Genomic DNA, 58,658 nt, shown 5'->3' on the forward strand with positions numbered 1-58,658 from the left:
TGAAAAAATCAAGCTCCTCTGGCTCCTCCCAGTGGTCCTATTGCCATTTGCAGAAACTCCATCGCTCCCGGTAAGAAATCAATCAGAGCTGCGGTCCGTAACTTTTATTGTGTTCAAAATGTAGAAATATTTATATAATAAGCGAGTACACCATGAATCCATTTTCCAAACCGTGTTTTTAGCTTGTCCTGAATCACTAGGGTGCACCTATAATAAGTGTTTATATTCGGACTATTTTAGATTGCTTCGGGGGTACCGCAGCGGAGTAACCCAGTACCTTTGTGATTCATCATAGACATAAACAGAGAGAAGTAGTTCCGGCTACGATGTTCTTGGATAGAAATGGATGACAGTTTGTTTGCTTTATTTTACAAGAGCACAAATCTTCAGTTTTTATTGTGAGTGTGTGCACAAATGAAAGTAAACACTTTTGTGGAAAAGGTTTTTTTTTTCGATTTTATTTTATTTTTTATCTCTCAGCTGTTTCAAATGCGCCGGAGCCTGGCTCACACGTATTCCAGCAATTCAAACTTGCATCACAGTCTGTTCATTATCAAAATAAAATAGTCAACTAAACATTTAAAAGGTTACACTGGTCAGTTTAAATAGACTGTAGTATACTGGTTCACTCTGCTGTTATGCATGCGTGTAAAGTACAAGTCTAGTTTACATTAGAAATAATAGTTTAACATTCAAATACATTTCAAATATGGAACGCAAAAATTCAAAATCTGACATTTTCCAGAATCCAGTAGGATCAAATTAATGTGAGCACCAGTGTGTTTTGCTTCAACCGATGGAAGCAGTTCACTAACTGCACAGCCACACGTGCAAATTTTATTTTAAATGCCATAATTTCTGTTGAAAACATTGCAATTGTGTTTTAAAATACTACAACGAGCACCACAAAACCTTTTAAAGAGATGCATTCAGTGGTCTCCGTGCAGGATAGGAAACAGTCAACAAAGTAAAATGACCTCAAACGTATGGCGCGCTCTCTTCATTTTATCATATGATCATAATCACATCTATTCATTTTGTAATTCTGCTACTAGCATTTTAATAAGACTAAAACCCCTTTAATTCCTGTGAGAAAGTGTTTTTTGTGTGTGAGTGTGTGGCTTTTGTGCATCCGGTCATGCCGGTGACTGTGTGCTGCTTAGGGCAGTCACAATAACAAATTTTGCTGGACGATAAATTGTCCAAGAAATTATTGCGATAAACTATAATATTGTCATTCTAAGACCAGTTTCAACTAATATAATGATAATTGCATAATAACTGAGATGCACCTTTTCAAAGATCAATAAACTTAGATTTTATGGCAGATTCAGAGCAAGAAATACCAACATGTTGACTTTGTGTGGCTTAAAAATAGTTAATTTTGTATGTTATAATATGTTTATATGCCAGTAAGGGATGCTCATATTGACCGTTTAATTTAAATTTGACATCCCTAGTTTAAATCACAATTCAAATTGCAATGTTTATAAAAAGTAATTGAATGGGTTTTTAATTTCAATTGTGGAGCTTCAGTATTTTTGTTTAAACAGATGTACATTTACAGTCATGTTTTCTCTGTGTGTCCTGTTGGGTTTAAGGAGTTGATCACATGACACTCATTATGTTATTTGTCTCTGAATGACTCATTTAAATGGATGAAAAGTAAAAAAAAAAAAAAAAAAAAAAAAAGTGTATTAAAAAATTTATTCATTCATATTTTTTTATTCTATTCATCCAAGGATACTGAAGAAAAAAATATCTTGGTTTCCATTAAAAAATATTAAACAGCATTAATCTTTATAGCATTGATGCAAAGAAAAAAATGTTTCGGGCATCAGATCAGCATATAAGAATAATATCAGGAATAAATTACAGTTTTGAATATATTTAAACAGAAAACAGTTATTTGACATTATTACAATATTACTGATTTGAATTGGATGAAATAAATGCTGCCTTGGAGAGCAAGTGTGTGTGTGTGTATATATACACTCCCAGTTAAAAGTTTCGAATCAGAACGATTTTTTAATGTTTTTTACTGGAGTTTCTTATGCTCATTAAGGCATTTATTTGATCAAAAATACAGGAGAAAAGTGTGTTACATCATATTATTATGATGTAAAATTGTTTTTCTGTTTTAATAAACATTAATCTCTAATTTATTCCTGTGACGCAAAGCTGAATTTTCAGCATCATTACCCCAGTCTTCAGTGTCCCGTGATCCTTCAGAAATCATTCTAATGTGTTGATTTATTATCAGTGCTGGAAACTGTTGTGCTGCTTAATATTTTTTTGGAACCTGTGATAATTTTGTTCAGGATACTTTGATGAATAAAACTTTTATTCAGCAAGCATGTTAAATTAAGAAGTGATGGCAAAGATTTATATTGTTAGAAAAGATTTATATTTTGAATAAATGCTGTTCTTTCTAACTTTATTCATTAAAGAATCCTGAAAAAGGTATCGCAGTTTCACAAAAAATATGTGGCAGCACAACTGTTGCTTAAATTGATAATAAATTGGCATATTAAAATAATTTAAGGATCATATGACACTTTAAACTGGAGTAATGACTGATGGAAATTAAGCTTTGCATCACAGAAATAAATTTTATTTTAAAGGATATTAAAATAGAAACCATTATTTTATATTGTAATATTTTGCAAGAATTTTTTTTTTTTTTTTTTTTTTTTTTTTTTTTTTTGCATATTTGATCAAATAAATACTGCTTTCTTTTAAAAACATTACAAGTCTTACTGATCCCAAACTTTTGAACAGCTATATATATGATTCATACATTAAGAATGTTTAATTTTGTATTCTGCAAAGCACAGATATTTATGCTACCTTCTATCTTTTGTCTCTGTCAGGTGAAGTTGTACTTCACAAAGACCGTGGAGGAGCCCTCAAACTCAGAAGCGAGCACTTCAACTTCTGTCACTCCGGATGTGAGTGATAATGAACCCGATCACTACCGCTATTCAGACACCACTGATTCCGACCCGGAAAATGAACCTTTTGATGAGGAACAACACACACAGATTACAAAAGTCTGAACACTTTTTGGCCTCTACACACACACACACATACATATACACAAACACAAACAAACACATGCCGGACAAAAACAAGAAAAACCAACCAACACCAGTGAAATAAAAAAGGAGAAAACTTGAAAATAAACTGAAGAGAAAAGGACCCTTCCTCCTCTACCCCTCCAACAGCTCGAGGACAGTCAAGTCGAATGCCATTGATCACAGATGAAGAAAAATATCCCGACCAATTTATTGTTTTACTTCATTTTGATTATGACGAATTTTGTGTGTGGATAACAACACCGTTGCCTGAGGTGGGAGGGAGGGTCCTGTAGCTATTCTGTGTATATAAAATCCCTTTTTTGTGTCAAAGATGTTACAAATCTAGGCAATCAGGCGAGGCGAGGAGAAGGGAGGGGAGGAGAGGTAGAGCAGAACACACATCTCTCCTTCTCCCTGTCTTCACCCAGGCCAGTGCTGCAATCACCCTCTCCCCCTCTCCCTCGCTCTTCCCCTCCTTACTGTGAATGCTTCTCGTGCTGTCTGCAGGCGCTAAGAACTTTGACCCCTTCCTGCGCCGTGTGTGCTGGTGTACGTAGTCCTTCAGGCTGTTGTACAAAGGCTACGGCATGCCAGCGTTCCTTTTTCCTAGCCTCACAACCTTCCCCTCCCCCATCCCACTGTGTATAACGATAAATTATGCAGGAAAACACGACATCCGATGTAATTGTCTGTGTTTTTTTTTTCTTTATTTTTTTTTCTTTTTTTATCCTAAGATAATAAAAAATATAATACATGAAAGCGCAGGGAACCAGTGTTTGCAATAATGTTAACACTCAACATTTAAAGGACAAATTGGTGTGCATGTCATTGGAGTCAGTGTCCATGTTTAATAAATGCTATATGATGTGTTTTTATTAAAACAAAAGTGTCAGAACTCTCTTAAACAGTCGTCTGAGATCAATATACAAAAGTCAGTTTTAAAAAACTGAGCTATAATTGTGTGTTTATATGTATGTGTGTGTGTGTGTAAACTTTCATAGCTTGAATTCTCTCTCTCAATGATTACACACTGTGCACTTCCATTTGGGGTTGGTAAGACTTTTTATTATTGAACACTGTGCTCACCAAGGCTGTGTTTATTTTAATCAGAAATACAGTAAACAAATACTATGAAATATCGTTCATTTAAAATAAGTTTTTAATCATATATTTTAAAATCTAATTTATTACTTTGATGGCAAAGCTGAATTTTCACTAGACATTACTCCATTCTTGAGTCACATGATCTTTCAGAAATTATTTTTATGAATGGTTGATCAATCTGAAAAAGATTGTTTTGATGAACAAAGTTCAAAAGAACAACACTTATTTGAAATATAATTTTGTAACAATGTAGAAGTCTTTACTGAACCATTTTATTGGGGCTAATTTTAGAACTGATAATAGTTTTCCTCTCTTTCCTTTTTTTTTTTTTTTGGTCATTTTATGAGGATTTCATATTTTTGAGAATTTTTCCATAAAGGGATATTCACCCAAAAATGAAAATTACCCCATGATTTACTCACTCTCAAGCCATATGACATTATTCTTTCAGACGAATCTAATCGGAGTTATATTTAAAAATGTCCTGGTAGGGATGCACGATATTGGATTTTGGCCGATATTCGATATGCCGATATTTTCTAAATAATTTTGTCCGATGTCGATACCGATATCGATATATATACAAATATATACTGATAAATTTAAACTTTAATTTTACTGAAGAGAAATCCATGTATCTCTTCTGTACTGATTCTACCATAAATTTATTATTTTACAAATGTAGACAGACATTCACATCTGAAAAACAGGTCAATTATTTCACTTGGAGAATATCGGTTTGGCTCATCGGCAGAAATATTCACATCGGCCGATACCGATAATGGTCATTTTAAGCTTTTATCGGCCGATACCGATGTTGTGCCGATATTATCGTGCATCCCTATGTCCTGGCTCTTCCAAGCTTTATAATGGCAGTGTGTGAGTTTTATTCTTCAATAAAGCGTGTCCCACGTAGCTCCCGTTGGTGAATAAAGGCCTCCTGTAGTGAATCAATGCATTTTTGTAAGAAAACAAATCCATATTTCAAATTTTATAAACCGTGATCTCTAGCTTCAATAACTGTTGTACGCACATTCACAATAGAAAAATCTAATGAGATTTTTATAAAGTTTTAAATATAGATATTTTTCTTACACAAATGCATCGATTCGCTTTAGAAGGCCTTTATTAACCCCACGGAGCTGTGTGGGACTTTTTATTTATGATGGATGGATGGATGCACTTTATTTGAAGTTTTTTGGAGTAATGAAAAATAACAGCCCTTCACTGACATTATAAAACTTGGAAGAGCTAGGACATTTTTTTAACTATATATATATATATGTGTATATATATATATATATATATATATATATATATATATATATATATATATATATATATATATATATATATAACTCAGACTGGATTTATCTGAAAGAAGAAAGTCATACACACCTAGGATGGCTTGAGGGTAAGTAAATTATGGTTTTCATTTTTGGTTGAACTATCCCTTTAGGTTAGAATTTCCTTTCCAAACAAGGTGCTTACTGGAAGCTCCCTCTTCCTTGTCTCTCTGTTTGTGGTATTACATTTTCTCCTATTAGGAATGTAAGAAAGCATTTCAATATACTATTATTACTATAATACATATTTGAAATGAGGGACTTTTATTGGATTTCCCGGTTGATGAGGATATTTTTAGATTGTCATAAATTATGCAAATACATCTAATGGGTTTAGTCACAGCATTTAAGTAGTCTGAAGCAGATGTTGATTCAGGCACCTATTTAGGGCTTAGTGCTTCATAAGTATTGAAAATTGTCTCATAATTACGATGATTAAAAAAAAATCTTGATAGTTACTGTGAAAATGGGTAATCTGACCGTTCTGTCCATTCGTGATGCGGTCTCTGCATATCTGTAGCTTTCTGCAGTCATTAGATTAGAGCGCATAGACATGGAGGAAAATATTAATCTCATAACAAAGAGGATAATAAATAAATAATCCGTTCTTCTCTTCATCTCGTCTTCCCTATTGCTTTTGATTTGCCTCTCGGTCAGTTTTATGCTCTTTTGTCTATTTATGCCATGCTCTCATATCCTCTGATGCTGATAAAAACTTCAAACTAGACTCATACTAATGGAGACTAGAACTGTTCTGTTACACTGTAATTGGTTGCCCATTTGGGAGTCCAGCCCTGAATGACTAATGAGGTGCTCTCCTCTGTTGGCAAGCACCAGTTCTTCCTTCAGAAAGAGGTTCAGTCACCAAGAACGATTGCACCTCTAGTTGACATCTTAGAATTTGTTGCTGATGCAATGCCATGACAATCTGGCAACCGCTATGCCCTCTTATGCACATTTTTGGGGATTTTAAGAGCAGCTTTATACAGCAGTGTGATTTGATAAGAGCATGGAAATCCTTTATCTTTGACTCAGTTAAGTTATTCAGTATTTAGACTAATTTCAGCTTTAGCATGTTTACGTTTCTTGTTTTCTTTCTCCGTTTGAAAACTATTTACTCAACCTGGCAACCCTACATTGACACTGTTGGACAGTATAAAACTGATCTGGGAAAAACTTGCTGTTAGAGCACAGCTGTGCTGTTTGGATCAGGCCCAGAATGGAACGGGAAGTGGGGATTAACTGGCCTGGTTGACAGGTTCTGCATTTCTTTAAAAGAGCTAAACAGCCCTGAGAGAAGTACAAAGGATGCACTATTTTTTTCTTCTTCTTCATTTTTTATAAATATAGCTATGGTCTGAGATAAAATCTGATTATTAACCTAATTACCTCTGTTGACCTAAAAGGAGAGTATTCTGTATTTAATTTAATTTAGCCTAATAATACGCATTTGTGGTGCAGTGTTTACCACCAAACAAATATTGAAGTTACAGTGAATCACTTCAATGTAAGTAAATGGGGCCAATGTTCAGATTCAAAAGCAGAAATGAGATGCTTATTTACTATAATTCTATATAAATAATAATAGAACTGTAAAATTCACACCGTTTTATGGGAATTTTAGGTATCATGGCAACTAAGTACACAGAAAAGGTTCCCGATAACCTTTTTTTCACACTAAAGTAAAGTTTTGTAAAAGCATCTTGTTCTTGTGATTCATCCATTTGTTTTTTCTTCATAACTTGATTTTAAGGTGAAAACAACATTTCTCTTTGAGAATTTTGAGAGTAAACACAAACGTTATGCCTTATGCCTATACTATTGGAACATTTCGTATTTTAACATGTACTTAATGGCTTCATTCTCATGTAAGTACCTCAATGTCAGTAACTAAAATCTTTGCCTTTTTCATAAAGAAAAGGATGGACAAATGGAAACTATGTTAATTGGTAATCAACATTACGCCACAAGTGCTGTCAAGACTGATGTGTTGAAGCAGAAATAATCCCATTAAGGTCCGTGAGACACTATGGTTGTCTATTTGTGGACAGAACCATGCTCCAGTGTCAATAAAAAAACAGCTTCTTTAAGTTTCTGTATCAAGTAGGTTACCTTTATAAATGTAGACACTGAACCGATGTCTCAAAGTATCTTAGGGTAAAACTGAGCATTGTACAAGAATTGACATTGCAATGTGTGGGTGTTAGTATTCAGAGTGTGTGTGCTGTTTCATTTTAAAGAGTGCTTGATTAAACAAAATCCCAAGAGGAAAGGATTACAGGATTATGGTGTTTTCCCCAGGGACGATCGGCTACGCTAGACCAGTCTAACATCCGTCACAGCCAAATTAATATGGGGCTCAGATAACAGACACCAACACTTCTCATATCAGCGCAGAGGAGTGTGTCCTCTCCATGAACCCAGCTTACTGTCACACATCTCATATGTGCACAAAGGCGATCATAAAGAGGTTTGAAATGGCTTCAAGTCGACCCCAGATTATGAAAACCTCAGAAAACTTCTAAGACTTTGTTGATGTGACACATTAACACGTCATCATATAAACACACACTTACACACACACACTAATACCCAATGACAAACACACAGGGATAAAGATAACGTGTGAATGTGCAGTCATACGTATTTGAGGCCACAGAAACCTCTATAGGAGCCTATAGCTAAAGAGAACTGACCATGAAGATACACAAAGCATAAAAACAGGAATTTATTGAGTTATTTTGGCTGCTTAGGAAATAGGTTGTCATTAAACAACAAATTGCAGGACCAGTAATACTGCAAATTAGGATTTCTAATGCAAATACTAGACATGTCTTTCTCCCCTTCAGTTTGCGCTTACTAGCAATGCTTTTCATGTAGGAGAAAGCTTTATCTGACAGTTCTCCACTTCTTTAGCTGACAATGATAAAAGAAAGGTGACAGAAAGCTGACTAAGTCGAGACCTTTGTGGTTTTCTGCACTCTGTTGCTACATATGAGTAAAGGGGTGAGAAATCAATGAATGTGTCAGCTTTATGGCCTACAGCAGTGCTAGACTGGTATCGGGTAAGACAGGGGTGTCAAATTCAATTCCTGGAGGGCAAGAGCCCTGCAGAGTTTTGTTCCAAGTTCCAACACACAGGGGCATGTGGTTTTCAAATAAGCCTGAGGGACTTGATTAGTTGGATCAGGTGTGTTTAATTAGGGTTGAATCTAAACTCTGCAGGGCTCTGTTGTTTTGATGTGATATTAGTGCTTTAATGTTTGTTCAAATCAAAAGAACTCTTTTTGGCACTCTTACAAATAAAGGTTCATTTAAGCTTAATTTTCATATTCATACTGTATGAGTCTCATATTGTCAGTGAGAAGTGTATATTGTTGTGCTCTCGTCTGTAATGTTAGTCTATCAGTGTCTGTGGAGGCGTGAAGAGAAGCACACAAAAAGATAATCCATTGCAGGAACTTTACCAGTAAAGCATAACTTTACAACAGGGTGGTTCATGCTCTTGCCCAGTGCTGATGGGCTTGACTACAACCCTCGGCACCTGAACCTGCAAGAATACTAACTCTGAACAAAACAATAAGTGAACTAGTCCCCCATGTAATGATGTAACAGCATCTAATCGGACTCAACTTATATTTAATTAACTAATACTTTAACACCCCCCCACCACCACCACCACCACACGCAAACACTTTTTTTTCCACTTGGCAGCGTCCCCTATGCACTACTGAGTGCATTTTCTTGTTAATCCATATAACGACCTGGGACCCAAACAAGTTGCCCCTTTTTGTTTTCATCGCCTCTTTTCCACAGTGATCTTCATATGGCTGGAAAACTCGCCCCAGCATCAGCTGATTTGGTGTGAAACCTGTCGCTGAATGCAGAGTGCTCCTGTACACCACAGTAAGTAGGGGAATATGTTCATCCCAATTCCATTGACTGATCCACGTAACACTTTATCCTCTGCAATAACTTTCTGTTGAATCTTTCCACTTTGATGCTGTCCGTTTGATGCTGGATGGTATGGTGTGGTCTGGGTCTTGGTGGCTCGTAACAGACGACAAACTTCATTGAACAATGTGCTCCCAAAGTTCCGTCCTTGGTCAGTGTGAATTTCAAGGGGAACTCCAATGTGGGAAATAGTCAATTGAATTCAATTTAAGTTTATTTGTATAGTGCTTTTTATAATACAAATCACTGCAAAGCAGCGTTACAGAAAATTAAGTTTCTACAATATTTAGAAGAAGCTTATCAGTGGTGACTGTCAGTTTATGTGCATATGACAAATTTTCGGAAAAATCTATTAAAGACTTAGTCAAACACATGATGACCACTATTAACAGCATTTATTATATGATGCAATCACATTTATATCAAAATTAGGTAGTTCTGTATGTTGTTTCAGGGTTAGCATCATCTGAGGTCCTCTGAGGGGGTGACATAATCTCTTCTTAGGTGTCTTGAATCCAGACTAAAGCTTGTGTAAATCCTACATCCCGTGGCAAAACAGAGAAACAAATAGACATAATTAGTGTAGCTGCTGTTCCAACCCAGTAAAATTAATTTGTTTAACCCAAGCTAAAGAATAACAATGTGCTTTTGATCAGATATAACTGCAGTCCAAAATTATGAGATGCATTATTTGAATGCTTGGCGAAAGAGATGTGTCAAATACAAACACCGACCTCTTTGCAGCTGTCTCAGCTCCTTGTTCGGGAATAGGGAATGCCTCTACTCTGCAGGTAAACTGCCAATTGTAATGAGAATGTAACGGTTGCCTGACGTAGATTCTGGAAATGGTCCTAGGTCCCATGCTCCAGCCTGGTAGTTCTGGAGTTTGGCCCTTCCCATTGGACTGGTGATCTTACAGCAACTACACTGTGGGCACTTCTTGACAAAAAAACACATCATTTCCCATATTGTACCAGTGGTAATGACTGTGTTCATGAGTGTACGAGTGTCTTTTCCTCCTCTGCGTGACCTGCTTGTGCTGGATGACAGGCTTGGAGAACCTCATACTTCAGGGAAGTGGGAACAAGTAGGTGAAATACCTCCAGTGTTATTGTCCCAATGGAAGTAGAGGATCCCATCTTTCATCTCCACTTGGGACCAGCACAGCCAGTACTTGCGAACTGCTGGGCTCAGCATCACGACTTCTTCCTTTGCAGGCAAAGAAACGTCAGATGCCAATTTATGGAGAATTGAAAATTCTGGGTCTGCTAACTGTTCTTCTTTGAAATTTTTGAAGTCAGCTAACAATATTTATTTATTTACTGTATGGAAAAAGTATGGAATAAATATACAAATCTGTCTTCTTGGCTAGTTAATCCAAACAATATACAAATGTGTACTGTTGATAAACAATATAAAAACAGACGTCACATAGGGCATGCAAAGCATTTTATTAAAACTGTTATCATTACGGCAACAGGGAATTTGAATGTGCATGAGTTATTTTATTTAATCTGTGTTATTAGAATGTATCATGTTTTTTTTTTTTTTTTTACCTAAAACATAGAGGCACTGATTGATGTGTCTGCATCACCTAGATTCAAGCATTTCAGTGGGCTTAAATAGATCATTCTTTACAGCAGATTTAGTTCACAAACAACGGACAGTTTTGACCTAAATATAATTTTCAGTTTCAATAATTAATCCTAAATTTCCAAGTTGAATGAGCCATTATAACGGCTGGGTCCCTGTGCATGGCTTCTGGGTTTAACATCAGGGCCAGGTGTCGAGGAATTTGGACAAGCTGGGGTCCATACATGGCTATCAATGACAGCGAGCTCAGCAGCAAAAAGTTGTTCAGCATCTGAAGGCACTGTTGCATCTCTGTTTGTAACAAGTGCTCTATGTGGGGCAGATTAAAGTGTGGTAGTGTCATCATGTGGGTGTGGACCACATGTCACCTTTTTGGCATGGGGCTGCAGTGTGAGGGCTAACAAACAAGTCTTTGTAGCTTCCAGTCTTTAGAGCAGAGGTGAAATGGCATTTTGAAATTACTTATTTTGTCGTGACAACACGGCCTGTAGCCAGTGCAGGTCAGGGGCAGCTGATGCTCCAAGTGAGACTTATAATCCATCTTGTATTATAATTTAAATCCAACCTGTATTTTCTGTCAAATGTGTCAATGTTTTATTTAAAATATTTATTTATTAATATGGAAGTATATTCTGCTCTGTGAGTTGAAATGTGACTTTTCAAGGCTGTTTTACAGTGACTGTGAAACCTGGCAGGCAGCCAAATGCATGCTTGATTTGTCAGACTTCCAGTGCCACGCCTCTCGGGGAGGGGAATTCCATGCTGCTTTTATTTCCGTAAAAGAGTGGTTAATGTGCCAAATAAATATGTCAATCAGTCTTTAATAATACTTCACAATGCCATTTTGCAGATTATAATGTCCATAGAATCACACTGATGTCCCAGCAGTTCATAACAATTCGCTGGTGATTTTCTATCGCACTCAACTTCGGACACCACTTGTTGTGCTCTCGTCTCTAACGTTAGTCTATCAGTGTCCCTGGAGGCATGAAGAGAAGCACACAACAAAGACAATCCATTGAAGGAACTTTACTAGTAAAGCATAACTTTACAACAGCGGGGTTCATGCTCTTGCCCAGTGCTGATGGGTTTGACTACAACCATCCACATCGAACTCTGAACATAACAATCAGTGAACTAGTCCCCATGCAATGAGATAGCAGCATCTAATTGGACAATACAGAACTCATTATTATACACAATGAGAAAGTGATGTGATATACAGCCAAGTATGGTAATCAATACTCGGAATTCGTGCTCTGCATTTAACCCATCCAAAGTGCACACACACAGCATTGAACACACACCCAGAGCAGTGGGCAGCCATTAATGCTGCAGCGCCCAGGGAGCAGTTGGGGGTTCGGTAGTCTCAGCCTCAGAGGGTCACATCCACGGACCATTAGCTAAACGTTTGATGCATATGTGACACAAAAGTGGAAATACTTCAGAAGTGTCGAAGTCGTCATCGGATTGGTTGAATTATACATGATTTCTGGGAAACGTGTGAACAAAAATGCTGTGGCGCCAAACCACCTCATGAAAAAAGAAAGCCATCAAGTTTACAACAGTGACATCGAGCGCTTATCAGGATCAACTAAATGATGGATATTCAAAAGTATGTTAAATATTTTAAGTTCGTAGAAAATAATCTTTAAAATATGTCTGAGAGTTTTACACACCGGTCTGTAATTGTGGCGACATTTTTGCGCCCCAAGACGTGACGCTGAACGAAATAAACTGTTATTGGTTGTTTGACATGTCGGTCAAATGGCCTCATAGGTGGGCCTTGGCCAATGAAAGCTACCATAGATTCTGGACCTTCAATCGTCAGTCTGACTAGGGGTTCGGTGCCTTGCTCAAGGTGCACCTCCAGGGCCGGCCCGCGGCATAGGGCGTCACTCATCCATAGGGGCGCCAGAATGAGTGAACGAGTGAATTTTTTTTTTTTTTTTTTACATATTTTTTTTAATAATAGGCTACTATTTAAAAACCATTAATTCGAAATACTACCAAATAAAGCAAAAAAAAAAAAAAAAAAAAAGTCCGGCTCTTCAATCTTCCCCCGCCCATCGAGTGCTTGAAGTGCGTCAGAAACAGAGCGCGCGCACGATCAGTTGTTGGCATAGACAGTAAAAGAAAGGTTGTTGGTAATTTGTTGTGTAGCGTGCCCGACGCCGCATCCAATGTAGACAGCACTGCTTTTGTTAGCACACAGCTCATAGAAACGGGCCTGGCAGCTCGCACCAGTTATAGACACGGTGAAAGTTTCCTGATTGTGACGGAAGGCCGAATTTACATGACACATTATAAATGAGCATAGTCTGCGATAGATACAGTGCCAAAAAGAAGAGAAGAGGATAAAGACAGAGGTAAAGAGATGTAGTGAAAGAACAATTTATTGCATAGGAGTAAGATACTATAATTTCATGGCAGTTATGTTTACCTTAAACTTAATGTTAGCAGTTGTTCTGAGTTCTGAGTCCCCATACTGTGATTTTGTACAATCATGTCAGTTTTTAGACGCATTTTTTATTATCACTTTTTTTATTAATGTTTTACTCTACAGTTGTGCAGTTTTGGGGGGATACAGTACAGGAAACATTACTATTTTTAATGTTTTTGAAAGAAGTTTCTTCTGCTCATCAAACCTGCATTTATTTGATCAAAAATACAGAAAAAATGTAATATTGTGATATATTATTACAATTTAAAATAATTTGTTTTCAATTTATTATACTTTAAATTATCATTTATTTCTGTGATGCAAAGCTGAATTCTCAGCATCATTACTCCATTCTTCAGTGTCACATGTGACATCCAGTCTATCACATGATCCTTTAGAATCATTCTAATATGATGATTTATTATGAGTGTTGGAAACAGTTCTGCTGTAATGTGTGTGTGTGTGTGTGTGTGTGTATGTGTGTGTGTGTGTGTATATATATATATATATATATATATATATATATATATATATATATATATATATATATATATATATATATATATATATATATTTATGCTAAATCATGAACACAATGGCAGGGTGAAATGGGCTGTGATGCATGGGGCGCCAGGTAAAATCTTGCCTAGGGCAGCAAATTGGTCAGGGCCGGCCCTGTGCACCTCAGTCGTGGTATTGAAGGTGGAGAGAGCACTGTACATTCACCCCCCCCCCACCTCCCACCTCCCACCTACAGTTCCTGCCGGCCTGAGACTCAAACTCACTACCTTTTGGATTATAAGTCCAACTCTCTAACCATTAAGCCATGACTTTCCCCAAATATATTGACTATTTTATATATAAAATAACTATAACTCAACTTATATTTAATTAACACTGACAATATGTGTATTGTCCTCTAGTGCCATCTGCCAGTAACAAAGCAGTAGTCAAGAAAAAAATCCAATAATTCACAGCAGAGGCTCAACGAATAAAGAAAATCGCAGAAACTGGGACACAGATGAGAGTTTGAAAGAATGTGTGTGACCGCAGTGTTACGTAAGAACAGAAACACACATTATCAGAGTTCATGGCTTCTAAGAACTTCTTTTCGTTGTTCAGGTATGAAAGGGTTGATCTGAAATGGCCATCTCGTCTAACCCCACCTCCCCACATGCACCCAATGAGTGTCACTTTCATGTGTGGTTTTTAGAAAAAAAGATGATGCAACAGTATGGTAACACCCAAACCGAGAGCGTGTGCTCACTCGCGTACAGTTTCTGAATAGAACAACCGACAAAAGGTTTGGTAGCAGCTATCAAGTACCCAAATATTCATCTGCTATACTGGTTTGATGGCATTTTTAAAATAAAAGCCACAGTACCTCACATTATACTTTAGTATAATTGTAGTTTTGAAGACACGATAATAGCCTATTCACTGAAACTGCTGTTGTTTAACCTGCAGATGTTGGTGTATTTGATATTTAAATCAAATTAAACCTATAAATCAGTCATTGCATATAGTAGGCTAGTTCCCTGACCGTCTGGCTAACTTTGAGGCATTTATAGTACAGGCAGTTAAAAAAGCTCCATTAGTCTCAAGATCCTGTGTTTGGAGAATGAGAAGTTTCGAGAAACTTATGAAATGGCCTGCATTGCCCTAGTATATCCTGGGTTCACACAGTGTAACGGAAGAGAATAAGAATGAGAAATGGAAATAAACTGTAGCTGAAATTTTATTGAACCACTGTTGTAAATCACATGACCATTTCCAGTGCAATAGCCGTACAGAGCCTTATAAAGGTACATTTTAATTAAGTGTTGTTGATAAAAATGCCAGATGCAAATGCTTGAAATTAATAGATTTAAAAGATCACTTTTGGTCTACAAATGTTCGCGGTAAGAACGACCTGAAATCTGAATAAAGCTCAATAATGGGGATTCCTTTATAACAAATTTCCCTAGAATACCCTAACACAGCTCCATAGTAGTGGAAAGTCCGCCCCATTTACATCGAATCGGTTCTTTTGAACAGTTTGTTTCAGTGAACCGGTTCGTTTGATTTATGTACATCATACCTTATTTAGGAAATCAAGCGCTCCTTGAGGGCTATGCAATTAATGCTATTCATTAAAACCAACTATTCTCGATTCAATGAGTATGTGATTTTTTTATTATTATCTCGAGAATAGCTTTGATTGAGCCGTTTTGTTTAGACCAATTGATAAGATTCAGTTGAAAAGAACAAAAAAGCTCGCGAAAAACACCGTCTACTCCCATCGCGAAAAACACTCCCATTTCCCTTTCCTCTCTACATGTTGTTGATGGTGTATTTGGTTATTTAAACTTTCTCCGTGTCTATTAGGCTACTATTCAGACATGTATGTACGACGGCGACATGTCGTCGTGTTTCTGTGGTGTGCGGTAAGTAAAACCTTTAAACCTTGTTCAATTTTATAGCCTACTGAGTTTAATGCTGCATATCTTAAACGCCCTACATCAACAACCACCATCCCTTTAGGAATACAGAAATGTATTCAATCGGTGTTTATTATATTTGTTGATTTCGGTTTTAAAATAATTGAATACAACTTAGAGAAGATATTATAAACGTACTAAACATTTAGTATAAAAGGTTGAGAATCACTATCGGTTTCGTTTTGTCGCTAGCTTTCTGAAGCGGTATGGTCGGTGTAACTGCGGTTGATAAGGCATGCCTGAAAAGAATTTCAACAAGAAAACTTAACTTTAATTTCAGAATTGATCTGTTAAGTGCCGTTTTCCCATGTTTCAGATGTTTACTGTTGGGCTGACAGAAGGCAGGAGCCTGCGCACGAGACGCAGCGACTGTGAATACGGGACTTATCCGCACGAGGGAAGAGAGTGCTGCCTTTGTCCCAGAGGTAGGATCTAATATAGCCTATACACACATAGCCTACACAGTATATATTGTTAGCGAGGTGGACTTCGTTTCTTATTTCACATCAAAAGTCTAGGCACAGGGTTTGAATAGATTTACATTCAGCAGGGCTTTATTTTTCTGGTTGTCCATCCCCGATATTACAACAAATAAATAAATATGGAATAGTTTATTGTTTTGTGATCAGATGAACTTAAAGTTATTTCTGGATCACTTAGATAAGATTGGAACAGAAGGATGTTCTCAAGGATATATAGCTACCAGTGTGTATTTGTTTGTGTTACAGGTAAAAGGGTCTTGAAAGACTGCACAGATACAAATGAAACAGATTGTGAGCTGTGTGAGCATGGCACCTATATGGATCACCTGAACAGTGAGAACGAATGCTGGCCTTGTAAAGTCTGCGATTCCAATGGTAGGTCTTAACATATGAACCTTGTTAGTTTTGTCAACTAAACTGATTTTTCTGCAAATCATTTTTATTTATACTCTCTAATAAACAGGAAATTTAACAAACGGGCTGTAGACAGTCAACTGTTATTTTGAAAATATTAGTCAAAACGTAATGCTAGAGATTGGACTGTTTTCAAAGGCTAGTACTGTGCTTCTTGAAGCCCAAATGGAAGCATGGGCGAAACAAATTGTACAAATTCTTACAAAACTTATTTCTGCTTTCTGTTCTTGCAATAGCAAACATGGAAGAACAGGACAAATGTTCGCTATATTCCAACACTGTCTGCAAGTGCAAGAATTCTTTTTACTGTGAAAAGGGTAGCCCATGCAAGATCTGTTACCAATGTGACACGTATGTAGCCAAATAACCTTTTCTTTCTATTCTTTCTATGTGTTTAGAAAGTTAGAATGGAGATTACTATAAAAAACTTGTGCATGCAGATTTCTTATGTTGCTCCAATTCAAACCAAGTAAAATCTAAGCAAAATGCAGACTCGGTGTGGCGGAAACATTAAAATGTTCTTGATATAAGTTTTCTTTAGTCTCTCTCTCTCTCTCTCTCTCTCTCTCTCTCTCTCTCTCTCTATCTCTCTCTCTCACACACACACACACACACACACACACACACACACACACACACACACACACACACACAAAATAGAAAAATAGCAGCAATGCTTGTGCTTTCATAATACATAGCAATATTAATTAAATAACTGTAACACTGGTGCAGTTGGCCATAGAGTGTTTCTGCTGAGGGGTTTGCTAACAGTTCCTCGAAGATCTGACATTTTAAGCATTTTTATAGTTTATTATTCAGATGTCTCTGTTTATATATTGTTTGCCCCACAGGTGTGAGAAATATGGAGTGAAAAAAAGTTGTACAGAGACCAACAACACTGTGTGCCATGATGCCAAAGAGCCTGAAAACCACCAAGGCAAGGGCTGCTTTATCACTGATTTCATTACATGCTAAAATGCCCATGTCCCAAGAGCACTTCTGTGTACACACAGTATAAGCAATAACTGAAAAACAGTCCTCTAAAGCTTATGCAGTATTAACTCTAAGAACATTACAGATAATGGACTCATATGATTGCTTATTTCAGGGGCCACTGTAGCTGGTTTGGTATTACTACTCATAGTTGTGGCTGGTGTTATTTTGGTGGTCCTTTGGCTACGGAGAAACAAAAAGTATTGTTTTAAGGGTAGACCTATTGATCTGGTGAGTCAATTCTCTTGTTGTAAACTTTCATTGCACCCTTGTGGTGTTACAGTTGAAGTTTTTTATTTGCATTTTAAAACTTTTGTGACTGATGGATTTGTCTGTTTCTCCCCACGTAGAAACCCCCGACACTGGAAGGTATGTTTACTTCTGAGAACAATTTGATATGTTACCATATAAAGTTTTTAAATATCTAATATTAGCAGTCCCAACACCAGTTCGTTGGTTTAAAATCATGTAAATACATCAAAGTAAGGCTGATGATACCAGAGCCGGCACCAGCGCAGCACTGATGAGGGGGCGGCTGAGGTGACGAAAGGGGGCGATGACATAGCACAAAGTAAAAGTATATATAAAAAGATCCTTTTGTGGCCCATTTACGTATTTGTCAGACCGATATTACTACAACCATTAGAATACAGGGTTCACACAGATAGAGATTTGGTCGTGAGGCAGATCAGTGGAATGAAACATGTATTCTGAGTGAATTAACCTATTAAAAACTTCTTAGCAAATACAGATGGCAGAGTATTGAATAAAACAAAATCGCACAGCCACCAAATTCTAAAATCTGACATCCAGGGAATAAAAATGTTAGCAGTTTTAGGCATCAGTTTTATCACAAATATAGACAAGTGACACCACCAAAACCACCAGAAAAACTTAATTGTGTCTGCTTTACAATGAAACACAAGCTCATTGCGACTGATTCCCTAACATAACACATTCATTGCGACCCATTTAACAGATGAATCATTTTAAGTTAGAACAACTTGAACAGCAACAAACAACAACAATACAGCAAAATAATAAACAAACTACGATCATTTAGCTCTCTATTAAACATATCCAACATAAACAAAAAAATTTGACTTTGTGAAACGGACTGTCCTAAATTGTAGCTATTAGTTATTAATGCTAGAAAGCTTATGTATTTGGCAACTATATATTTTTTAAATAAACCATTATTTTTGACATTTCGCACTCATCTTGGGTGAGGGGGCGACGTTGCCATCAACAGGCAACCAGGTGATACACAGGGCCCACAACTGATCTAAAGTATCCAGATAGAAATTTGTTAACCATTCTCAATAGAAAAGTGCCAAAGCAAAATTGCTCAAAAAATGTCGCCGCATGTATCATCGGAATAAGTCATCTTTAAACCAAGAGAAGAATAGAGTGAACTATAGTTACCTATACAATGTGTACCATACGAATAAAAAACGTCATCAGCAGTGTATTAAAATAAGCAGTTATTAAAATAAATCCATGCCTGTTTTGTACCCTGTTGATGGAAAGTGTCTGGAATATAAAGACATTAGATCACAGTAATAGCAGGACAAGAAGCTAATATCAGTGCTCTTCTTTTTCTGTGTAGATTTAGACCTGGACCCTCACCTACTAGATATTGTTGACGTTCTGGACTGGAAAACGGTGAAACATATTGCCAGGCACAGTGGCATGAGGAAAGCTGAAATGGAGGAGCATGAGCTTAACAACAAAAATGATGTGAAAGAACAGAAATACGCACTTCTGCATGCTTGGTACGAGAGACAAGGTTTATGTGGAGCCTACCCAGCTCTCATCAATACGCTGTATGAAATGAAGCAACGAAAAACAGCAGATGAGATCCGGAAAATTGTTGAGAAGGGACAGAACTGAATGAGGTGCCAAGTAAATATGCACAGTGTTTAAATATAGGATTTTTCCCTTGACATTAGATATGGAGGAATATGGATAACAGCCATATTGTGATTTTACTTTTCATCTTGTTTAAATAATGAGGCCGCTGGAGTGATTTGGAAATTAGCGACACCTGCTTCACTCACCAGTCTCGCGTCCCACGGAGGAGATCGGAAGGATACAAAAGAGGAGCGACGATGGTGAAGGACTAGAGAGGATCAGGCCTGGGCTTTATTTTGTGTTTTGTTTTCATATATGCACGGCAGTCGTCCACGAGGGGCTGTCACACTGTTTTGTGTTTATTTTATTCTTAAAGTCTCATTTAAATGTCCGTCGGTTCCCGCCTCCTTCTTCCCGTGATTGTGGAGTTGGTTTACTGTTGTTTACAAACATTAAGTGGACATACTTATGTTTTTTTTTTTTACTGCACATCATGGTGAAGTCCAGCAAAGAGTCTATCCATGCAGTTGCAGAATAATCTCTGAAAAAGTATGACTGGAATTCCACAAAAAAAGATGGAAACACATGAAACCAGCATGGAAAATTGCAGATTCGAGAAAGCAATATGATAAAGGTCTTCTATTGCACAGTGCAACATTCATTTTATTCCTTTTAAGTACAATCTTTTTATCAAAATCCAATTGATCCATGATTTTCCTAGTAGAATTTAATAACGTAAGATTATCAGAATCTTGGTGGAGTTTAAGGGCGATTTCTGCAGCCTTTAGTTTAATTTGGTCTCACATTAGTCTGGCAGACACAGAAGTGACATTTAAATCCTGGTAAAGGTGAGACGTGATTAAGAATGAACCTAGTGACTGGACGTGTGCAAATGGTGGTGAGGAAACATCCGGCCTCTGGAGCGCCCACTGAACGTAGGGATTTTTCATTCATCTCTAGACTTATGCTGGACAAGATGCTTCCTCTCTTCACCCTCTCCCTCACTCTCTCACTTCTATTAGACTCTTGTTTCCTCATCAGTCAAGGTTTAGCTGGTTTTGCTCTCTCCAGCTCTGTTTGGGACATACTTGCTGTTTTTCTCTAATTTATTCTGTTCTTTCTTGCTTTCATTTATAAGGAGCAATCTAAATCAGTCTGTAAAAAAAATGGTTATTGTGAACTTGCTTCAATTGACACTGTGGTGCACTGGAATAAATGCTCACTTATGTCTCGGAGATAAATGGGACAGTTCAGCCAGAAAATGAACATTCTTGTCATCATTTACTCACCCTCATGAATGTGAGAACACAATTCTAGTTAGTGAGTAAGAGCAGTAATGAAATGAAAACTGCATAGACTAGCCTTAAAAAGTGTTTATTTTCTCAATTTGTTTTATTTCTATTTTTTCAAAATGTTCATATTTCACATGTTCATTTAATGTACATGTACTCAATACTTGGTAGGGGCTCCTTTTGCTTTAATTACTCCCTCAGTTCGGCGTGACATGGAGGTGATCAGTTTGTGGCACTGCTGAGGTGGTATGAAAGCAGAGGTTTCTTTGACAGTGGCCTTCAGCTCATCTGCATTTTTTGGTTCTCGTTTCATCTGCATGTTTTGGTTCTCGTTTTCCTCTTGACAATAGCCCATAGATTCTCTCAAGCACACCAACTCCATGGTCATTTAACCAACTTTTGGCAGTGTGGGCGGGTGCCAAATCCTGCTGGAAAATGAAATCAATCTACAAAAAGCTGGTCAGCAGAAGGAAGCATGGAGTTCTCCAAAATTTCTTGATAATCAGGTGCAGTGACTTTATTTTTATTTTTAAAAACACAATGGCCCAACACCAGCAGATGACATTGACCCTAAATCATGACAGACTGTGGAAACTTAACACTGGAACACATTTCCCAGTCTACAGAATCTAGAGCAGACAAGGAACAAAAACAACCACCTCCAAAGTGTGGTACACATTGGCACACATGCGTGCGCTTGAACAGATCAACAGGGCAGAAACCACAGCCAGCCCACATGAGCTGGAAAACTGGAAGTAGAGTGGACCTCTTGCTTGCTTTCAAGTCAGCGGTCTAAACTACTTTTAACTGCAGTCCTGGATCCAATATTTGTTTTGCCTCTTACCCCATGTTGTGTTCATACTATACAATGACTTTTAGGGGGGTCGACTGTTTAATTTCAATAAGACGTTTTCAGGACCCAATCTGTTGCGGGTTGGCTTGATCAAACCCAATTTTCCTTTGGTCAAACTCCCCTTAGTAGCCTACAGTTAGCTGTCAACTTCAAAATCATATATCTACACAAAAATAGTTTGAGACCTATAAACCTTTAATTAAGTTCTAGATAATAATAGTTTGTGCGACAATGACCCGAAGTACTTTACTCATAAGCAAAAGTAATTTATGGGAAAAAAATATATATGCCCGGAATGTGTTAACTAATTTTTTGTGATTACTGAAGTACTGAAAATACAAGACCCAAGTGAAACACTGATATCAATATGTAATATGATTTTTTCTTTAGTGTTCAAGCTAAAGCTTTATTACCCTAAGGAGCAAGGTGAGCCACTCATTTGCTTCTGAAAAGCATTTATCTATGTTTTTAGTGGGTTGTAAGTGGATTGATTGTTTTAGACATTTAGTAGCCTATCACAAACCTGTGCAATTCTTGTCCTCATTATTAAATGTAAACTTTTCAAAAGGGTGACGATAACTGAATAGAATTTAAGTGACAAATTTTCAGTGGGTACACTTTTAAGTTATAAGAACACAGTTTAATAGTAAACAATTAACAAACATTTGTTTTTCACCTTTATTATTCTTTGAAATGTCATTTCTTGAGTCTATGCATAACAGCATCCAGTTAAACCCAGTGAATCACCCAGACATCAAATCTCTCATATTTTCTAAAATAAAGCCACAAAGATCATCACCGAGTGTCTTCAATGACATCTGAGAGGTGAAAAACAAAGACAGGAATATTAACGTTTGTACAATAGCATATAACAGCACAAAGTATCCATTAAAGTAGCATTAAACAAGCAACTCAAAGGATCATTGGTTAAAAAGGTCAGTAAGAATCAAAAGAAAATGTCCATACAGAAACAGAACGTGTTCAAAAGCCCCTTTACACTCTTCATAACAGTGTTAGTGACAAAAGTCAAACAGAACATGAGAAGCTAGTTTCTAAGAGCTACATGGCTCTCTCAACCAAGCTGCTTTTAGCCAACAACATTCAGAGCAACTGCCTGTACTGCATAGCAAGAGGAGAGAAAGGTCACCTTTCAGAGGAAGAGAACATATACTTATATATGATCTCTAAGGAGTTGTATTTTAGACTTTAAGGTCTGTGTGTTGTTTCTGTACTAAATAAAATTGCTGTAACTGGGAGCCAGTTTTGCTGCTTACTGGTATGACAACAAAAGTAACTTTTCAAACCATACCAATGTCTGCAAAACATGAAGCTGTACTAAGTCTAATGTGCAATGGATAACAGCTCCGAGTATAGCATAGAAATGTGCAGTGCAATTACACAGGCTTGAACACTTGAAACATGCTCATACTTGCATCTTACTAAGATTATGTGGCAAGAACAAATTGTCAATACCATAAATGTACAATCTTCATGAATCTTAATCATCCATAAAGCTTACGGTTTTCAGATTTATACACTGTTTGGTTGAAAAGAGCAGCCTAATCTAGAATGAGGGGTTTTCATACATAAAAAAAAAAAAGTGCAGTAATGGCAAAAATAATAACAGAATTAAAATCAAATCACACAATGACTGTCAAATGTTGTACCCAAAATATGCTGTTAAATAATTAAATGCAAATATACAAGGCCAACCAAAGCCTTATTTATATATTATAATGGTATATGACATTTTAACTGCACTTTTTTTTATTTTATAAAAAAAAAAAAAAAAAAAAAAAAATTACAAAGAAAATAAAATAAAAAAATAAAACATTCTGGAAGAAGAAAATAATATTGCGGTTAACGTGAGGCCCCCAAAATCAAATTCAGATTTTTCTGTGACGTTACCTTGGAAAACCCATAAAAAAAAAAAAAAAAAAAAAATTATAAAAGTAAAAAAAAAAAAAAAAAGAGGAAATAAAATAAAAGCACAACCTAAAAACAGCCACAAATGTTAACGGAGGAGAACGATCACACAGAAGGCAAGAAAAACAGCAAGGAGAAATGAACGATAGAGTTAAATAGTAAGAGAGTGGTGTTTTTATTTTTAAATGACATATGATATTGAACTTCATCTTAGAAATACTCTTATGCTAGTTAACTTTTAGGAGAAGTAATGTGGTTCATGGCCTGGTGAAGCAGGAATGCTTGCACTGACAGGCTGTCTGGTTTGACTCCTCCCGTCTCACTTTGGCACTACAGTGGAAACACAGATAAAGATGACTGAAGTAGCTTTGCTTTAGATGGGAAAAAGAATGGGAAAAGGCAAGATGAAAAAGAGGCAAAAGCTGGACAAAGACAACAAAAATGTGGGACGTTAGAGGAGAGCTTTCTATCTGAAGTGCCTGTCAAACTGGCCACTTGGTCCCACAGAATTCCCTCTCAAAAATAAAAGTGAGACACCCTGAGCTTCCTGTGTATCATTTTATAAAGTAAAGGCTTCATGTGAATCAGTGTAAATATATATTTTTAGAACGTTCAACTATTCCAATATAATTCCAACATCGAACCGTTTAAAATTACTTTCAGGCATATAAACGCATAGAAAACTGTTAATTGTAGTGAAGAGGAAGAGTGAAAAGAGATGCAACCAGAAAAAGGTTGCTCTATGCTGTGTAAAGACCAATGCCTTTACTACAAGAAGTCTGCACACATTTAACACAGACCTGAGACTTGAAAATCAACTCGAACAGTGTGTCAAACATCATTTGGGGTCTGAACAGCAGTTTAACACCAAAAAAAAAAAAAAACCCTCTGAAAGGCCCATTATTTAACCAGGCCTAGAAACAGCAGTTAACGCTGAATACCCTCACCATAGCAAAACCTTAACACAGCAGGTTTTGGCCACCATATAAACTCTCCCTGTTCACTACACAATGAGATTTACAAACAGTATAAATGGAAAAAAGTTGGAAGTCTGAGGGAGACTAAGTTAGTCATAAAAATATTATTTAGAATCTTATTTTAAGGGTTATTTACAGGTTAATTACTATAATGGCTTCTATTAAATTTCCCAGTGTTCCCAGTATTCCAGTTTTCCTGTTGGAGCTTCTGGATCATAGGAGATGATGATTTCCTTTATGCGTCATCAGCCGACTTCAGCAGGTCTAGAAAAGCACCGACGGCTCCAAAGTATCCCTGAAACGTACATACACACATATAAGTGTGCATATAAATATACATATTTTCATTAAACTACTGCTCTATAAAATAATCATTCTGAGAATCTTCACTGTTAGACACTGTTTCAAAAGTCTCAGTATTTAGTGAGGACACATGAACAGCTCAATAGTGGCAGTGATTACTTTTACACTGTTATGAAATATTCCGGTTTCAATTAAATGCAGTTATGTTTGAACTTTCTATTTAGAAAAAAATTCCTGAACTTTCCAGAAAACAATATATATTAAGGAGCATAACTATTTTCAAAATTAATAATGATTTCTTGACACCTAAATTGGCATATTAGAATGATGCTGAAGACTGGAGTAATGGCTGCTGAAAATGCAGCTTTGCCATCACATAAATAAATTACATTTTAAAATACATTAAAATAGAAAACAGTTATTTTAAATCGTCATAGTAGGTCATAAAATTATTTTTTACTGTATTTTTTTATTTTTTATCAAATAAATGCAGCCTGGGTGTGCATAATAGACTTTGAAAAACATGAAAAAAAAAATGATCAAATCTTTTGAAAGATAGTGTATTTCAAAATATTTGACCAAATCAATGATTTAAAACACTGAGAGAATTACCTCATGTTCCAGGAAAAGGGCCCTCAGCTGGCCCTTGGACCAGAAGTCCATAGCATAGGCAAGAAGCTTTGTCGACACAGTGTTTATACGCAGAAAGTTACCCACAAACACAACCCGTTCAATCTTCTACAGGACAAAACAGAAACATCACTCAGTATCACTCAGACCAGACAGAATGAGTGGATGTTTTTTAACATTTTCCGCACTACAGAATTTTAGACTATTTAAACCGATTTAGGCACGAAGTCTAAGGCCTGGTTTCAGCAATAGTTCAATTTGGACATTTAAGTAGTTTTTATAAACATGCCTCAGAAAATAAAACATTACTGGTGTGTATCTTGAGACAAATCAAGGACACTTAGATATTTAAAAGATATGTCAGTTAAAATTTCTTCAAATAAAACAGCTCTTTTTTAGTCCGGGACTAGGCTCAAGCCTAGTGCTTTGACAGGTTGATTCCTGCAGTACTTCTCCAGCACAAACAGGGGGAGTCCTGGCACAAGCAATTCCTTTAAAAAGGGTTTTTATAGAAGGTGCTCAAATAGCTGTTTCTAGTTAAATTCAAATCATTTGCCATCTTCATCTTTTCATAGATACTACCTAATGTGCTTAAAAAAATAAAAAAGTAAACCGGGGCACTGTTGGTTTCTGCTCTGATGGTGTTCTGTACGCCCTGAAAGCCCTGTACAATGCTGCTTGATCACCAGGCTACAAGGCAACACTGTAGAGAAGCCCAGAGTGGCCAGACAGATGCTCACAGCTGCTGCTGACAGCACACAGACGCACACACACAAAAACATAACACACCTCATTAACCGCACACATGCGTGCAATGGAGCCAATGTTGTTGGTGATAGTGACAAGTGTAGCTCGGGCCAAGTCCTCTTTAGAAATACTGTCCCTCTTCTCTTTGCTCATCATGTGGCCAAAGCTACAATAAAAACACAAACACATATTTATGTATCGATCTATCAGACACTCACAGAAAGAGACCAGTTTATCTACTAGTTTCATAATAACATAGGGCTGAATATTGATATTGCAGTTTCTATAGACTGCATCTAAATCAATGTAGATTATGTAGTTATGATAAATACAATAAAACAAAAATAACCAGTACGATAAAAATAGACTATATATAAATAATAAAGTGGGAACTAAACGTCTTTTCCAACTTGAGAACTCTGTACAGTCACAAATAATTAATTGCACAGAATCTGTGCCAATATCATAGACCAAAATTATATCAGTATCACTTGGCCATTGAGTGTAGTTTGGGCTCCTCCTCAATGCATCGTATAAATGTTGTCATATGTCTTGCACAAATCCAGTCTGTTTTTCTTCATTAGTAACATTTATATTATATTATACAGGTGGTGTTGAATTTTATCTATAGCTCCTTGCATTCTTTCTAATCATGCAGACAATATGTTAAGTAAAAATATGAATCTGCAATATAGTGGATATATTTAGCAAAATACTTTATAGTTATTTTTTCTAGCTGACTAATGAGCTAATGGACACCGAATGGTTATCCTGAGGTAAATGTATTGTTACGCCGCATTGTTTACAAGCTTTACACATTTTCAGCAGTTTGAAACCCTGAAAGAGTGATTACATGAGCCATTTCAGTAATTGTATTGCATCTTAAACCTTTTGATGTCCATTCATGTTTATTTTGTACTATAGTAGTAATAGGAAAGATATGATGGGTTCATCAGCAAAAATGTCACTAGCAAATTAATATTCTGGAGCCTTGAAAAGTATATAGAATTATTTTTTTAAAACACTGATAGCAAACTGCATGTGTGTCACATTAAACAGAGAAGACTACACACAATCTCAATAAATACAGCTCCGTAGCAAATTTCATTTGTGGATCTTTGTCACCTGATACCATGGACACTGTGTCTTTTGTACCTTGAAGCCACGGCGGACCCTTGCAGGCCGAAGCGCTGGTAGTCTCCTCCATAGATGTCCTTCACCAGTTTGTCCACATTGGTGCTGTCCCCTTTGCTGGCCATTTCAAGGGCCTCTTCAAATGTCTCACAACCAGTCAACAGGCAGCAAAGCCCCAAAAACGTCCCTCCACCAAGACTAAAGAGAGAAAAAACATTTAGAGTCAAAACATGGTTACAGGCCACAACTGAAATGCACATGGGCATTCATAAACACATACAATTTGACCTTGTGACCACTATTTAAACTATGTGCCTATGGCAAAAAAAGGTCAAAAGCAGAGTAGCTTACAAAAGGAGACAAGCAACAAGTTTTGTGGTCACTGAAACACAAAACAAGGTCTGTGTCACACATAATGCAACATACTCAACCAAGAGTTTGGAATAATTAAGATTCTATGTTTTTGAAAGAAGTCTCTTATTCTCATCAATGCTGCGTTTATGTGATTAAAAAATACAGTGAAAATAGTCATTGATTACAATGTAAAATGTAATTTATTCCTATCATGGCAAAGTTGAATTTTCAGCAGCCATTATTCCAGTCTTGATCCTCCAGAAATCATTACAATTTATTTTAAAACGAATTAACACTATTACTGATTTTACATTATTTTAATCGAACAAACACAGTTTTGGTGAATGTAAAAGACTTATTTTAAAAACACAGTAGTGTAGATGAATGTGGTACACGTACAGAAATGACTAAACTAAACAGGATCAAACTGACAGGGAAACACACACAGAGCTTTATAAAATGTGGTAGTTCCTAAACCTCCTGCAAGTGCGACAGATTTGCACATATGCTTTGACTGGTAAACTCATATTTCATGCTGGAGAGATGACTTTTAAGATAAAAGCATAGAAGAAGCAAATAGTTTTTCAGCCATTATGTCATTAAAACATCCCTCAGTGAATTTCTTTAAGAAACAAATGGACAAAACCACTAATTTTATCACACAGTAATTAAAAGTGCAGTGCTCTTGAAACGGCTTTAGAATCTGTCAAACCAATGTAAATTATAATTAACAAGTTTAGATGGGCCTGGACTACGTCTGGCCATGTTACTGACGACTCTTATTTGTAGGTGTCTTCTACATGGTGCATGTTGCTCAGCCGTACTGACCTGGTGCCTGTCACTCGTTTGTAGTTGTCCTTGGTGTACACTGCTAGAATGCTGACGCCTGAGCCAATGTTGACCAGCAACATGGGAAAAAGGTTGTCAAGACAGCAGGGTTCCTTGATGCAGTTCTGTGTGTCGGAGGGGTTCTCAAAGTAATAACACTCGGGATGATCGTTAAAACCGACCGAGTCTATGTACAGCAGCCCCTGGATCAGACAGTCCAGCTCATCCAACTTCAGCAGCTCTAGGTCTGCCATCTACAATACAAAAACAGGATTCATGACTATTCAAATTTCATCCCTTCAACATATTTCCTGATGACACATTTTTAATTAAAGAAAAAGACTTTTCAAAGCCTTTATCAAAGAGAGACCTTAATGTTTTTATAGGTCAGTTTAGGTGAGTTTTAAATTAAGCATCCTTAAAACAAGATATAATACTAAAGTTCAAAAGTTTGTGTCAGAATGATTCAGCAAGGATGCAGTAAATTAGTCAAAAGTTGCATTAAAGACATTTATACTGTTACAATAAATTTACATTTCAAATAAATACTGTTCTTTTGAACTTTAAAAAATAAATGTATCACAGCTTCCACAAAAATATTAATGTTTAAAGAACTAAATCATGACATCAGAATGATTTCTGAAGGGTCATGTGACACTGAAGACCAGAGTAATGGCTGCTGAAAGCTTTGCCATCACATTTTATAATTTAATTTTTAAGTATATTACAAATAATTTCTAAAATATATATTTTTAAAGTAAATATATTTTATTTTTTTATTGTATTCTTGCACTAATGTGAAATCTCATTGGTCTACATAATACATACATATTACATAGCTGTATGTTTAACATTTGATTTAACCATCAAACCAGATTGAAAACCATCTTCTTACCGTTCTGAAGTCGTTCTCAAACTTGTATGCCCCGCCACCGGTGGCACACAGTGTGGTGTGCAGACTGGAGAAGTGCTTATCTCTGCCCATCTGGATGAATCTGTGCATAGCAGCGGTGGGGAAGCGGATGAAGTGAAGGTTCCCTGTGCGACCGCAGATTGTCAGGTTGTGTAGCTCCAGGTGTACATCACGGACGCCGGTTTTACCATAGGCCGTGTTGGAGGTGAGGTACCTGCGTATGCTCTTCAGATTCTCCACCTCTTCCAGCTCCTCTTCTTCAGTGATGTCTTTTGGCTCGAAGTAAACAAGCTTTACTAAAGTACCACCGATATCCATTCCAAACCATGGAAAAGCTAGAAAGAGATACGGAGATTGATTACAATGATTGTATAAGTTGTGTTCCCAAGACAATAGACACTAATAAACTGAACTGACAACTAAAAACTACAGAAAAACCCTCAACTACGCAATACAAGGAAAAGGTGAGTTAAAACATTGACCATATGTTTGTTGTGTACACTACAGTTCAAAAGATTGTTCTCTTTTTAAATAAATTAATATTTTTATTCAGCAAGGATGCATCAGATTGATCAAAAGTGACAGTCAAGACTTTTATATTCTTTTATGTTGTTGTATAAAATATTTCTATTTTTAAAAAATGCTGTTCTTTCGTACTTTCTATTTACCAACGAATCCTGAAAAAGCACCATGGAATCCACAACACTGATAATTAAAAGAAATGTTTCTTAAGCACCAAATCAGCATATTAGAATAATTTCTGAAATATCATGTGACACTCCAGAATTGAATAATGGCTGCCGAGAATTCAGCTTTGCCATCAAAGGGAGGAACTACATTTCAAAATACATTAAAATGGAAAACATTTATTTGGAATTGCAGTAATATTTTACAATCAATGTTTTTCTTTGTATTTTTGATCAAATAAATTCAGCCTTGGTGAGCATAAGAAACTACTTTCAAAGCAGCTAAATAAAAAAAAAACGAATAATAAATAAATAAATCTTACCAACCCCTACATTTTACAGGCAAGCAAGCAAATTCACACATTGCATGCAGGCCAGACAGAGAGAGGCAGTCACCGCAGCAGCTGATGAAGAGTTGGACAGTTACCATGGCAATAGCCATGGGGCTGCAAATTGCTGTTGTGAAAATCACACACTCAGACAGCAGAACCAGTACGAGTTATTAAACAGATGTAAAGGCCTATTTTTGTAATTAATTACATATCAGTACACCGAAATTTGAAATCCAAATTTGACCTAAATTACAGCTCAGTGTCTAACAAGCGTATCAAATAATAGGTACATCATTACTGATATGAGTCTTACATCTGACATTCACTGGTCTGACACCAGAGAACCAATCTGGAAGAATTAGGGCAGGTCAGGGACACAGATTTGAACTTGAATAGCATGGCACACGCAGATCAATTTGTGACCGATCACTCCCAGGTATTAAAACATTGTCAGCTGGTGCTGCACGGGTGACCTGTCTGTAACCAGAACCCTCTCTGCTACAACATCATCTCAAATGACCCTCACTTCTTTCCCCCACTAATATAGATCTTGGCGTATGCTGGGAGGGTTATTTTGGACATCACTCCTATGCAGAGAATGCAATCAAGTGGACGAGAGGCCATCTAAACGAATATGCACGTGCTCTGCTTCCATAGTTTTAAAAACCACAGGGGAAATGCATATTATTTGAAGTGAAAGATGCAGAAGAATATTCTAGCCAGGAAAGAAAAAATGTTACTTCTTCATTCACTGACCTGAATGGCCTGAGCCAGAAACAGCAAGTGAACAGGGGGTGTGACAGTGGTGTGACATAATGACATCAAACAGCCCATGTGGGTGAAAGGTCTGTTTACTTCCCCCAGTCAGCCAGGATTGGAGAGAGAGAGAGGGAGAGAGAGAAAGGTAGGCAAGTGTGTCCATGTGAGGGGCTGGGAAAGGAGAAGAAGTGGTGAGAGAGAATGTGACCGAGAGAAGGAGAGGGGCTGACGGAGAGAAAGTGGCAGGCAAGTGAGTGTCCATGTGAAAGAGTGAGAATGAGCCCATTACTTACCCATTAGACAAAGGTCGGTGACCGCCTTGGGCCCCAAAAAGCCAAAGACCCCACAAAATGCTTTTCATATACGAGATGTGCATTAAGCATGGACACGTGAACTGTTATTGTTTAATGGTGTTTATTAACATAGTCCCTTAAAGGCAAGTCATTTCACTCAGCTGCCATCTTTGAAATGCCTCTCAGGCGTACAAGTGCAGTTCCTATCTCTTTGAATGGGGAAACAAAATTCTCCAAAACTGTTTGCCAAGCTTACCAATAAAATCTAACAACAACGGTCTCACAAATGTTGTTTCTTATGCTCCAATAGCATAAAAATCTTATTTAACAGGCTAGATCAGCCAGTGCACATGCACAGCTCTAAGCTGACGTCTCAGAACGCTGACTGTTTCTATAGCGACCAGGACTTCTAAGTTGCAGCTGCAATGATGCAATGACTTTACTGATTAGTGATTGGCTCTTTTACTCAGAAGGCGGGGCTTCCTTTGATAAAGCAGCCATACTGAGTGTTGCATTTTCCCCAACAACTGTCTGCGCTGAACGTGTTTCCTTTTTATCCTGCATGTAGTAAATAAAAATATCATGCATCTGAACCTGTAATTAAATATTGAGCAACAGTGTGTATTATGTTTATTTTTTGAAATGCCGCTTACTCATTTATGAGAAGGACCCAAGTAAAGGACTATTTTTTTGTTTGATATAATCCTTAGGTGTGTAAGTGTATTATTTATTTTTTATTAATCAGTTTAAATTTGTAGTTAAAATAACTAACAATAAATGTATTTTAAAGTTTACAATTAGACAGTCTTTGGACAGTGTAGGCAACTGGCCTGAGCCCAGGCACATAGGCTCACCAGTGGACTTTCCTCATTAATACAGGTTATTTTTTATTTCTCAATCTCACAATTCAAGTTTTTATATGAATCTCTGAAGGGAACCTACTGTCTGCAGGAAAATATCAATGGCATTTTCATTGTATCTGATAAAGAAGCATTAATGAGCGGAGCTGTTACCACAAATACCCCTATAGACCATTTCAAGCACACATATGTATATGCACTTATGTGTATTATTTTTAATGGTAATATTTCACAATATTACTGTTTTTGTCTGCATTTTTTAATCAAATAAATGAAGACTTGATGATCATAAGAGACTTCTTTAAAAAACATTATAAACAGTAATGTGTACAAACTTTTGACAAGTACTCTATGTAAACAATAACATCCTATAACTTTCAACTGCTTTTATTTCCAACAAATGTATTCATACTTTTATGAACATAAAATGCTTAAAAAAGAGAGACATCAACATAAACACGTTTCACATATGTCTGACAAACACAAAAGGAGTAACGATTCCATGGACAAAGGGGGATCAATGTCAAAAGCAGGAGTCATTATCTGGCCTGGCCATCAGCAGCTTTAAGTACTACACTGCATTTCAACCTCAAGTTCTCAAACACATCTGGGAACTGGAACAGAAGAAATGTGTCCATCACTCGCATAGAGAAATTCAACATTATTGTCAGAGTTACAGTCACTTACAAGGTACTGCAAAAGTGGACAAAATAAAATTAACTTTAAAACTTTTTTTTAAATATAAAAATATAATGTAATAATAGGGTCTTTTATGCATAAATATCTAATGCCTATCCACTTTGTGTGTTTGTGGTGTGTGAATCTGAACAAAACCACTGAAACCAACATAAGAGAACAAAACCCTGTGGCAGACAGTCCATAACTTTGCAGTAACAGCATTCAGTATTGAAAAAATTATAGATGTAATAATACTGAAAAAAAATAACTGACTTGTTTTTCCATTATTTCACTATTCTTATATATCTCCTTGTATTATCTGGACAATTTTTTTAACTTTGCATTGCCAGCACGTCTTGTGTTATTGCTTCCTTATAATAAATAGCTGGTTGTATTAATCAATTTGTCGCTTTGGATAATGGCAACTTCTAAATGAATAAAAGGAAAACATCAGCTCATAGTCTTTACCAACTGACAAAGAAAATATCCAAATAAAATCCATGGTTAATACATTAGTCTAAAATATTGCTTATCTGGTAAGAATACATTTCAACACTATTTAGTATATTTAAAAGAACATTAAAACAAAACAAACTATTTAAACTATGAAGTTATTACTACAACACACACAAAACGATACTAAAGCTGAGGAATGCTGACAGGTTGGCCTGGCATGCAGTCTGACACCACTAAAGACTCGCTGAACTGTATGAATGCTGTATTAAGCATCCAGTTTTCTGCTGCCGTTATCTTTGGCAACACAAACTAAACCTGACATGAAGTCACTTTATTTTATTACATACTTTCAATTACCAAAGGAAATAAATACATTTACAGTTTCACCAAAGTATGCAGTAACGAAATAATAATAATAAAAAAAAACTATCAGCAATTCCAAGGAAGTAGTTTTTTTTTTTTTTTTTTTTTACATCACACATGGATGAGGTAATGTCTTACCTGGCTTCCTTGAACACCTCCTCAACTTCATGATGGCAGTCCTAATATATTCACGTGCAAACAAAAACGCCCAAACAGCAGGAGAGCCCACAGGCAAAACGCAATTAGTGGTTCAGTTTGGTTTGTGATGGCATTATGACTACACTTTCAAAGTTTAATTATTAGCGTCGCTTTTAAAAAGCGAATAAAAACGGAGAAATTCTGCTGAGTGGAGGGTGGGGGCGTTTCTGTCAATCCCTTTAAAGAGGCCACGCGAAGACAAAAGTCAAGAGCTGATTGGTCGATAGGCGTCGAGCCTTTCCATCAGGAGTGATGTCAGCACACCTCCTGACTTAACAACGACCAATCAGAGAGCGAGAAGAACAATCTCAAGCGTTTCCTCAAAGCAAAAGACACTCTTCGCAAGACAGGTCAGTGACATCATTGAGATGACAGTTTGTGAACTGAGAAGCATTTCTTTAAATGCTAGACCCGAATAGTTTTCATGTCATGTTACTGAACGTTCAAGAAGCATTACACATTTGAATGTCATCCTTTGCTAAAAAAAAAAAAAAAAAAAACGAATCACCGTTTTAAAACAATCTGACAGGGTTTCCTGAAATACTATTCACTGACACTGAGTCGGTTCTTTTTAGTGAATCAAAAACATACTGTGCGTCCAGTGTAATTCGATTGCCGGGAAAAATGACTCGGAGAATCGGTTCTTTTAAGTGAAACAAACAACAAAACACTTATAAGTCATTAGTTACTGATTAATCTGATTTAGTGGACAGCAGATTATTATAACCCAACTAACGTTACTGTGCAATACTTAATTTTCTTTTATTTTTTTTTACAACATTTATAAAACTACATGTTCTCTGGAGATGTGTAACTTTCGTTACGTTTATTAACGTTACCTCACAATTCTGGCAACATGCTTTTTAAGAGCAGTAAGTTAAATAAAATGTTCATTTCTTTCTACTCAAAAGTACTAAATTAAAGAATCGATCAATCCCTTAAAATTCTGAATCCGACTTTTGACTCTTGTTCAGAGATCAGTAATATCGATTAACGTTAACGTTACCTGAGGTAAAATTGTGAGGTCAGAAGTCGATATGATATCTGAAAATACCTCATAAGAAATTAATCCACACATACATTCACTGACAGTTTTTGTCTAAAAAATGAGGGCAACAAATATAGTGTCATTACACTGGCAAAATTGTATTTTAATCCAAACAAATCACCCAGTGTAAACCATTACTATCGCATTAATGTGTTAAACATTAACACGGTAGCGTCCAGTGTATCTCAGGGCATTACTGCTTATCAGAAACCGTTGAAATCTAATTTACGAATATTATCTGATGAACTCTGAAGGTGTCTGTGATTATAAACTTACGCGGTCTGTTTTTCTTCGCCGATTCCATTCGCCTCCGTAACCGACACCTTTTCGCCGGAGAGCCGTTGGTTTGAGGGTCGTGGTGAAGATGGTGGTGATTATCCTCCGTCGGACTGAACGGGCTGCAGCTCCCGTTGCTCAGCTGTCGCCGGAGTGGCTTGTGCATGCCGTTTGTGCAGCAAGGAGCCGTTCCTTTCTGATCCATCATTGAATCGGCCTTGTCCATATTTCAGTGTATAGCTTAAGGTTGGTGGCGAGCCTCTAAACAGAGACGCGTTGGATGTGTCGCGCTCTCGAGATAACAAACGGCTCGTGGCTAATGACCTACACCAAACGCACGGATTTAATCTAAAAACAGATGATAAAATCGCCTGTTTAAAAGTGTCGAATGCTAAACGACGAGAGTAAAATACCAACACACGATGTGTTCGAGGTCATCGTCGGTCATATTTGTACTCATGTATTCCTGGCGCTGCGGCAGACACCCCGTCAAACACCCGGCTCATGACGTCACCCGGAATGGCTCCACCAACCAGTTAAACAGCCCAGCGCAGAATTGCGCGCGCATCGCACTCATACAGCCGTCCTCTATCGCGATCAGAAGACAACAGTACAGAACGATCGTTCAGTTCGTTCTTCACAAGTCAATTGAAACAATGTCTTTAAATATCTCCGTTTCGCGTGTGCGGTATAACTGCATGTTCGCCTGCGTCACTCTTGTGTGTTGACTATCTATCTATCTATCTATCTATCTATCTATCTATGTATCTATCTATCTATCTTCAGTTTCAAATGAATCATTTTAATGAGTAGCAATTGAAAGCGATTTCTCCTAGCATGAACGTGTGGGGTGAATGAGGTCAAAGGGTTTCAGTTTAGTGGTTCTCAAACATGGAGTTAAGAAAGGACCTTAGGAAGAGATGAGGATTCAAACTAGAGAATTATTAACAGAAATAACATTTATGGAAAATCAGGGTATCTTCCGTCCATTCCAAATCCGTTTCAAATTAAAAAACAGAAAACGAAAAACTCAAGAGGATTCAAGTGAGAGAACATGAATTAAATAACGAGAAATGGAAAAATGGCTCGTTTATTCGTTATTCCATCTAGGTTATCAAACGGAAAATGAGTTTTTGACTTGATTTCTCATTTTGTCGTTTTGGGTTTAAAAAACGGCTTATGGCTTCAATATTTCATTCGCACTTGTGGGCGGAACTGAAACGCTCCTTTCATCTGATTGGTCGGATCGCTCCGCCTTCAACTCGATCTTACATTCTTACAGAATAAGAGTCTTATAAGAGTAGTGTCTGAAACCACCGCTCACTGTTAATTAACATAATATTTGAGTCAGATGTTGCTGCGCACATAATTCGTGCTGCTGTGACTTGCAAGTCAGGCCTTTAAATTATTTCTAGGTTATAGTATTGTATGAATATTGTCCCACTGTAAATACAGTGCAAATAGTTTTGTCTCCTTGGATAAAAGTGAAGAGGAAATAAAAATCAATAATAGACTGAACAGTTCCATGATAATATGTCTGTAACATTTACCACTCTCATCTTTTAAGTCAAAAGGCACTAGGTAGGTGTGTGTGACATTAATAATTAATTGGGAAAATTACTATAGTTAAATTTATGAAATATATTCGTAATATTCGTTTTATTACATACTAAATTGAATGGTTTTTCTTTTAGTCTTCTTTGTTGGCCTTGAGAAAGCCAACATATATTTGAACATTATTATCATTTATTATGAGAGTAATTGACAACGACTAAAATTTTAATGTTTCACCAAATTTCCTTCTCAAAAAATCCTAGTGACTTTCATTATCTGAGCAATGAAGGTCTTACACTTAATGTTCACTAGAGGGGGAGACAGGATTTCTATTTACGTAAAATGGCAAATAAATACATTAATTTCATGTGTACTACCATGAATATGCCATATCTGTGTACAAGAATAAACTTCACACTTCAAGCTGTACTTTAAAACTTCCCATTCTGGCTTTTTCAACCTACCTCCAAATGTATTTTCATATATTTTTTATTCACACTGGTTTATTCATTTAATGTTTGTCCATCTAGAACTTTTATTTTTCATGAGCTGTACATTTTAAGATGTACTCAGTATTGATAAATCACATGCACTGAATGTAAATGCTAATGTCAGGACTCTCAGTCCTCCTCTTGGATGGCCAGTGTCCTGCAAAGTTTAGCTACCCCAAATAAACACACCTAAGCTAAGCAAGGTCTTCAGGATCAGTAGCAATGTCCAAGCAAGTGTGTTGGAACTGAACTCTGCAGAACATGGTTCTCCCGGTTCAGGACTGGGTTTTAAATCTATAAATGAATTTGTACAGTTGGGTGTCTGCATGCAGAGGTGTACTTCAGTAAGTACAATGTAAACTGTAATCTATAAAGACAAATCTTCAGATAAGCATTTAGGCCACTGCCTTGAGGTCTCCATCCATCGGTCAAAACAGACCTCGCACCCCACCACACTCCTGTTAGCTTTCAACATTAACTGCGGCTGGTGCCAAATAAAAATTATGTATCCCTTGTGCATTGTTCAAATTCACTACCCTTTCGTTATGTTTGGGATGAAAACATCCACTCAATTAAACTGCTATAAAAATGTATCAGATAAAAAAAAAAATTCAAATTTTTTTTTTTGCATAAATCTATTAATCAACCTCAGTCCTGATCCAAACTACCAAATGTTTTTTTTTTTTTTTTAAATCCAAGATTTTAACTCTTTAATTGCCAAGTTCATAAATGATGTCACTGATTTGGGGGGAAAAAACTAACAAAATGACTTATTTTCAATATAAAAGTAATTGTGGCTGGATTTTTTTATCACAGTCTTGGGCATGTCAAAGATTAGTAACAAGATTGGCTTTGATGCATTTTTAGTTTTTGTGCAGCATTAGATTTATTAATTCTTTCCCTAATTTATTGTTGGTGGCTGTTTTTTGCCCCATTGACTTCCATTATAATGATACTTTTGATTGCAAAGCCATGACACAAAATCATGCATTCTTGATTGTTTGTGGTTTTCCCTTTTGGGAAGAGGTAAAATTTTTTATTTTTACAGTTGATCACTAGGTGGGACCATCAACCCTTTAGATAGGCCTGTGCAAAAAAAAGCTTAGTTTTTGACTTGTATACGAAGCCTCATCCCGAACATAACAAAATGGTAGTGAATTTGCACACAGTGTACTGTTGATTTTTGAAACTTTTCAAGCATTTTCCCAAAATATATGTCAAAATAAGATTTTTCACCAAAAATCATTCCATTAGCTGAAACACAGAGAAAGTTGTGGCCAAAATAAGGCTCAACTTCTAGTGGACGAAAACGTCCCCAACAACGCATATGGGGTATAATGTAACAGCAAGTCATTTGTGCAAGTACATTTGACTTGCAGTTTTCCAAAACATAATCATTTTTATTTGGCACCAGCTCCAGTAGTTAATGTTGTTTTCTATTATACAGTTATCATTTGGCTAAGGTATACCCCCTCCCACCCCATCTATCATTGAAGAACCTGTGTTACACAGATATGGCATATTCATGGTAATGTTTTTATTTGTCATTTAAACTTACGTAAATAGAATTCCTCTCTCCCCCTCTAGTGGACATTAAGTGTAAGACCTTCATTGCTCAGATAATGAAAGTCACTTGGATTTTTTGAGAAGGAAAAAGTCTGACCAGTTACAGCAACGAGTCAGACGAGTCTGAAGATCTGAGCTGAATTTGGTGAAACATTTTAGTCGTTGTCAATTACTCTCATAATAAATGATAATAATGTTCAAATATATGTCGGCTTTCTCAAGGCCAACAAAGAAGACTAAAAGAGAAACATCATTCTATTTAGAATGTAATAAAACTAATATTACTCATTTATTTCATAAATTTAACTATATTAATTTCCACAATTAATTATTAATGTCTAGTGCCTTTTGACTTAAAAGACGAGAGAGGTAAATGTTACAGACATATTATCATGGAACTGTTCAGTCTATTATTGATTTTTATTTCCACTTCACTTTTATCCAAGGAGACAGAACTATTTGCACTGTATTTATCAGTGGGACAATATTCATACAATACTATAACCTAGAAATAATTTAAAGGGGTGACTTGCAAGCCACAGCAGCACGAATTATGTGCGCAGCAACATCTGACTCAAATATTATGTTAATTAACAGTGAGCGGTGGTTTCAGACATTACTCTTATAAGACTCTTATTCTGAAAGAATGAAAGACCAAGTTGAAGGCGGAACGGTTCGACCAATCAGACGAAACCAGCGTTTCAGCTCCGCCCACAAGTGCGAATAAAATATTGAAGCCATAAACCGTTTTTTAATCCCCAAACGACAAAATGAGAAATCAAGTCAAAAACTCATTTTCCGTTTGTTAACCTAGATGGAATAACGAATAAACGAGCCATTTTTCCATTTCTCGTTATTGAATTCATGTTCTCTCACTTGAATCCTCTGGAGTATTTCGTTTTCTGTTTTTTAATTTAAAACGGATTTGGAATGGACGGAAGATACCCTGATTATGGAAGAAATACAGGCTCATTTTATTGGTCATTTGAAATAAATTTGTTTTAAATCTGTGATGTATCTTCATGCTGAAATAAATCAAATAAAGACATTTCCAGCTGACGAAGCTACACCTGTCACAGTTTTCAAATTGAAGAACAACTTCCCACCTTTTCACTTATAGCCTAATAAAAATGATCATGTTTTGTTTAGAAGCAATCATAAATATTTGAGAATATAATTAAGGTTTGATAATTAACCATAAAACAATAAATTATTTATTAGGTTTTTTTAATTAACTTCATTAATAAAAATAAAAAATAAGATTAAAACTTTGTTTTATTTTGTGATTGCACTCAATTGGTTTGGTCACACAATGGGAAAAAAAAGAAAAGAATTGACAGTCGACTGAGTGGCAAAGATAAGCAAGTACCACATTAATCATAGGCAAAATAAATAAATTACATCAGCAGTAGGTCTCCAATCACTGCACTGTGTACTCTAGCTTTTTGTCATTCGAGTTAGCTTCAGAATGGAATATCTGTCAAATACTAAATAGTGTTAAGGAATAACTGCAACATTAAATGTAATTTCACTCATTGTGTGCAGTATACTGTGGGTGGTACTTTTGCTAAAATAGCATTAAGGAAACTGCAGCGAATGTGACATCAGTGACCTCAACTACTTGGAAAGACAGGAGAGAACTCTCTGCTATAACGTAATGATTCTAAATAACAAGGTCAAATGGTCAACAAAAGGTCAAATGACAATTGAAAAGTTGCTAAAATCAAGGCTTTCTTCAATAGGATAAAAAAAAAAGTTTTTTTTCACATTATTTCTTAAACATTTTATCAATGCACATAGATTTTAAAATAGAACAAAAAATTATTTTGCTATTATAGCATGCACACAAAAATCCAAGTATGACGTCTTTCATACTGAATTTTGTGATAAGCTCTTATCTGATGTGGTAGTTCTTTGTTTTGTGCACAGCAGACAGACTGTACCATTCTTGCAATCAAAATGAAAAAGAAACAAGGACAGTTACATCAGCAAGTCTTCCTGGAAAGTTTGTGTATGTTTCAAAGATTTTCAACAATAACTTTTAATTCCAATGTTTCTTTAATATGCAAACATTCGTTTTTTTGTACAAGACATCAGCATTGTTTTTCAAACATTTTTTCTCATCCACCTTATATTTAAATGGGGTACAAACAAAATACTGTAGTTTTTGACAAGACCATTTACCAAGGTATTTCAGTATTGTCCCATGCATAGGCTTTACCTGTTTTGTCTATATTTAGAGTGTCTATAATCTTCATAAGGCACTGGACTGAGTACTCTGTACTGAACAGTTTGTCCTTGGGTACGTTTCGATGGTACGGCCGAGACAAATCTGTATTCACGGTTCCAGGATGCAGGGATACACACACAATTTTAGAGCGCCCACGACCCAGCTCAATGGACAGGTTTCTGGTGGCCATGTTTAAGGCAGCTTTAGACATCCTATAGCTGTACCATCCTCCAAAAGCTGAGGACAGAAATATAAACCAACAGAGATGTAAGCATTGGGTTGTTGAAACAGAAACAGTCCAAATTTGGCTACAAACAACTCTAGATGCACAAAGCTATAATCATTAGTAGGTTTTAAGTATTTAGGCCCTGCTTGGAAAAGTAACATATTTCAGATAATTTATTCTTAGAGAGAAACTTCCTCTGCGCCAACTCAACAAGACCCTCTAGTGGGAACTTATTTTAAATAAGTCTTATGTTTTTCTTTGTTTGATCTATAGTGAATGAACAGTTAATGGAGCACTTTTTAACACATAAGGTTTAAAAGAGTAGCAAAAGTTAGAACAGGTAAAACAAAAAGTTCTCAGACTGTGCCTCAAGTACAGGCAACTTTATAAATTCTGTTTTCCACATGAGCTCATCTGATTTCGACAGCTAATCAATTTGTTCATGAAGCTGCTGATTGGTTATTGACTCCTCACCTGTAGCCCTATCTTGTTCAAACCATATTTTCTACATGAATAGAGAAACTTAGATACCAACCATTGTCTCCTATAGATCCCACTCTAGCAGTCATGTTTACAATGATGCCACTATGCTGTTTCTCTTTCTCTGGGAACTGTTGGCCAAAAGCCCCAGTTCCCTTCTGAAGCAGGGGGGCAAAATACTTGGCCATCACCAGTGGACCCACTGTATTAGTGGTCAAAGTGGAAATTATTGCCTGAAGAGGTGAGAAGGGAGATAGGGGTGGAAGTGTTAGGAAAAAATGTTATATGAACATGTCTCACAAGTCACAACTTAGCTATAATTTCAGTTTAACTAAAAAAGGTTCAATGGTTACCTGAGCGGACACGTCTCGTAAACTTGTTTCTCCTTTACCGGAGGGATGAAGCATGGCTGAAGAATTAATGATCAAATCCACTTTCCCAAAGTCAGCTTTGACTCTCTCGGCAGTTCTCTTGATGTCATCTTCCCTGCTGACATCCAGTTTCATTACAGTCATCCTGTCCGCGTGCTGCGCGCTCAGGGCTGCCAGATGTTGCGAGGCCTCCGGGTTTCTGCATGTTGCGATCACAGCTGCCTGAGATTTGTTTAAGAGTAGATATCTGCAGAACTCAAAGCCCAGACCTCTGCTCGCACCCTGCACGAGCGCCACAGCAGCCATGACTCCTTACGAAAACAAGATGCACGTGAATTTGTAATGGCTGCCCTCTATAGGACAAAGAGAAGAAGGACGCTTACACAACCAACAAGTTTTGAAACTTGGGTGTTTCCGTACCAGATGGAGTAATTTTAATTTACATGGTATTTTAAAAACAACAAATGGAAACGCATTTTTTAGGTAGTAGGTTAAGTATTAGGAATACATGTAGCTAGTTTGCCAATTACGATTATATATATATATATATATATATATATATATATATATATATATATATATATATATATATATATATATATATATATATATATATATATATATATAATTTACATTTACGATTAATACCGAAATATCAAACAAACAAGAAATACATATATATATATCCAAGAATAGGTTTACTATATTATTATCAGTAGAATTCGTAGATGTATAGTTGCATAAACCATGAAGCAAAAAATACTTCCAAGTGTTTCTGTTCGCGAAGTGAATTCTTCATCTAGAGTAATGAGCCCATATAATTTGTTCAACAAATTTGATTTACAAAATCGGCAGTAACAGAAATCAGAGCCCATGCAGTTTTTTTATTACTATTTTATTTATATTTTTCCACTAGGAGGCGACAGCGCAGCTTGTTTCCCAATTATTTTATTTATTTATTTATTTTTTACAAAAAAAGACGAGTTCTTTTATTATTTTTTAATTTTATTGATAACAAAGTTATTTTCTTGGGGTTTGTAGCATTAATTTCCAGACAACATCTATTGGCTCCTCAAATATTATACAAAATGGGGCAGATAAATCATGGACCTTCAGAGTGAATAACACACCCATTATTTTATTTGTTTCAAATGTATGTGCCGTTTTCAGTTAAAGTATCCTAAATGGTTATCACTTTAAATTAAATTTAAATTTAACTTTAAATTAAAATTTAATTTAAAGTAGAGTTATAAATGATCTAGGGCTGGGGTGAGGATAAGGCAATATTAATATTGGCAATAATAATTTGACTTCCACAATATTCACACATAATACTGTAAATCTCTATGTTTCTACCAGTGTTAAAAACCACCCGTAGCAGTGCAGCCTGTAACACCAGTACTCTTTTTTACTTGACATTACGTATAGTAAATGTAAATGGTAGCTTCTGGAATTATTTTAATTTACAGAAGACAAGACGGTTAGGAGACACAAAACATTTAAATAATAAATTAATAATACATAGCTTATTTTGTTTCTGTAATATAGAATATCAGTAGTATCAATTTATGACTATTAGTCTATAAATTTGGTGCTGTGAACGGGTTGGAAAAATACTTACAAATGTTTGCTAAAGCTTTGGTTACACCCGTTAATGCTTATAAAAATAGCATGATAAACTTTCTCTTAAAACTCCCTCTCACGCAGAACAGTGCGTGCGAAAATGACGAACGAATGATCTCCTCTAAAAATAGAGAAATTAGCCGCGCGTCAGTGACTGAACGCTACTCGGATGCGCATCACTCATTGCGCGCGCAGCTGTGATCTCGTGCCATCATCGGGAACTCTGAAAAGTTCGTCAATAAAAGGAGCACGGCATGGTGCTGGACGATACCAACAGATCTGCTGTCGCGCAAAGCCACGAAGAAACTATGAAGTCCTTGATGGGCGAGGAGCGCGCGCGAGAGACAGGAGCAAGTGTGGAAACCTTTAAAGGCATGATGATCTCCGAGGTCCTTATCCCTCGTCTATTCAAAATTGCGCACGAGTCTGGTGAGGTGGCAGTGGCTGCGGGCTCCGGATCCTTGGAAATGAAGCCCTCCAGCTCTCCGATCTTTCTGGAGATGATGGAGGTGGCGAACGGCACGCGCTGCGCGGAGCAGATCCTCAGCTACGGAGAGGTCGAGAAGGTGCTGATCGGTGGAGTGCTGACCATGCTGACGCTCATCACCATCTGCGGGAACCTGCTCGTGGTCATCTCCGTGTGCTTCGTGAAAAAGCTACGGCAGCCCTCCAACTATCTCATCGTGTCCCTCGCGCTCGCGGACCTCTCCGTTGCGCTCGCGGTGATGCCGTTCGTCAGCATCACGGACCTGATCGGTGGCCGCTGGATTTTTGGCAAGTTCTTCTGTAACGTGTTTATCGCCATGGATGTGATGTGCTGCACCGCGTCCATCATGACCCTCTGCGTTATTAGCATAGACCGGTGAGTTATTGAGGATTGATATTAGTGATTATTGGTCATGAAAAATGGTTTGGCAACAATTTACAATAACATTGTAAAGGTACATTGTTGTCATTAGTGAATATATTAGGTATCATGAACTTACAAAAAACAATATTTCGTTAATAATTTTATGTTAATATGAATTTCAACATAACCTCTTTTAAGAATAAATATAGAAGATTCGATATAAGAGTAGATAATATAATTTACAATTTAAATTATATTATACAACATTAAATTTTAATTATACAACACATTAATAATTTATATAATTTAGAATGAATAGTAATCTATTATGAACAAACATGAATTAAGAATGAACAACAGCTTATATAAATCTGTTGTTAGTTTCTAAAACATTAAATAATGTTAACAAATTATTAAACCTTATAATAAAGTGCTACCAATGAAATATTTAATTGTTATCAAGTAGGTTTCTCTGACATTTAATACCTGTATGTTTTTTTCTATTTGAACTTCTGTGCGGCATGAATTGTTTATTATGAAATGCAGTGTTGGAGAAATTCATTCTTTGGGTCTTGACTGTTTTGATCAGAATAGTCAAGAAACTGAATAAAGTCTATATCAAATAGCTAAAAACCTATGGCACAAAATAGCTCATGACATATTTGTTATGACTTATAGCTGAAGCTTTTTTTGTCATGATAATATGACTAAAAAACATCCTGTCTTCTTAGTTATTCATGAATTTTCCCTCCATGACAGATACCTTGGCATCACCAGACCCCTAACTTACCCAGTGAGGCAGAATGGATGGTGTATGGCCAAAATGGTGCTCTCTGTATGGCTGCTTTCTGCATCAATCACCTTGCCGCCACTCTTTGGCTGGGCGCAGAACGTGAACGATGACCGCGTGTGTCTGATCAGCCAGGACTTTGGCTACACCATTTACTCTACAGCTGTTGCATTTTACATCCCCATGACTGTCATGCTAGTCATGTATTACCGCATCTACCGTGCCGCCAAGCTCAGCGCTGCCAAACACACCATCACTGGCTTCCCTCGTGCAGGACATGGGGAGGAAGAGGAGGATGAGGTGGAAGGAGGAGAAGGGGCAGAAGAACATGTGGAAGTGGATTGCATAACTGTTGCAATCAAGCTGCAGAGGGAAGTGGAAGAGTGTGCACGTCTGCCTCGACTCCTGCGAGGAGTCGGCTGGAGAAGCTCGGACCGTAGGAGCATCTCCATATTTAAGCGGGAACAGAAGGCGGCGGCCACGCTTGGGATTGTGGTAGGAGCATTCACCGTCTGCTGGCTTCCATTCTTTCTCCTCTCCACGGCCCGCCCCTTCATCTGTGGGACAGAGTGTAGCTGCGTCCCGCTGTGGGTGGAGAGAACGCTGTTGTGGTTGGGCTATGCCAACTCTCTCATCAACCCCTTTATCTACGCTTTCTTTAACCGTGACCTGCGCACCACCTACCGAAGCCTGCTCAGCTGCCGTTACCGCAATATTAACCGCAGACTGTCGGCTGCCGGCATGCATGAGGCCCTCCGCCTGGTGGAAATACCGGAGGTGGTTGTCTCTGGGTGACCCGATGTGTGCACATGAAATACAAAGTTTGGAGGTCAACATTTGCACTGGAACTCACAAGCCTAAATGATCATTATGGCATTAAGGGTTGTGTTATGTTTGGACAGTACACAGTCCAAAACAGTGGTCAAAGTAGACAGAGGCATGCATTATGGTCAATGCAATTGTATTTTCTCATTTTTACTGACATAGGAACACAATCATCGGCTTTCCTTTTGTAGAACAAGAGAGAAAAATGCATATATCTTATGTCTCACATAAAGTCCAGCTTCTTTTTCAATTCCAGATATTCTAAAACAAGAAATGCATATATATATATGATGTTGGTGTCGTGATATCTCATCACTTGAGGGATTCTGGATACACAGATCAATAGAACTGTAGGGAGAAATCTGTTTAAGATTTATCCGTTCTTGAAAACAGAAAACCACTCAGCATGGGCTCTGCTTTAAAAACGTTTATTGAGCCGTGAGAAGCTCCTTTGTCAACTGTCAGCACCTGTTAGTTCACTAAGTGTGATTCATCTGTCTGAATCTTGAGCCTCTGTGCTAAACATAACTGAAGACAAACCATTTCTACTATCAGTCTGCACATGCACACTCTGTATAAAACCACCAATTGTTTTAATGCGTTGATGGAAAGCACATAAAAGCACATATCTAATGTCAGCTAAGCTTCTTTTTGCAGCTGTGGTTAAGCCAAAAAGAACAAGATGTAATCTGATCACAGATCAGTAATTAAAGGGATTCTGATGAGATTGACTCTTTTTTAAGGTAGCTATTTATAGTTTGATTCTGCTTGGATCTTGTATGTCACTTGTTCTTATTTATCATACATGTCAGAGAGAAATTACAGTTGTGATCAGCTTCACTCTTTTGAGTTCCTCAGAATCACCTGTGCATAAAAATATAGCCAAGTTTTTAATGACTTTTGTAGTTATGTCGGCCTGTGTAAATATTAAAAGCAGATGCACAAAAAGGTAAAGATACCTATTCAGTGTGTTTTGATTTTAAGTAGATGTTTTAATGTCACTCATATTTTCCTTAAAGATTTAAAATAAATGATGAATGAATTGGGATTTTTGTGAATTTCTTGCGTTTACACCTTTGAATCATCCTCAGAACATTGCCAGATCTATTGAAAATTGCTGTTATCTTACTAATTATAAAATTTTCCGATTAGGATGGCATTTTTATGACTTTACCTTGAATACTGACTACTTCTAAGCAATAAGAATCAGAGAAGGATAGTGGGAGAAGGGAAAGAAACCAGAAGTGAAGTGCTGGGGAGGTGTTCCCACTCACTTAGAATCACTAAAGCACTCATTATGACTCAAATCTAATTAGTTGTCCAGTCCTTGAGGCCCTGCCAGGAATTCTATTTTAAGGGTCCAGTGTGGTTACCTGTGACAGCTACCTGCCGGAAAAATCTATTCACAGAGAGGATGCACTTCTGTTCTGATGATGATGGACCTGATTTCACACCGGTGTTTCGATCAACATGAATCTGCTCCAGTCCAGAGCAGTATTGTATGAGCTCCTGCTGACACATAGAAATAATTGCCTGCTGAGCTTAAGAAGTAAAATTACATAAAGGCCAAAGCCACAGATGGACTGGAGGACTGTAAAATTATAGGTCAGAATAATTCCCTCACATTTCACCCAACCGTGAAAGTCCTTTCAGCCATAAGAGCGAGAGAGGTAGTAATCACATATGTCTTTCTTTGATTCTTTTTTTATTATTTGTCTAAATTTCTTTCATCTTTATTTCCTCTTTCCCACTGACATTTAGGTGTTCTCTCCATCCATCAAGACACCTCATCAATAATGAGATTTTTTGCAGATTAGTGACTTATTTTTTTTCTTTTTCCTTATGAATACCAATGTATGATTTTTAGTGCATAAACAAATTACATTTGGAACCAACCTAGATAATAATTCTGAAAATCACATTACGGTCAGCTAAATTGTTCCACTGAAATACCTTTACAATTTTCTGTGAATCTCACTTTGTCAACTTTTTAGTGTGTAACACACAGAGCAGAATGGATAATCATCATAATAATACAATTTGCTCTTGATTTCCTCTCATCTTGCTGTAGAGGTTACAGTGGGTTGTTGAACTGCTCTTTATGTGATTTCTGTGAAAAATGGATACGTCTGCATTCTTCATCAGTCTGCATGCCATTTACATATTAAGTGGCTCAGACGTGTGTTGGTCACAAAAATTGCTCAAACTACCTGCTGAGAGAAAGCGAGAGAAATGAGAGCACTGAGAAGAAGAGAAAAATAACAAGAGGCTTCAACTGTGAGCATTCTGTGCACTTGAGACTGATTAGCTCATACTTGTGTTTGACTCTGCTTTAAAAAAGTAATAAATATTCAAGCTGGCTTATTTAACTACAATAGTAATCACAGACCCTAATCATGGTTAGATAATTTGCATTAAACACAACATTATTTAACAATCAGTGGCATTCAGAAAACAAAAATAATGACTTCTTTAAAGTAACATTCTGATTGGACTGTTTATAAAATGATTCATTGCTGCTTGTAATAAATGTTACCTGTTACTCATCAAATTCCCTTTGAGGATGTCTTTTACACTCAGATTCACTCAGTTCTGCCTCACTGCTTCTGTCCATCACTCTTTTTTTTCAGGAGGATGGCAAGCAGTTTCTAACTGCAGGGCTTCTTCGCTGCTCTGATTATTTGATAACCCAAGGACTGGCTCAATTGTCAGTGCAGGTAATTATTATAATGGTTAATGCAATGTAATAGTAATAATACATGAGTGACTGTCTGTACATCTTGTTTCCATCAAGTTATGTTTCTCTGGAATAAGAACCGAAAGGCAGTGCAATGTAGAAAGTGTACATTAACTAAAATCAACTTTTTCTGAAGGGTAACTCCATCCTAATTCCATGCTTGTTTTGTTACATTTCTACACAGAATACTTAAATCAAAGTTATAATCAATTAAATTAACAAAGTTTCTATCAGTTTCTATCTTCTTATTTTTCACATAAGCGTGCTTAACAGTGGAATTCCTGGCAAAAAAATAAATAAAAGAAAACTGCTAATGGTGTATTGTTAGTATTTCTATATGGTATATATTGTATTCATCTCAGCTGGCTGGTTTGGTTCCTTATCTTATAACACTTTAATTGAGTTTATTTAATGAAAAATGAATATTTCCTCTAACTTTTCATTTTCAGTTCCCCCTTATAAATGCTGAAACAAAACAGCACAAAGTATATGAGTATTAAATGAGACAAGCTCTATTAATTTTATGATTGGCAATTTTTAATCATTTTCTATGTAAACATGGAATATATGGGCATATTTTAATCTTTTAAGAAGTTTTTTTAAGCAGTGTGAAAAGGTTAAAAGAATATTATTATACTGATCAAAAACCCTTTATTATAGAGGCATGTATGTTGTGATCCTCACACAAATTGAAAAACTGTTCATTATCCTGTTTTCTAGAAAACGTTAGTCCAGAATGTAAGGTCTTAAAAATTCAAATTATGGTTTTTTTAAAGATCAGTATTTGGTGTATTTGGTGTCTGGCATCTGGAAATGTTCTCCGACAAGCTCAGTCTGCTCTGATTGGCCAACTGACCCAGTGCATTGTGATTGGCCGAACACGGCAAGCACTCGTTGGAAATGCAACGCCCATAATCGTGAGCTTCATCTTTCAAAATAAATGTAAAGACAGTTTAATAATGTCCTTAGTTTTACCATCAGTTCAAGCCTGAAAGGAGAACAGAGTCACGTGACAGACACAGTGATGAAGCCTGTATGTGTTTGCAGTACACAAGCCATGGACGGTTAAAATAGCTGACTCAACTGTGACCGAGTATTATTGGAGTGACCATCTCTCTCTCACTCACACACACACAACGCGCAAAACTCAAAATGCATTTGAACATTCAACAGCGAGTACTTAAACTAATAACAAAACATACTTATAGTAGTTGATTCAGAAGGGCCAGATTGTCGTAGCAAAGTCAGAATTACATCTGCTCCTAGGTTCACGAAACGGTCGTCCATAAGATGCATTGCTGTTCTGTTGTAAGTAAACTTAAAGATTCCAAAATGCATCTACTTTCAGAAGTGAACAGCATCTATCTGACATGACTGCTTCAACACTAACTGCGGTTACTGAAACCACGCTGCCTTTCTTTGCCTGAACATTTGGGCGGCATTACGCAAATATTTCCACATAGTGACTAGACATGTGGGGGAATGTTAGAACGAGGCGTTTTAGGGTGGTATGGCAGAGTCTTAACTTTGATAAAGAATATCTCTTTGGATTTGAGACTTTAGTCTTTGCAACTTTACAGATCTACATATCTACGTCACTGTGTGGTAAGATTTGCATAACACCGCCCAAATGTTCATGCAAAGAAAGAAGGATTGTTTCCTGAACCTGTAGTTTTGCATAGCCAACAATGGTTCTGTGATCAAAGGTTGTTCTATAAAGTGGCCCAGTTCCAACTTTGCAAGGACAGTCTGGCACTTCTGACTTGCATCTTGTAAATACATGTTTTATATTTAAAAAATTTCCCACTGATGTTTCAAACGTGAGTTTTGAGCAGTGTAGAGTAGCGCTTGTCATTTGTTGTTTCCCCGTTCACAATTGCAGAAATGGTTTTATGTTTACACGGCGTGATACGCAATGCAAAACGTAAAAACATAGTCATTATAATCAGTAATTTTGTCCCCACTGGATGCAACAAATGCCTGGTTTGTAATGGGTTTTATTGATTTTGTCTGGGAGATGGCATCACAGTAAAAGGGGTATAATATTTCAATTTTTTATAATATTAATAATAATAATATTTTTGTTTTTTAACCTATAACCACATAAACACATTACATCACACCAAATACACAGAATAATGTTATTTTTAGCAATGTCATATGACCCCTTTAAGGTCTTAAAATGTTTTCAATCATTGCAGAAGGTCAAATATTTGAAACTGTATACATATCTAAACATCCTTGTTTTCCCTTTGAATTAAGTTGTTTTTTTTTGAGCCCACTGGGAGATATTTGTTCTTGCTTTAATCATGAACTCATTTCATTTTAATCAGTTCGCAGACTTATTACCCTATGTCATTTTGCTTCTCAAGTAAATGAGCTTTACAGAAAAAAAATTGGAAAATAAGTCATATTTCACATTGTAATACTATTTCACATTGTAAAGAAAAGAAAAATAATGCAAGAGTTAATACACTATTGTATATGGTTGATGAGAATGCACATGGATGAAGAGACACTGTTATGTATGGTTTTACTTGGTCAATTACAGAACAAAACGTTATATGAGTTAAAGAAATTGATCAGTTAGGTATATAATTGTCCAAAGTGTGAAAAGGTGATGGATAATAATTGACCAGAAAAATAGGGAAATACTAATTGGGTGAGAAAGGGATGTGAGGTGGGGGTCTTTCTTTTTCTCCATAATGTCCCAAGTGTCCACCCACCTAAACAGAGCATAGGCTGAGTGGTGTTTATCCTTGAGGATGTGATTTATTTATTTATTTTATTTCGTAAGATTAATTAAAAAGTCATGGAGATTGTTTGAAAGTTGTATTCATTGTGTGCTTCCTAAACATCTGCATTAGGAGAACATACCTGTATAGATATATTGTGTTCCCTTCAATTTAGCCCTTCTTTACCTGGTCTTTACCCGGTCACTTGCCCGGCTACATGTGATCTGGTCACTCAGTGGGTATGACAATAAGCCTCTACAGTCAGATCCCTTCTGTGAGGTTGATTACAGAGGGCTGTGCTCCCCACAGCCATCCCATAATCTCACAGCATGAACACAGGAAGCACACATAGACATCCAAACACACCCACTCACATTCATATGCCCTATAGTGAGAGATCATCATCAGAAACATATGACCATATGAATAGGACATATGAACCGAATGAATAGGACAGGATGACTAGAATGGAACACTGATGGTTATTTAAGTGGGTTTGTAAGAGGAAGAAAAAGCTGTCGAGTGGTTGCAACTGAATGTGAGCATCAATAAAATAAAATGTGAAAAAAAAAACTTTTCAAAGCTGTAAATAAAACAAAGATTTCAGAAGTACCTTGTACATGAAAATACTGTTTTCAGTCTAATTCAAAATGTATCATTTAATTCAGTGCTTTATTGACTTTTTTTCTAATTATTTGTTTTATTTTCTAGAAATTTCGGAGCAAAATTTGTTATAAAGTACATCCAATTTATTTTTCAGTGTAGATATTTACATTTTCTTATGGCAAGTACAAGACCATGCAAATCTCACTGCCGTGATTATAAGTGGTTGCTAGTATGTCTTTGCTAGATGGTTACTTAAAGTCAAGTCAAAAGATTTCATCCCAAAATCTCTTTGATATTCTTTTCCCGAGATATGGCTAAAGTGGTCTCTTTCTAGTGCAAGTATGGGATTTTTTTCAGGTAAAAGTCATACAACTGGTTTCTTATTGGACATTTTTACCACCCAAATTGTAATTGTAAACCCGTAACCCCAACTATGAGCAGTAGTAATGTTGTTGCCTGGATTACCAATAAAAAGTACTCAGACTGAAAGTCCCATTATAATATAATCTTACTGTAGGCTATATCTGGTATATGAAAAATATTATTGATCGGGGGTGGGGGTGTGTGGTGAGGACAGGAGGAACAGGAGGAGGTTAGAGAAGAAGAGTATTTATATCTAATGCTTATATCAGATGATGGCAGGGTTATTTTTATAACACAGGAAGACTCTTGTGTAATATTATATATGCAGTTTGAATTTGCTGACCAAGACTCTGAAATATGCCACATATGTTCATGCACATGTCCATATGTTCTTCAGATTTCCCCATGTATGTAATTGATGCATTGAATATATTAATTCCATATATAGATTCAATCTGTCCCATTTATCTGTCCTGGCTAAATGTTCCAGTTATGATTGTACACAAAATATATTTAATAAATCACATTAGAGAAAAAGTATCTGAAAAACAGATACAGATCTGTACAACCCAAAAGTACAACTTTGCAGTTGGTTTGATGATGCCTCAAAAACAATGTTTTATACACCGACACACACACACAAACCTTTTCACACACGGTCCACTACATAAATCTGCAATAACACCAAATCTGTGCCTGTGAGAACACAGAGACAGAAAAGTACATGCAAAAGCTGTCCTGTGAGAAGATGAAATGGTGGAGATTGCAATAAGTACTATATGTCGCTTTTTTGCCTTTAAACCTTTTTTACTTTAAACCCTCAAACGAAAAAAAAAAAAAAATACTGTCACTGGTGTAGTAACCATTTTTTAAAAGGTAAAACCTGCATATTACCTTAATGTTACATATTAATAAAAAAATTCTGACTGTACTGTAAAGTTTGCAAAACAATTTTAGTCAAAATCTAAAATAGAGCCCCAACCACATAAAATAAGCACCTGAAAGGGAAATATTGAAGAAAATCTACTCATGATGTTATTAGAAAAAATCTGTTATGCCCTTTATTTTGTCAACAACAAAAAGCAAATCAGACATAACCATTTACACAAAGTCTACTTAAAAACATCCTTAAGACTAAGATATTACTATGAGATAAACTGCTAAACTAAATCTTTGTTAAGCAGGTTTTATTAAAATCATGAATTAAATGTTTAATATGCATTAAGGTTTAGGTTTAGAGAAGACTGTTAAAATGATGTATTGGCTCTCTCTCTCTCTCGCACACACACACACACACACACAGTCTGAAAGTAAATGGATCTCAATAGATGGGTTTCTCTCTAAAGCCAATTGGATTAACTTAATAAGTCCAGTCAGCAGCATAACTATAGCATATACTTTGCAGCTTTAGGGTAAACAGTTTTCTGTACTTCCAGACTGGATGTTTTCTGGAAATCATTCACTATGAAGCCTTTGAGCAATTTTAATGTCTGGCAGAAAGTTTTTTACGAGATTTTGATTAACGAGCGGTGTGGTAAAGAGAGTGGCATATACTGAAAACGAGGTTTAGACTCACACACCTTCCCCTACATATTTCCTTTTACTCATTCCTTAACATGTTGTTCTCCTCTATTCTCTATTTTCTAATTTTCATCGGGCCCCTTTCTGGCATAATCTGGGTTTGCAATCTTGATTAAGCTGATCAGAATGAGTCCACTCCACTCCTTTGCCTCCATCAGGGCTGACGGTGGCAGGTCTTAAGGTATGCTGAAGACAGCTTTATTGTGCGATTAAAGGATCCTGGATAAATCAACAAAATTATAAAGGAACAGAAAGAGAGCATCAAACATCAAAACCTGGCTTTGATGGAAAGCTCACTCATTTAAATAGCCCAAGGATAGAAATCAGTTCACACATATAAGAAGTGTTGTGGAAAATAATATATACACACATTCACACATACATACATGCAACAAATATTTTAACCCTAACTGATGCAGTGCATAGCTTTTTATTTCTCAAACAACCATGTTGCAAATTGCAAGACGTTCCTACAGTATGTCCATATTCCGGTATGACAATGTAAAGATTCATCAGGCTCAATTTGTTGAAAGATTGGCCACCGCAGAGTCCTGACCTTAACCCCACTAAAAGTCTTGGGGATGTGCTGGAGTAGACTTTAGACTAATATTTAATTGGACTGCCTTTAGATTTGATTATATTGTACATTCACTCATTGAGAATGGAAGCATCAAACCACTCAAACCACTTTTTCACAAACTGATCCTGGTGAATCTTGGCGCTGTCATCCTTGAATATGGACGTGGGTATGTTTTCCAACACGGTTGCTATAGATGTATAAAGCGCTACACTGCATTAGTTAGGGTTAAAAGAATTGCTGCAAAACATATAATGCGCCAGATCCTGCAATCACTAATCACGAAGCAATCGCTGTTAATCACTGCAATAATGTTCCAATCATAAACTCTTTAGTATTTGTTTATTTAAATCCAAATGGTGACCTGTTTTGCCATGCAGTGTATTTCAAATCACAAACAAATGACTGTAATGAGCCATGCTCTTTTTAGTTATCAAAAAACAGTTTATTTAATAAATCGTTTGGACACACACCAAGTCACAATAATGGTCTGCATGACTCCAACTTATCCTTCACTGAATTAGCTCAAGTTGCTAGAATCAGCAGATGTCTCATTAAACGAAGTGTGACTTTTCAAGTTTTCATTACTTTTAATGATCTTAAAAAGCTCTGTGTTTCCCTAAGTTAGGTGAGTTGTGAAACACACACAATACTAATAAGATATGAGAAAGTGAGAATTGATTATGTCAATGTCCCGTTCACGCTCTGTAGAACATAACGAGCATGTGAACACAGCAATTGGACAAAATGCTCAACGTTAACCTCAAAAGGACAACAAAACATCTGAATACAAAATAAAAATAAAAAAGGCAGAAAGAACATATGGTTCTCACTCATGCTCTTTATTTAGCTGTAAAAATGAAATAAATGGAGTGCCATTATGTTAACTTAAAGGTCATAGCATCAGAGTTAATAAGATGGTCCGATCTGAGCAGACAAGCATTACTGATCTGATGCACCAGAATTGCTTCAAGCAGTTTGTCTATAAAATGCCACATGCCATTCAACCATGGTGACAATGCCAGAATTACGGTTAAACCATTATTTCATAAATTCAATTATGACAGTCCTTAAAGGAACAGAGCTTTGTTTCATCCAGTATAGACAGACTTAAAGCTGCGGTAGGGAACTTTTGACGCTCTAGCGGTTAATAAACAGAACTGCTTGCGTCTTGCGGAAGAACATCGTAGCCGGAACTACTTCTCTCTCTTTATGTCTATGAAGAATCACAAAGGTACTGGGTTACTCCGCCGCGGTATCCCCGAAGCAATCTTAAATAGTCTGAATATAAACACTTATTATAGGTGCACCCTAGTGATTCAGGACAAGCCAAAAACACGGTTTGGAAAATGGATTCATGGTGTACTCACTTATTATATACATTTTTCTACATTTTGAACACAAACAAAGTTACGGACCGCAGCTCTGATTGGTTGTTTTTTACCGGGAGCGATGGAGTTTCTGCAAAGGACCACTGGGAGGAGCCGGAGGAGCTTGATTTTTTTCACAGATTATCTGTCTCATATTCTACTGTCAGGATATAATGACAGGTTTAATAAATATGTAAAAAAATTTTTTTTTTACAAAAGTTCCCTACAGCACCTTTAAGCTGTTGCAGCGTGGAGCGACATGACTAAATCTTGATGGCCTAAAGGTTGAATAAATTCAGCAAGTTTTTTACACAGCTTTACAAGTACAATTCTTCACAGTTTTATCTGGATTTAACACTTCTGGATTTGTGCAACAAAAATTCACATTTAGAATTCCCTGCAATAATGAGAAACACTGAATTTTTACAGTCAAACAGATGCAATGAAATCACACCATTAGAGTCTTGTTTTAACTGGCCAGACGGAAATCTGTGTTTTCGTTGTCTGTCTGCCATTTTAGTTAAACTGCCTTTTAAATCCTTTTAAACATTAATTATGTCTCTGTGGTCTGAGAACAAAGGAAAAACATAGCCAACTGGCCAAATACCACCCTGAAAAAATAAAAAGCTGAATTATTCTTTTGTACTTCCTTTTTTCCCCAAAGTTGGGCTTTAATTAAGACCGAAAGTTGATTCCATAGCAGAAGTTGAAGATGTGGTAAAATAGGTTTGAAGGTGTTATTTTGTGCTTGTCTGAATTTATACAACTTCATTAATTTAAGGTTTCTACTTTCATTTTAAAGATTTCACTAAAACACATGCCATTCGGTTAAATCAATACTTTTATAATACATTTTTTAATGTTACAAAAATTATATATATTATATTCCAAATAAATACTATTTTAAACTTCCTATAAATCAAAAATCCTGAATAAAATGTATCATAGTTTCCACAAAAATATCAAGGAGCACAACTTATTTCAACATTAATAGTAAGAAATGTTTCTTGAGCACCAAACCAGAACTTTAGAGTGTTTTCTGAAGAATCATGTGACACTGAAGACTGGAGTAATGGCTGCTGAAAGCTTTACAATCATTGGAATTACATTTCATAATATATTAAAACAGAAAACAATTGTTTGAAAAGGTAATAATATTTTACAATAACACTGTTTTACTGTATTTTTATCAAATAAAATCTATATTTTTTATAGAATACCATGGTATTACAATTGTATTTGAAAAATACTTTAAACCTAAACAATGTATAAAAATGTTCCTGCATATTTGTCAGTCATACATAGCCTAAATTAAAAAGGTATACAAAAAATATTTTAAATGATCATATCTAATCATAAAATAAATAATCATGAAATAATCATATCAAAATGCATCTCATTGTAAATGAGAACTGGTTCTCAACTGACTTACCTGGTTAGAAAAAAAATTTATTTGGCAGTCAATGGGACAGTAAAAAGCCTCCCGGTTTTCATCCAAAATATCTTAAATTGTGTTCCGAAGATGAACAAAGGGTTTGGAACGACATGGGGGTAAGTGATTAATGACTACATTTTCATTTTGGGTGGACTATTCCTTTAAGTTTGTAAAAAAAGGCATTCATCCATCCATCATCTTCCGCTTATCCGGGGCCGGGTCGCAGGGACAACCGTCTAAGCAGAGGCGCCCAGACTTCCCTCTCCCTAGCCACTTCCTCCAGCTCTTCTGGGGGGACCCCGAGGCGTTCCCAGGCCAGCCGGGAGACATAGTCCCTCCACCGGGGCCTCCTCCCAGTGGGACGTGCCTGGAACACCTACCTGGGAAGGCGTCTAGGAGGCATCCGAAATAGATGCCCGAGCCACCTCAGCTGGCTCCTCTCCATGTGGAGGAGCAACGGCCCTACTCTGAGCTCCTCCTGAGTGACCAAGCTTCTCATCCTATCTCTAAGGGAGCGCCCAGCCACCCGACGGAGAAAGCTCATTTAGGCCGCCTGTATCCGGGATCTTGTCCTTTCGGTCTTGACCCACAGCTCATGA

The 58,658-nt window shown here is 36.6% G+C and overlaps 5 protein-coding genes across 7 annotated transcripts in view; 3 read left to right on the forward strand and 2 right to left on the reverse strand.

The window, feature by feature from the left end:
• Window positions 1-3,985, forward strand: part of LOC127933323 (phosphatidylinositol 3,4,5-trisphosphate 3-phosphatase and dual-specificity protein phosphatase PTEN) — a 14,695-nt gene extending 10,710 nt beyond the window's left edge. For both annotated transcript variants that reach the window (XM_052530233.1, XM_052530234.1), the window contains one exon: window positions 2,874-3,985. In XM_052530233.1, the coding sequence (XP_052386193.1) occupies window positions 2,874-3,059 (186 nt within the window). In that variant the 3' untranslated portion in view covers window positions 3,060-3,985. The remainder of the gene's footprint in view (window positions 1-2,873) is intronic.
• An 11,793-nt stretch (window positions 3,986-15,778) lies between these two features.
• LOC127933391 (tumor necrosis factor receptor superfamily member 6) lies at window positions 15,779-21,005 on the forward strand. The gene is made up of 8 exons (XM_052530378.1): window positions 15,779-15,946; window positions 16,317-16,425; window positions 16,729-16,857; window positions 17,133-17,247; window positions 17,748-17,833; window positions 18,005-18,120; window positions 18,240-18,258; window positions 19,499-21,005. The coding sequence occupies exons 1-8, from the start codon at window positions 15,902-15,904 to the stop codon at window positions 19,780-19,782; spliced, it is 903 nt and encodes a 300-aa protein (XP_052386338.1). The 5' UTR covers window positions 15,779-15,901; the 3' UTR covers window positions 19,783-21,005.
• A 1,501-nt stretch (window positions 21,006-22,506) lies between these two features.
• LOC127933390 (pantothenate kinase 1) lies at window positions 22,507-36,166 on the reverse strand. 2 transcript variants are annotated; one of them, XM_052530376.1, is made up of 7 exons: window positions 35,650-36,166; window positions 29,683-30,035; window positions 28,788-29,041; window positions 27,627-27,803; window positions 26,514-26,637; window positions 25,707-25,832; window positions 22,507-25,086 (listed from the first exon to the last, which is right to left on the reverse strand). In XM_052530376.1, exons 1-7 carry the CDS (start codon window positions 35,873-35,875, stop codon window positions 25,027-25,029), a joined length of 1,320 nt encoding a protein of 439 aa, XP_052386336.1. In that variant the 5' UTR covers window positions 35,876-36,166; the 3' UTR covers window positions 22,507-25,026. The 2 variants fall into 2 exon arrangements, with proteins under 2 accessions (XP_052386336.1, XP_052386337.1); XM_052530377.1 differs by lacking the exon at window positions 35,650-36,166 and adding an exon at window positions 34,266-34,815.
• A 5,129-nt stretch (window positions 36,167-41,295) lies between these two features.
• On the reverse strand, window positions 41,296-42,907 carry zgc:65997 (uncharacterized protein LOC794398 homolog). Its single transcript, XM_052530415.1, has 3 exons — window positions 42,550-42,907; window positions 42,252-42,429; window positions 41,296-41,727 (listed from the first exon to the last, which is right to left on the reverse strand). The coding sequence occupies exons 1-3, from the start codon at window positions 42,871-42,873 to the stop codon at window positions 41,441-41,443; spliced, it is 789 nt and encodes a 262-aa protein (XP_052386375.1). The 5' UTR covers window positions 42,874-42,907; the 3' UTR covers window positions 41,296-41,440.
• Window positions 42,908-44,398: 1,491 nt separating this feature from the next.
• Window positions 44,399-47,651, forward strand: htr7a (5-hydroxytryptamine (serotonin) receptor 7a). Its single transcript, XM_052530562.1, has 2 exons — window positions 44,399-45,052; window positions 45,800-47,651. Exons 1-2 carry the CDS (start codon window positions 44,445-44,447, stop codon window positions 46,623-46,625), a joined length of 1,434 nt encoding a protein of 477 aa, XP_052386522.1. The 5' UTR covers window positions 44,399-44,444; the 3' UTR covers window positions 46,626-47,651.
• Window positions 47,652-58,658: the final 11,007 nt, after the last annotated feature.

Source organism: Carassius gibelio, chromosome A17, assembly GCF_023724105.1.
Source record: "Carassius gibelio isolate Cgi1373 ecotype wild population from Czech Republic chromosome A17, carGib1.2-hapl.c, whole genome shotgun sequence".
NCBI classification, from domain to species: domain Eukaryota; kingdom Metazoa; phylum Chordata; class Actinopteri; order Cypriniformes; family Cyprinidae; genus Carassius; species Carassius gibelio.

Coding starts and splice junctions, on each gene's coding strand:
- LOC127933391 (XM_052530378.1), top strand. CDS start 15,902: ATGTATGTACGACGGCGACATGTCGTCGTGTTTCTGTGGTGTGCG. Junction 17,248..17,747: donor ATCTGTTACCAATGTGACAC/GTATGTAGCCAA, acceptor TTTGCCCCACAG/GTGTGAGAAATATGGAGTGA. Junction 17,834..18,004: donor AGAGCCTGAAAACCACCAAG/GCAAGGGCTGCT, acceptor TGCTTATTTCAG/GGGCCACTGTAGCTGGTTTG.
- LOC127933390 (XM_052530376.1), bottom strand. CDS start 35,875: ATGGACAAGGCCGATTCAATGATGGATCAGAAAGGAACGGCTCCTTGC. Junction 30,036..35,649: donor GGCGAAGAAAAACAGACCGC/GTAAGTTTATAA, acceptor ATCTCTTTCTAG/CTTTTCCATGGTTTGGAATG. Junction 27,804..28,787: donor AAACGAGTGACAGGCACCAG/GTCAGTACGGCT, acceptor TTCTCTCTTTAG/TCTTGGTGGAGGGACGTTTT.
- zgc:65997 (XM_052530415.1), bottom strand. CDS start 42,873: ATGGCTGCTGTGGCGCTCGTGCAGGGTGCGAGCAGAGGTCTGGGCTTT. Junction 42,430..42,549: donor TACGAGACGTGTCCGCTCAG/GTAACCATTGAA, acceptor TCACCTCTTCAG/GCAATAATTTCCACTTTGAC. Junction 41,728..42,251: donor GGGATCTATAGGAGACAATG/GTTGGTATCTAA, acceptor TTCTGTCCTCAG/CTTTTGGAGGATGGTACAGC.
- htr7a (XM_052530562.1), top strand. CDS start 44,445: ATGGTGCTGGACGATACCAACAGATCTGCTGTCGCGCAAAGCCACGAA. Junction 45,053..45,799: donor TGCGTTATTAGCATAGACCG/GTGAGTTATTGA, acceptor CCTCCATGACAG/ATACCTTGGCATCACCAGAC.